Source organism: Mustela nivalis (assembly GCF_964662115.1).
Source record: "Mustela nivalis genome assembly, chromosome: 17".
Classification (NCBI taxonomy): domain Eukaryota; kingdom Metazoa; phylum Chordata; class Mammalia; order Carnivora; family Mustelidae; genus Mustela; species Mustela nivalis.
In genome coordinates, this window is record NC_139036.1 from 42,107,095 (window position 1) to 42,168,042 (window position 60,948).

Here is a 60,948-nt window from a genome sequence, read left to right on the forward strand (position 1 = left end):
CGAGGACCTGCCGGCGACGAGGGGGGAACATCAGAAAATAAAGGGTTGACCTGCAGCTTTGGGATATGCAAACAGGAGAGCAGAAGAAGAACAGGGTGGGGACAGAAAAAGGAAATCCACCTCGGAAAGGTTCAGTAAACTGGGCAAGTCCCAGAAACGTTACATGGCAGTCCCTGGGAATTTCAACCCCAAAACCTCTCATTCTTCCCGTTCGGCTTCCCAGGGCCAACGTCAGCTTGACTTCAGGTCTCACCTGCTCGTGGTTCTTCTTGAGGCACAGCAGCTCCTCCTTCAGGGACTCCACCTGGGCCTCCAGGTCAGCCTTGCACAGGGTCAGCTCATCCAGGATCCGGCGCAGGCCATTGGTGTCGGCCTCCACCAGCTGCCGCATGGTCAGCTCCGTCTCATACCTGGGCAAGGGCAGGGGCAGCAACTGAGGGCTAAAGCTGAAGACCGAACTCAGAAAAGGCCTGGAGCTGCTGGGGCTTCTCCAGCCCTCTCTGAAACTAATGGAGAGCTGCTCCCTGAAGACTTGCAGGGAGGGGAGGGCCCGTGCGCCCCCGCCAAACTCACTTGGTCCTGAAGTCGTCCGCAGCCAGCTTGGCATTGTCAATGTGCACGACCATCCTGGCGTTCTCTGCCTTGGTGCACAGAACCTGGTGGGGGCCAAGGCACAAGAGGTGGTTAATCCAGGACAAGGAAAAGGAAAAAGATCCCAAATGAGAAGCCAGTAGCTGATGGGGTTCAGCAGCCTGGGACCCATCACTGCAGAAGCCCTGTTTTCCTGGAGCTCTAGAGAATATTAGATGAACCGCTAATCATTGGAGAACATGTAATTTATTTATTTTTTTTAAGATTTCATTTATTTATTTGAAAGACAGAGATCACAAGTAGACAGGCAGGCAGAGAGAGATGGGAGAAGCAGGCTCCCTGCTGAGCAGAGAGCCCGATGCGGGGCTCGATCCCTGAACCCTGAGATCATGACCTGAGCTGAAAGCAGAAGCTTAACCCATTGAGCTACCCAGACACCCCCAAAATTTATTTTTTAAGCACTAGGCCTTCATGAATCCAACTGCCCCTATTTTGGCTGCAATGAACATTGTGGAAGGAAAGAATCTCGTTAAGTCTGAAGTCATTCATGGGACAGACGGACCCTTAATAAGCACTAGCATTTACGGAAAACTCGCCGTTTACCAGAGGCTATGGTAAACACATTACCTGCCTCGATTCTTGGAATCTTCTTACCAGCCCCACCAGATGAAAGCTCTTTTCATCCCCATTTTACAGATGAGGAAACTGAGGTCTAGGGAAGAGAAGGGCCCTCCCAAAGTCATGCAGTGGTAGAGCCGAGACTAGATCCCAGTCCTCTTCTGCATTAAGGGCTCTAGCTGAACACTCAAATTATGAGATAACCCCATGCCCTAGGGAAGTGTCTTTCCCCTGAATGTGGCTTAATGAATTAACAAGATTCAAATCTGGAGCACTAGCCCTTCTGGCTGCCTTCCCCGTGAGTCTGTTCGCTGCTTGCGCTCACCTTCTGCTGGAGTTCCTCAATGGTCCTGAAGTAGGACTGGTAGTCAGGACTCATGGTGGCCACTTGAGACTGGCAGGCCTCTTGGATCTTGCTCTCCAGCTCCGCATTCTCCCGCTCCAGCTGGCGCACCTTCTCCAGGTAGCAGGCCAGGCGGTCGTTCAGGGACTGCATGGTCTCCTTCTCGTTGCCATTGAAAGAGCCCTCGCAGAACCAGCTACAGGTGCCCATGGAGCTGGAGATGCCGCTAGAGGGCCGGCAGCTGCTGGACCAGCAGGAGCTGGAGAGGTAGGTCTTGGAGAAGCAGCTGGCGGGACGGTAGGTGGTGGGCACGCTGACAGAAGGCACGCAGCTCACGGGCTGGCAGACATAACCCAGGCACATCTCGGGCCGGCAGCTCATGCTGCTGGAACAGACAGAGGAGGGCCGTGGGCAGCTCTTGATGGAAGCTGAACAGTTGGAAGTCATGTCTGGGAAGGTCCCTTCTCCTCAGCGGCAGCCACCTGGATTGCTGGTGTCTACAGACCCCAACCTGCTTGGGCCTTTTTATACCCCTGGAATGAGGGGGTTCGCTCTAGAAAGTCATCATGGGGTGGTGTTGATGTGCATAGCCCCAGAAGAAGCTGCTAATTAATTTATAATTTGGTTGCCAATAAGGAGTTCCTTTTCTCATAAAAGAGGCTAAGCTAGTCATTTGGCTAAAGCAGGACACCGGGCTCCTGTCACTGATCACCAGGGGAGAGCTTTGGGACACATCTTCAAAGGATCAGCTCGGTGGCTGGGCCCTCATTACTAGGGCGGGGCTGCCAGGAGACCACAGCACCTGGCCCTGAGCCGCCAATGGCTTTGCCCACTGCACCCCCGCCTGCTTGGGCCCTGAGAAAGGCTGGAGTTCTGTGGGGCAGCTGCTGTTCCTTTTAATGAGAGCGTTCCCTGTGGGGACAGGCCTGCCCCCTAAGGAGGAAGTGTGTGGGTGCTGGAAGCTGCATGGATAATGGCAGTGCTACGGTATAAATCCAAGGAGATAGGAAACAGAACCTCGGAGGCTTCTAGACCTGTATCATCTCTCCAACCCGGGGAGACAAACTCTGGACACAGACAGAAAGCTGAAGAATCGGGGGCATCTTTTTAGCCAGATGCTAGTAAGAAAGAGAGACAGGGGCAGACACTCTATCTGGACCGTCTCGGGGATCCTCCCTTCGTTTAGCCCTGCTCCACAGAGATGCTGAGAGTTTGAGGATTGTCTGTCAGATGGACGGGGTCAGGCTGGAACAGGCTCTGTTTTCACTTCCTGCCATGCGGGCCTCACTTCAGGCCCAGGTGCCTCAGAGACAGGAAACAGAGTGAATCAGCTCCCTCGAGAAGCCACCCTCTGCAGCCCTGGAATGAGCGGAGCTAGGGGACTGGAGCAGATGTCTCCAGCTGTAGAAGCCTTAGGCATTCCTCAAGAAAGCAACAGGCAAGGGGCACCTGGGCGGTTCAGGTGGTTAAGGACCCGACTCTTGATTTGGGCTCAGGTCATGATCTCAGGATCGTGAGATCAAGCCCTGAGTTGGGCTCCACACTGGGCCTGGAGCCTGCTTGGGATTCTCTCTCTCCCTCTCCCTCTGCCTTCACTCCCTCTCAAAAAAAAAAAAAATGACACTAGGCAAGACCAGTGGTTTTCAGTCCTGTCTTTGATACCTGCGGGCTCACATATCAATTTTTCAGTATGTGGGGTTAGAGAGCCACTATTTTTTTAAAAAATTTTATTTATTTATTTGACACACGGAGATCACAAGTAGGCAGAGAGGCAGACAGAGAGAGAGGAGGAAGCAGGCTCCCTGCTGAGCAGAGAGCCCGATGCAGGGCTCGATCCCAGGACCCTGGGACCATGACCCAAGCCGAAGGCAGAGGCTTTAACCCACTGAGCCACCCAGGTGCCCCAAGAGCCACTATTTATTCATTCAGCTTCTCAGTATAATATTAGGGTGTAAGTACTTGCCTTATTTTTTTTTTCATCTATTTCTAGAAATGTTGGCAGAGAGCTAGGGAAGGGGAAATGCCGTGTAGCCCAGTTCCCTGAAATTTGTTGCACCAACCATAACTTCCAGTTCTTTTGTCTGGATTAACTGTTCAGAGAAGACATTAGCATCAGATAGAAGGTGGTTATGATGACGATACCAGCTAGCTGGAACGAGACTCGCTGGACCAGCCTGCAAAATCGTAACCATCATCTATTACATCTATACAAGCACCAAGCACCAAGCTTGGTGCCTAACATTAATTTGCCCACTTAATCCTCACCCCCCAAAAAAACGTAAAATAATTATTATTGTAATAAGATGTAGCAATGGTTCTCCAAGTGTGGCCTCCAGACCAGCAGCATCATTTTGAGCCACCCCAGGCCAGCTGAGTCAGAAACCCTGAGGGTAGGGCCCAGCCATCTGTGTGAGACAGGTGCCTTTCCCAACTCACTCTATGTTAAGTGAGTTCTCCAGGTGGGCTTGAGAATCACTAAGGTGTAGGAGCATCTCTCAATACCTGCCACCAGCATTCCTCTTGCAGAAAGAACAATCTTTTTTTTTTTTTTTTTAGATTTTATCTATTTATTTGCCAAAGAGAGAGAGCGTCCACAAGCTGGGGGAGCAGCAGGCAGAGGGAGAAGCGGACTCCCCGATGAGCAGGGAACCCGACGCAGGACTCGATCCCAGGACTGGGATTATGATCTGAGCTGAAGGCAGACACCTAACTGACTGAGCCACCCAGGTGTCCCAAAACTGTCCTTACTTGAAAAAAATACATAAAGTTCTTGGGGTAGAAGATGAGATTCCAAATGCCTGGATATTCACTGGCAAGACATTAGAGGAAGACAAGGGAGAGGAGTTGGAAGTTCCCAGGACAATCATGGAAGCAAAGGGTGTAGGGGGAAAGGATTGCAGGAGTGAGGAGGACGGACACCAGGAAGGAGCTGAGAGGCCGTGCTGTGAAGTGCAGTCCCACCCCGAGGCATCCACGGGAACTTCAGCAAGATGCACTAAATCGAAACTCTTGGCATGAGCTCCGGTCCCCATGACAGAGGAAGGACTGGGTCTCACGCCCGAGTGTGTGTGAAAAAGGAAAACAATGGTGTGCAAAGCCGAGATCGGGTGAAGGTCGGGGACAGGGACAGGTAGTGCAAGGGCAGGAGCAGGCGCAGCCGGTTCTCAAACACAGATCTGAGTCCAGAGCCTAGCCACTGTACACCAGCGCCTCTGAGGCCAAAGTCAACCATTGGGCAAAGAGGTGTATTTGAAAAAGGGAGAGAAGGGTAAGTTGCTCAGAGAAGGGCAAGGAAGTGGGAGCAAAGGAAGAAAATGAGAGCTGGGAACTGACTATGTTCAGGGTGGAGGGCCCCTTTAAACAAGGGTAGGTGGGCGGTGTGCCTGGGTGACAGTCAAGCATCTGCCTTCACCTCAGGTCATGATTTCAGGGTCCTGGGATGGAGCCCGTCAGCGGGGAGCCTGCTTCTCCCTCTCCCCCTGTTCTTACTTGTTCTATCTTGCTCTCTTTCTCATAAATAATTAAAACCTTTAAAAATAAATTTATAAACATAAAAATAAAGGTAGGTAGGATGCACATGGGGGCCTGGCCCCAGACTGTCTCGTTCTCACCGTTCTTTGAAAAACTGGATTGACCCCAGACAAAAGACCTATCAGAGCTGAATTTAGGTAGTTCTATCATCCAAAAAATCAGTTTGCCAACCTGCCTATAGCGTTGTGTCGACAAACATAAGCAGAAGGATCATCAGACATTTGAGAGAAGTTTCCAACATTGCAGACAGAGACACAACAAAACAAGCAAACACATGGAACAGTGAAGAGGAAACTGGAGGAAACAGAAACAATGCAGAAATCTAGAACAATCTACTAACACGGACACGTGTGTGTATTTTTTAATGACCTCAGAGTTAAGAACGGCAGTCATGAAACAAGAGCTGGATGTTATAAAAAGAGAAACAGAGAAGAAAAAATAACTCTCTGGAATTAAAAATATGATAACTGAAATTCAAAGTTCAGCACAGATGCTTGAGACTAAAGCAGAAAAACAAGCCAGAGCTGAGGGATGGTCCAAAGCACCTGTCAGAGATCCACTGGGACTGAGGGCTCACAGCCTGAGACCCAGAAAGGCCCTCACCCTAACAAAGAAGGCCCCAACCCTGGCTGTGCACTAGAGTCACTTGGGAAGCTTTTTAAAACCCCGACACTCAGCCATATCCCAGACCAACTAAGTCAGGATTGCTGGGGGTCAGACCAGTGACCCGTCTGCTTTCCAGGTCATTCCAGTGTGTGGCTAAGGCTGAGAATCTGTGACTTGATGGAAGCAGCATTATATTCAAAGAGCACAAGCAGATGGCGTGAATAGTTAATGAGGCAAGGCTCTACAGGCTCTGGTTCGCTGCATCTTGGAGGGACACAGGATGACTTTGGAAGGGGTTTGGACCACAGAGGATGTCATTAAGGAGGAAGTGCAGCTGATGGGACTTGGAGTTCACTCAACCCTTGCATGGCTTGCTGACAGCAGGTCCCCCATGCCCGACTTTCCTCCGAGTCAGAAAAGATAGTAAGCCACAGAACGGCATCTCTCCTTTGGCTGCTTGGAATTGCTACCTGGAAGGAAAGCTCAGAAATGACACTCTGGGCAGGGAAAAGGCAAATGTCAGCCTCAGCACAACCCAGACCTCCAGTTAGAGAAGACGGTCAACAATACTGAGCCAGCTTCAAAGGCCCAGCATATGCTTGGGAAAGCAGTACGGACCTCACAGTACGCTCAGTGTCCTGGCCCCTGTTTTACTGATGAGGAAACTAAGACTCAACAAGGGGCCACCCCCTGCTAATCTCCCACAGGCAGGAAGTTCTGGGGATGGGATTTGAACCTGGATCAGTCTGACTCCATGTTCGGTGCCCGTCTTCATCACACTAACTCCACGACCCCTTCAGCAGGCCTCCTCCTACCACTGAGGCAGGGAGTGGGTACCCTTCCTTTCCCACCCCCAGACCCTCTCTGACAAGGCTTAATCCAGATCTGGGCACCAGATCCGGGCACCCTGTCTGGCCCAAGGAGGTGCCCAGTGAAGATTTGTTGAATGAAATGAATGATCAAGAGACCATCATCCTCTTCGGGGTGGGGGGCTGAACCTCAACAAAACCAGGCATGATGTTCCAAGAAGACCAAAGTCGAGGCAGTGGAGGAAGTCAGGAGTGAGGGGGCTGAGAGAAACCAGAGACCCAGGCTCTCCTTTATGGGGGCTTAGGAAGGGAATGACTCTAAAGTCGAATCAGGGTGAATGACATCAGGACCCCTTCAGGGGTGGGAGTCTCAGGCCCGCTGGGTCATCTGTCTTTCCATAATCCAATCTCCACCTTGTGTGCTGTTACAACTCTCTTAACATCACTCAACTTCCATAGTGGTGCTCTTGGCATCTTATGAGGAACACAGGACTATCTGGAGACAACCCACCTTCCTTTCTACCTGAGGAAGTTTTACCTTCGTTGCCATGTCCCACTGGAATCCATGGAGTTTGGCATTTTCCAGTTTGTTGGGGGAGGATAGTCTGGACATAAATGAGAACCTTTGGGCAAAAAGGTTCCATGCGGAAATGCTCTGGTACCCAAAGGCACTGTATGCAGCATCAGATGCCACAGGCACACTGAGCACGATGAGTCTCTTACAGACAAGAATCTCTGAATTGTAGCTGGAGGTCACAATGGCCAGCTTACTCGTGCACCGGAAGGGGTGTAGGTCTTGGAGGGACCTGCTGAGCTGGAGAGCTATATGATAGTATCACGGTGGAAGGAAATGAAAATACCCTGGTGTGGGCTGTCTATATTGCTGCTCTTTTGAGAACCACAGGCATGAAATGAAAACCAGTTTAACATGCTTCACCTTGGACTGCCCCCTGGCTTTATCCACCTTTCTCTGGGATCCCAGAGTGGCCATGTAGACCAAGGAGGGAAGTGGGGGAGGTCTGGTAATACGGATCACCATATAGGAATCTTGAAGAAGCGTCTTCATCAGGAGAGCTGAGCCACTGAACAAAAAAGCCCCCTGGGAGGCCCTTAGTCATCCCAAACAGGGCCACAGGATCTGTCATCCCCCGGGTCATATGCGGTCAAACATCCCTATCCACCCGGCCAGGAGTCACCCCTCTTCACGCAGCAGAGACACACAACAGGGACACCGGAACGGTGCCGTTAGGCATCGAGAGCCAAAGCCAATTCACTTTATTATTCTACCCACAGAGGCGCTCTAGTATATTTCAGAACCCACAACAGCAACACCCAGAAGGAAACCTGACCCAGGAGGCAGCCTCAGAACAGAGAGCCTGGCTGGCGCCCACTGAAATGATGAGGAATTGAGGCTTCCAGGGACAGCCAGCCTTAGCAACAGGCTTGGAGAGACTTGGAGGGATATATTTGCAATGAGCCCTCCTGGAGCCAGGCCCTGGTGCTCCAGGCTCTGCACAGAGAGAGGGGATTGGTCTTTAGGGTCAGGGTTGAGCAAAGGCCAAGTTCAGCCCCTGGAGACAATGACCTCAGCTTTCTAGGCCAGTTCCTCTCAGAACCGGCCCCCCGGGCAGGGCACACAGATGGTGCGGGGGCTGCAGGTGGAGCGAACCGCCCCAGGTCCGCAGGAAACAGCGGGAAGGCAGGGGAGGCACGACTTGGCAGGAGTGTGGTCAGGGGCACACGGGTTACAGGGCAGCCTAAGAGAAAGAGAAAGTTCCCATTACTGTGATTTTTTGATTCAATAACTCAGAGCACCTTAAAAATCACCCAGTCCTGCCCCCCTTGTTTTACCAATGGGAAAAGGAGGCCCACAAAGGACTGGCCGGGGTCACGTGATAAATTTATAGTAAAAGCAGAGCTCAAACTCCAAATGCTGGGCTCTCCCCAGGCACCAAGGCGTCTCCCCAGAACTTTGTAGACTGCATCGGGAAGATGCACTCACTTGCCCTCCTCGCTCTCCAGAAGGCCCCGGTACGTGTTGATCTCGCACTCCAGCCGGGCCCGTACATCCAGCAGCACCTGGTACTCCTGGTTCTGCCGCTCCAGGTCACTCCTGATCTCGGCCAGCTGGGACTCCACGTTGCTGATCAGGCACTGCATCTGGGCCAGCTGGGAGCTGTAGCGGGCCTCGGTCTCTGCCAGGGTGGATTCCAGAGCATCTCTCTGTGAGGGCAAAAGGAGAAGGTGAGAGGTCAGAGAAGATGCACTTAATCCTCGTGGGTCTCAGTGAGTCCTCAGAATCCAAGAACAGAGACTCAGAGAATCACTTTGAACCCGGAGGCACCATAATCAGACATCTCCTCTGAGACTGCCAGTTTGCCCCTGGAGCCTCCCTGCTCTAGAGAGCATCTCCCCTAGTAATGAGATCTCTGAGGAAGTGATAATTACTCAGAATGAACCTATTTACACAAGGACAGGAGCTACTGTTGCTATAGGTCTCCCGTCTTCCCCCCCCCCCAGGACATTTGTGAATGGGGGCTGGGACCTCATTCCACCCTACACAGAAAATTCCTAAAGCACGAGAACTTGAATCCCCAGAGTCGGCCTGTGTGGTCAGAGCATGGAGGCCCAGTGGGCCCATGTGCTGCTGGGTTTGGTCCCCCAGCAGCCCTGCTCAAGCCTCAGGCTCACCATGCTCTGCTGGGCCTGCAGCTCGATCTCCAGGGCGTTGACAGAGCGTCTCAGCTCGATGATCTCCGCCTGGCAGGACTGCAGCTGCTCCGAGCTGGACACCACCTGCTGGTTCAGCTCCTCGGTCTGAAACATACACACACAGGACCTAGTCAGGAGCATCAGGACTTAGCTTCAGAAGTCCACGGAGACCGCGCAGAATCATGAGCCAAGAAGGACCTTCCAGAACACCCAGTCCAACCCATTCATTTCGTCCTTGAGGACGTTATTGCTAAGAGGACAGCAACCTGCCCAAGGTGCACAGCAAGGTCCAAAGAGAGCTGAGGCTCAAACCTGGTTTCATGATTCGGAGCCCCAAGGTCAATTCCGTTTGATACCCCATGTCTCTGTTGCACTGACTCTTTCCAGGTACCTACCTGAGTATTGAACCATTCTTCAGCATCCCGGCGGTTATTCTCCACCAGGGTCTCATACTGGCACCTCATCTCATCCAGAACACGGTTAAGGTCAACAGGTGGGGCAGCATCCACCTCAACGTTGAGCCGGTCACCAAGCTGGCAGCGCAGCGAGTTCACCTCCTGTGGCACAAATCAGGGTCAGCATCAATTGTCCCAGCCCGCTGCCTCACTCACCCTCCTCCCCTACTCCTACCTGCTCCCCATGCTCACCTGTTCCCCTGTGCTCACCTGTCCCCCTCATGCTCACCTGTTCCCCCATGCTCACCTGTCCCCCTCATGCTCACCTGTTCCCCCATGCTCACCTGTTCCCCCATGCTCACCTATTCCCCCATGCTCACCTGTTCCCCCATGATCACTTGTTCTCTAATGCTCAGCTGTTCCCCCATGCTCACCTGTTCCCCATGCTCACCTGTTCTCCCATGCTCACCTGCTTCCCCCATGCTCACCTGCTTCCCCCAGGCTCACCTTCCCCCTTATGTTCACCTTCTCCATCTCCACCTCCTTCCCCATATTCACCTCCTTCCCATGCTCACCTGCTCCCCTCCTCCCCTGTGCTCACCTCCTCGTGGTTCTTCTTGAGGCACAGCAGCTCCTCCTTCAGGGACTCCACCTGGGCCTCCAGGTCAGACTTGCACAAGGTCAGATCATCTAGGATCCGGCGCAGGCCGTTCATGTCTGACTCCACCAGCTGCCGCATGGACAGCTCCGTCTCGTACCTGCCACATACGTAACAGGATGCCTGAAGCTCCATTTCCTTTTTATGTCCAAGTCAGATCTGACCCCAGGCTGTCCTCATTCTGTGTGTCCCACCTTAATACCTCAGTGACTTAAGACAGCAAAAACCCTGCATCCTGGCATTGCCAATATCCAGGTCTACCAGCCCCCAACCAAGGAGCAAGCAGGACACTCACTTGGTTCTGAAGTCGTCTGCGGCCAGCTTGGCATTGTCGATCTGCACCACCAGCCTGGCGTTCTCTGCTTTGGTGCACAGGGTCTGGGAAAATAAAGAAGTGACATGTGAAAGGAAGGACAGTCTGCTAGCCAGAGCTCCCCAGACCTCCCCAAAGCTGGCAAGAGCCACCTCCAGAGGGAAGGAATAAATCATCTCTGGATTCCTGGCTTCTGAGGCTCCGTGAAGTCTTAAGGACACACAGTAGGGACCAGACAGGGAAGCCTCTACAGCCCCACCCAGTGTAGAGCCTCTGAGACCCATAACCCGGCATGGACTAGGGGAGATGAGAAAATGCTGCAGCCAAGACTGGCAGGGGGGCTAACTCTTGCCTTCCTAACTCCCAGGCCACTGGGGCCTCAGGGCAGGTCCTGAACAGCAGCATACTCTCTGATTCCTTGGTCACAAATGGTCCCTCCCAGGAGCCAGCAGGGACCCTCAGAAGATGTGGGCTGGGCAAAAAGGAAACTGCTGATGGGTTTTTCCTTCCCTGAGTTCTTTATAGAAAATCTGACCTGCTCCAAAGAAATGAAGTCCAATCCCCTCGCCTTAAAAAAAAAAAAAAAAAAAAAAAAAAAAAAAAAAAAAAAAGGAGGGGGGAAAGAATTAAAACTCATAGAGATAGACCATGCTAGCAAAGGTTATACAGTCAGTGAGTTCACAGAGCCTGGCTCCACCAGCTGCCAGCCGGACCACCTAGAATAAGTCACTTAATCAGCCTGAGCTCTGGTTTTCCCATCTGTAAAATGGGCTAATGATATCTTCCTCATCAGATGACAGGGAGGAGCAGATGAGACCACAGATGTGCAAATGTGCACACGCTCCATGACCTCTGAAGTGTCCCATGGGAGCAGGGCCAACAGCATGGGTGTCCTAGCTTCCAGTCTGGGGCTCATGGCTTCAGACTCCCGAGCAGCCAGAGACACTCTGAGCCCCTTACCTTCTTCTGGAGCTCCTCAATGGTCCGAAAGTAGGACTGGTAGTCAGGGCTCAGGTAGGGCACCTGCTGCTCACACCACTCCCGGATGCGGCCCTCCAGGCTGGCGTTCTCCCGTTCCAGCTGGCGCACCTTCTCCAGGTAGCTGGCCAGCCGGTCATTCAGGGACTGCATGGTCTCCTTCTCGCTGCCGGTGAGGACGCCATCCCCAAACCAGCCCCCACCCTGGTTGTAGCTGGTGGTAAAGCCTCCCGCCGGGAGGCAGAGAGCAGACAAGCAGCCAGCCGCCCTGCTGCTGCTCCTACCCAGCCCGACAGAGCACGCCGAGAAACTCCGGGCCCCGCGGGAGAGGCTGGGGAGCTTGCAAGAGCTGCTGGAGTACATCGCGGACACGCGAGCAGAGCCGCCGCCAGCTCCCCCCAGGCCCCTGAGAGACCCTGAAGAGAAGCTGGCCTTGAGGCACTTGGAAGCCATGGCCTCAGCCGCCCAGACGCAAGTGAGAGAGGTCTTCAAGGCCGGATGCCCCCCAGTGCAGAGAAGCCGCTCTTCACCCCAGGTTTATACCTCTGCTCCAGTGGGCGTTGGCCTTTACAAAGGGTTTTCTCCTCATTAAAGTTAATACCACTTTCTATAAGAACCCCTCATTACCCTGTTAGTTAGCTTCCCATGAACATTTCCCGGCCTCGTAAACTGGGAGTCCCGTTGAACTGACGGCCACGTCGAGACGTCTCCTCCGCCCCATGTTGCCGAAAAGACCAAGTATCCTTAGTTCTTCAAAGGGGCCTGTCATCCAAGCCCAGACCTCAGCCTCAGCCTCAGCCTCAGGAGGTGTGGGAACCCACAGCCACAGTCTTGACTTTCTCTAGCTTCATCTCCTTTTATGGGCCCAGAGCGGGGGGGGGGGGGGTGTAGAGGAGGCTCCTGGGTTGGCCCCTGGGTGATGGAAGAGCAAGCCTAGTTATTGCAGGAAGCAGAGACCTCATGCCCAAGGAGACACAGAAGGCTCTAGAATGACCCTGGAAATAGGGCCATGGCGACCAGTTATCCCCGTTTCCCCAGGACTGTTCTGGTTTTAGTACCGAAAGTCCCCTAACCCTGGGAGCTTCTCAGTCCCATGCAAAATGGGAAAATTGGTCACCCCAGACAGAGCAGAGCCCTGGGGGACAGATACACCCCCACTCCCTCCCTCCCTCCCTCCCTCACAAGGAAATCTGGCTGGTTGTATAGCCCCGACATCAGCCAAAAAAACTAGAGGTCAGCTAACTGAGCACCAGCCTGTGGTGACACGTACCCTACATAGGAAGATATGTCTCCCCAGGCCCTGGATGAGAAGTGGGGCAGCCTTTCTTGCGGCTGCTTGGGGACAGAGACAGAATGCCGGGGCATGATCACAGACCTCCTCAGGAGACACAGTCCGAACTTCAGAGTTTCAGCTCTGCTACAGGAGTTGTCTGGGCAGATGTCCAGAAAGCTTGACAAGGGTGGGTTCTTTTTCCAGAAAACCCAATGTGCCAAGGGAGCGAAGCCTGGGAGAGGGGCCAAGAGCTGAGCCAGAGGACAGGTGGAGCTTCAACGGATGGGGCCTCATCAGGAGGAGCCCCATGTAACTTGCCTTCCAGGCAGCCCTGCGGTTTGGGGTCCTGTTGGCTCTTCTAGGGATAGCTTTTACCTTCTTGTCAGGAGAACAGGAGCAAGCTGAGCTCCAGCAGCCTTCCTGGTGTGGGACTCACAGCTCTGCCATGCATGGTCTCACTTCCCCCTCATGTTGCCCTGTGAGCCCAGGCTTGTCACCCCCACCTCAGAGCCAAGGAAACATCTAGAACAGCACCTTCTCGTAGCGAGTGCTCAGGAACGGCAACCACTATGATTACTGGTCCCCACATGGGTGGAGTCTTGCTGTAGTCAAGGTGACAAGGCTAAGAAGCTGTCACTGGGGAGTGTGGATGGGCTCTGAGCACCTGGGCCACCATCCCACAGGCCGGGTGCCTGTGTTTGGGGGCCTCAGATCTAGAACTCTCATGAGTCACCATGCCCTTCCCACACCCAGGAGCGTGGTGAGACCGGCACCCGCCCAACAAAATCCCAGGACCCATTGGCTGCCTCACCTTCTCCTCCTTGGAAATCCATGCCCCAGTGCAAAGGACGCAGCTGAGCTGAGAGCCCGGATGAGCCACCTTTGCCGTTCATGTTTCCCATCCATGCGCGTACAGGGCTCCACCCACGCCCTGCTAAGTCACAGCGTCCCGTGCTCTGGGCTCAGTGAGGGTTACCCTGGATCCACAGGACCCAGAAAAGCCACAGCAGCCAAGGCCTGGGAAACCTCATGCTGTTTACACACCCCTGGGGGTCACATGGGTTCCTAGGCAGGGCTCCACACGTGGGCTGCCCAGAACAGGTTTGTCTCCCCGACACAGACCAATTAATGACAAGTCTAATGGTACCTGCCATCCGTCGCTAAGTGCTTAGGACGGCCAGGCCTCGTACTGAGCTGTCTCCAGGCATTGTCTCATTCACAGGTCACAACAATCTCATGAGACTAGCATCGCCAATAGCCCCATTTAGTAGATGAGTAAACTGAGGCTTGGAATGTTTCTGGAGCCTACCCCTGCTCCAGCCCCACTTTGCCCTCCAGGCTCTGAACATCCATGGCAGTGACCAGTGGTTAATCTGCTGACCCTCCCTTCACTGATGTGCTCAAACTGTCTGGTGTTGGAGCCCTATCTTCCCAGGGAGACTTGTACATTCTCGAGGGCAAGGACAGACCTCCTATTTCTCTTGAAATCTCTATTGTTCAAGCACAGTGCTGGCTTCCAGATGTCTCAGAGGGAAAGGATAAATGAATGAATGCTTCGCCTGTGGTGAATTGTGCTAATTAAGAAAGCAAAGGAAAGATTTTGAGGGAAAGGGAATATAAGAAAAGGGGAGAGAAGGAATAAGGTAGGAAGGAGAAAAAAAGTGGCTAGGGAGCTGGAAGAGAAAGACACTTCCAAAGTCAGTCTTGCTCTCTCTACTGCTATACATAGGGAAACTGAGGCTCAGAGATGGAAAGAGATTAATTTTATAAAACATAGAAGTAATATGTTTAGGGACGCTTGAGTGGCTCAATCAGTTGAGCTTCCAACTCTTGGTTTCAGCTCAGATCATGATCTCAAAGTCACAAGATCAAGACCCACATCTGGACTCGGGCTCAGCAGGGAGTCTGCGGGAGAGTCTCTCTCCCCCTCCCCTCCTGCTCCTCCCCCTGCTCGTGCTCACTCGTTAACTTGCTCTGTCTCTTAAATAAATCTTTAAAAAAAAAGTAATATTAATCATTAATACTATGAGATAACCTCTAAATCATTCTGGACTATTTCCATTCTTCCTTAGCACTCTTCTTATTAGAACAAAATAATTACCTGGAACCCCTTATTGGCAAGAACCAATCTTGCTTAGTAAGTCTCCGAATTACTTTCCCTCCAGGACCTGCGTCCTCTGCTGAGATGGGCTCTGCACTGTCTCCAGAACATAGCCATGCTCTAAAAACCCTTTGCTCTCCTCCTTCCTGCTCTGCCCATCCTTCAAGGACCCCCCAATTCCAAATCTCCCGTACACCCCCAGCCCTCCTTGATCTCTCCCCGTCCTGAGAACCCGAGAGCCTGCCCCACACGCACACTTGCCATGCCCAGTGCTGGGAGGGGCAGCACAGGCGTCGTGTCCCCAGGTGGGCCATCAGGTTCTTGAGGACAAGGCCTGGGATCCCACACTGGGTCCAGCTGCCTCTCCAACGTCCCCACTTCTCCATAGATGTGCCCCTGCTTCAGCACAGGGTTTCCCACACGCGGGGTGTTCAGTACCTATCTGTTGACTAATTGACCTGAGTGTGTGTCAATGAGCCAGGTGGCATCTTGGCATCAGTATCAACAAGATCAGAAATGCCTTGAAAAAAAAGGATTATGTTCACTCTGGGGAAATTCGATAAAATGTAATGTGTCCTATCATCTCTCTCTCTGCTATCGAGAAAAGAGCAATGACATGGGCATCTAAAAGTTTGAGAGGGCATCCTAAGCCTGCCCCTCGCTGCGCCGGTGTGGGCCCTGGCGGTGCTAAGATCTGGTCTGCCCAGTAGTGAGGAATTTAAGCTAGAACTCAGTTAAGGGTAGGTTACGAGGTTGAGACTAGGAGGGCTTCCTTACCCAGTGCAGATGCTCTGAAAATTTCATGAAAAGCTGGATAAAGCTACATAGAGAAAGCACCCACAATCCCACATGACGGTGTGAGCGCCCGAGATGAGGCATCCCATACCCTGTGGAGTGAGCCCATTCAGACAATGCTCGGAGCAGGGGTAGGAGTTGGCTGTGACTGCTGGTCCGGACACAGCCTTGTGTGGTCTGTCTGCCTGCAGCAGCAGGAGGGAGGCAGCTCGAGCGGAAATCAGAACAGACGTCCATCCCTGCCCATCCCTGGTTGTCTCCGTGCACCAGCACGCAAGGGTGGGACACGCTCTCTGCACCCCCAGCAGCCCACCTCTCCTGTCCGGAGCCTCAGGCCAGAACGGAGAAAGGCGGACCTCAAGGGTATGGAGCACAGGGAGGAGCGGGACAGGGCAGGGCTGCCCCGCTGACTTTGTCCAGCAGGTAGTAATGACTCAGGTCGTTGGGGAGGGGTGAGACAATACTAGGGAGAAGAGCACCAGCATCCCAACAGGAATGGCCGGACCATGGCCTCTTCCTTGTCACTCACTGCTGTGTGGCCCGGAGCAAGCTGCTGCCTTCTCCAGCCCTGTGTTCTCCACAAAGAATAAATCAGAGGGACAAAGAATAAGCCATGGGGCTCTCAGACGTCTCACAGGTCATGCTTCTCTGCTCAGAGGGGTGTCTGGGGCCTGCACAGTTAGGCTGGGCTCCAAGAAGGGCACAGCTCAGCCAGGAGAATTCAGGGCGCTCTACCTTCTGCCCCACAGCGAGCTTCCTTCCCTCTCCTCCCTGTCTGACCCCCCACAAGTCCTTGTCTCTGCCGCCCTATATCATTTCAGCCCTGTATCCGGCACTGGGAGTCAGCTGGCCCTCCTGCCTTCGCCCCCGAGCTCCCCTCCCTGAGGTGGTCAGTCCAGGCTGGCTGGCTGCGGTCTGCCTCTCCCCACTCGGTCCTGGAAACTGCTCTCCTGAACTGTCACCAGGGTCAGGCCTGGGGATGAGCCAGCAGGGTGGTGGAAGCTAGACAAAGGAGGAGAAGCTGAAGGGGAGGAGAGGGGGCCCCCAGATCCAGACAGGGCAACTGAGGAAGGCTGACTTGAGGAACTGAGGAAGACTGTCCCTTGTGGGGCTGCCCCAGGTGGGTACCCATGGGCAGGGCCGAGCCTGTGGGTAATGGCTACGCCCATCTGTTCACACAGGCCAGGGTCTGAGGTATCCCCATTTTTAAATATTTTAATCGTCCTGTCACTTCCTACCACTCAGACGCAGGAAGACAGACCTGAGACCCTTGATCAAACATCCGCACTAGCTAACCTCACAAGAACAGACAGAGTCAAGTTTGCAATGCCAAGAGAACACAGTTTATTGGGTATATTTCCAGAAGAAACTAGTTTTGCATAGCATAAAAGCAGTGAAGTCCAGAAACACAATATAAGAAGTATTTTGGTAGAAAAAAATCTGCTGAGCCGGGAGCCTCTCTAGGGAACGGGGGGTCCTTTAAAGCTGAGAGCCATAGGCATGTCCTTCCCGAGGCTGGCTACAGCGGGCAGGGCTGCAGGTGCTCCCTGGAGGAGATGACTTTCCCATCTCTGATCTCCTCGGTGATGGTGCGGATCTGGGTGCTGACCTGGGGAGCCGGGCCGCAGGGCACAGCTGGAGCACAGGGCCCGGTCGAGACGTAAGGTCCCCTCATGGAAGGTTTGCATTCCGTAGCACAAGGGTGCGCAGGCAGCCTGAGGAAATGAAATCAATCAGAGGGCATTGGGCCTGGGGCATGGGACTGAGATCCCCGTTAAATAGATTTAGGGGACAGAGTGACTATAGGTGGGTGACAACGACGAATGGCTTCAGTGCCTCTAAAAACCCCAAGGGCTACAGGGATGAAGACAAGGAGCCCCCAGCCAAGCACGACGGTTGGGGATGAGCTGTGGCAGCAGGAGGGGGCAGCTTGTCCCCACTGTGATGACCAAGCTGGGACGACAAGGGATCTCTAGAGAAAGGCTTTGAATAGATCCCCGTCCTCTGTGCACTAACCTCTGCAGAGACTGACACCCTCTCCGAGGCCCCGAGGGGTGGTCCAGGGAGCCCTGTCCCCACACCTGGCTCTCCGGGACCCACAGCCACTCACTTGCAGTCCTCGCCCTCCAGCAGGCGGCGGTAGGTGGCGATCTCTGACTCCAGCCGGGCCTTGACGTCCAGCAGGACCTGGTACTCCTGGTTCTGCCGCTCCAGGTCACACCTGATCTCGGCCAACTGGGCCTCCACGTTGCTGATCAGGCACTGCATCTGGGCCAGCTGGGAGCCGTAGCGGGCCTCAGTCTCCGTCAGCGTGGATTCCAGGGAATTCCTCTGTAAGGGGAGAGAGGAAGGGCTGCTCACAGGAAGTAGTCCCACCCAGATCCCCGAAGCCCCGGGTATCTCCAAATCCTGCATGATCACACCCCAGGATAAGTCCTGTGCCAAGGCTGGTGGGTCTGGGCTTGCCAGGAGCTGCAGCTGGTCCCTCAGGCAGAGGCCACTCACCAGGCTGTGCTGGGCCTGTAGCTCGATCTCCAGGGCATTGACCGAGCGTCTCAGCTCAATGATCTCCGTCTGACAGCACTGCAGCTGCTCCGAGCTGGACACCACCTGCTTGTTCAGCTCCTCAGTCTGAAACGCAAGAGGCCCCAGAGTGTGGTCAGACCAAGGGACGCTCCTTTCAAGGAGAACCACTGCCCCAGGAGCCTATGGTCCCAGGCGGCCCCAGCCCCACCTGGGTGTTGAACCAGGCCTCCACATCTCTACGGTTGTTCTCCACCAGGGCCTCATACTGGCATCTCATATCATCCAGAATCTTGTTGAGATCCACTGGGGGGGCGGCATCTACCTCCACGTTCAGTCGGTCCCCAAGTTGGCAACGGAGCACGTTGACTTCCTGTGGAGGGGAGGCATGGTGGCACCAAGATTGTGCAAAGGATGCTGGATTGAGGGTACAGGAGGCTGGGTTCAAATCCTCCTCCCTCCGCGGCCGGCTGTGTGACCTCAGACTTGGATCTTAACTTCTCTGAGCCTAGGTCCCTTCATGGACATACACCTACCTCCTCTGGGGATACAGGAGAGTCAAAGATGATGCAAATGTCAGGCAAATAGAAGAAATGTTATCAGGCACTAACGTCCAGAGGAAGATTTAGTGTCATGGGCAGGAATATGGGATCTGTGTGACCTTAAGCAAGTGACTTAACTGCTCGGTGCCTCGTTTTTCTCATCTGTAAAATGGGACGATTGTGAGGATGAAATGAAGTGAGAACAAAATGCAAAGTATTTAGGGGTGCCTGAGGGGCTCAGGTGGTTAAGCCTCTGCCTTCAGCTCAGGTCATGATCCCAGGGTCCTGGGATGGAGCCCTGCATCGGGATCCCTGCTTAGTGGGGTCCTGCTTCTCCCTCTGCTGCCACCCTCCTCCGCTTGTGCTCTCTTTCTCTCTATCAAATAAATAAATAAATAAAATTTTTTTAATGCAAGGAGTTTCAGATAGCTCCTGGCATACAGTATGCCCTCAACAGATGCCAGCTGGAGTTCCTATGGGAGCCATGGTCACCGTCGTTGTGCCCAAGGGTCACCCAGGTTGGGAAACGCTGGAAGGTTGCACAGCACCAGCCTCACCTCCTCGTGGTTCTTCTTGAGGCACAGGAGCTCCTCCTTCAGGGACTCCACCTGGGCCTCCAGGTCGGCCTTGCACAGGGTCAGCTCGTCCAGGATGCGGCGCAGCCCGTTCATGTCCGACTCTACCAACTGCCGCATGGACAGCTCTGTCTCGTACCTGCATGCGCAGAGCCCTGCTGAGTCTGCAGGGAGGGAGCCAGGCACAGGCTGGCCTCCCTCAGCTGAGGGGGCTGACTTGGGGTCAGCAGCACAGTGAGCCTTTCCTTGGACCCAGAAGGGATCCAGGGCCTGTGCTGTATTCCCACTTACGGTTCCCTCTGGCCTTCCTCCCGGCTCACCAGCTCCCAAGGCCGAGGAGAGAGGCAAGGGAAAGCACAGCAGACCTTCCCCACTGGGGCCCACTCACTTGGTCCGAAAGTCATCAGCAGCCAGCTTGGCGTTGTCAATCTGCAGGACCAGCCTGGCATTCTCAGCCTTGGTCAGCAGGATCTGAGGAACAAGGGGCATCCCGTGAGCTAGGAAAGGCCCTGCAGGGTGGGGTGGGCGGGCGGGGATCGCCCAGCTCACAAAGGCCATGCTTCTAAATCCCACCAGTACCCTCGGTAGCCCCAGCCCTGAGCCCATGTATGGAGGGATCACCAGTCCAGGAGGGCCACCCCAAGAAGTAGGCCCCAGAGTGGCACAGCAGGATGCCTCAGGGAGAGGTGGAAAAAACCAGGCCAGCCTGGATTCTGATTCTGCATCTAACACTCAGAGGCTGTGCAATCTTGGGCAAGTTACTGAACCGCCCTGATATTTAACTTCTGTATCTGTTAAATGGGTCCAGTAATAGCTATCTCTCCAAGATGAGGAATAAATAATCCAATGGATACCAAGCATCAGGCACGGCGCCTACATCCTGTAGTCGCTGGGTATAGGCTATTGCCCTTCCTAAGGCTGAGATGGTGAGGAGGGGAGAGGATGGCTGGCATAGTTATAAGCAAGCAGAAGACTCGCACAGACGTGTGGGTCTCCCAGGAAACCAGGACCCCAGACAGAAGAGCTTGGCCTGGACAGAGAATTCCCCAAGAGCTACCATCTCTGGGTAGTCTCTTGAGATGAGACAGGGACCCCCAGGGCTGGGAATGCTAGAGAGGGGCCAGGTCCCCGTTACCTTTTGCTGGAGCTCCTCAATGGTCTTGAAGTAGGATTGGTAGTCTGGGCAGATGTATGGAATCTGAGACTCGTACCACTCCCGGATGCGTTTCTCCAGCTCTGTGTTCTCCCGCTCTAGCTGGCGCACCTTCTCCAGGTAGCTGGCCAGGCGGTCGTTCAGAAACTGCATGGTCTCCTTCTCGCTGCCGTTGAAGGAGCCCTCGCAGAACCAGCCCCCACTCCCAACAAAACCAGAGGGGTGGCACCCAGCAGACAGGTAGGAGCCAGGAAAGCAGCTCCCAAGGCTGGACAGGCCCATCCTGATGGAGGAGGCAGACCCCACAGCTCCAGCAAGACTGGGGACCCTGCAGGAGCCCACAGAGCGGATGGAGGACACCCGAGAGAGGCCGCCTGCTGGGCTGCATAGGCCCTTGGCAGACCCAGAGGAGAAGACCGGGGAGCAGACCTGGGTGGCCATGATCCTAGCAGAGGCAGGTTATAATTTAGCAAGGAGCTTGGGTTCTAGGCTCCCAAGGCCTCTCTGGAGTATTTATACACATTCTCTGTGGGGTGTTGGCATGTTAGTCTTGGGAAAGCCTGTTCCTCTTCCAGAAAGCTAATCTCATTAGAATGTGAATTTTGCCACCCATCCAGAATTTCTTACCTTATAAAAAAAATTTTTTTTTTAAATTTTGTTTGCTAAGTCAGGACTCTCATCTGTTGTCATTTCCTGGGAGAATATGAATTTTATTGCCTCTTCAAAGTCTTTGCACCAGATCCCATAAATTGGGAGCGGCCTCACAAATGACATTTGGTTCCTCCTCTCTGTCCTGTGCCTTCCCCTGAGCATCCTGGTCACCCCACTTGTCACCCGCACCCACTTTCCCTGCACTCACAGGTGCTCAAGGATGCCCGGACCCCCGGGATGGTTAAAAGGGAACTACAATTCATGGAGCTCCTATGCGCCAGGCCCTGGTTACTTCCTCTATACCTCACAACAGTCCTGGGAGGTGACCGATCTGTCCCCATTTCACCGACATGGAAACAGACGCCAAATGGCCAAGAACAAGCTTGCTCAAGGAAAACAGGCAATGAGTGATGGAGCCTGGAACTGAGACCAGGGCTCTCCGATCCCAGATCCTACACTCTTGTCCCAACACTTCTCTCCTACAACCAAGGGCAACTGTAGGCACCCAGAATTTAGGGACCAGAAACCTAGGTCTGAATGGTGACTCTGTCATGTGAGCATATGTCCCTTTCTGGCATGCCGGAACATCCTCATCAGGATGGTGGAGGTCATCAGCCTACCCTGCCTGCCTTACACGGATACGAGGAACATCAACAGAACAGAAGTAAAAGTGTTTTTGAAAGCCACTGTGCCCTATAGAAATACTGCTTACACGGGACAGTCCTTGGTGATGGTTTATGGCTGTGGCCGGCCAAGGACCACAAGTGTGAGCCCTCTGAAGGGTTGCTTTGGAAGGCACTTTCCTTTGTGACCCACAGTTCTTTGAACCTAGAAGAGTAGAGACCTCGATCCTGGGGCAGTCTGTCCTGACCCCCTAGTCCCCAAGTCATGGGTCCGTACAGACTCTTTGGACAGGGGAGGAATAATAAGGACAAACAAAGAGCTGCCAGGGCGACCAGCGAGATGGGAGGGGCACTCGAGAAGTCACCGCCCCGGGGAAGTTCCTTCTTCCGCCTCACCAAGTGGGACTTCCCAAGGCTCCGGCAACCGGCTTGCTCTTCTCCCACACGGACTTGGTCTGCAAGGTTGGCGTTTATGGAAGCGTTTATGTGCTTCTGAAGCTGTAATTTAGCAACCTCTTAAAACGCTTTATAAGCTTCTCTCTGGAATTACTCAGGAGGGTTGGCTGTGGGGCACACGCCTCGCCCAGCACAGTGGGCACCTTGACGGGAGGCCTGACACCTTGACATCATAGACTGCTGAATTCTTCGTGGTGGGCGCTTAGTTGTGATTCCACCACCTGATGCCAATAGCCACGTCCTCCCCCAGCTGTGACAACCCAGACTGTCTCCAGACATTGCCGGGTATCCCCTGGAGGCAAAACCACCCTTGTTTGAGAACCACTGGACCATCAGGACAGGAACGGGGGCTCTGACCAGACCTCCTACAGACACTGCCTTTTACTCCTAGGAAAACCGGTGCCGAGTCTGGCTGTCCCTGCGGGGCCCAGGCGGGCAAGTCCTTAAGGCTTCGATATATTTCATGGGCGACCCGGCACTCACTCTCAGGGCAGCCCTCACCGAGCCCCGAAGCGGCTCTTCTCTGGGGTGTCTGGCTGTCAGGCATCTAAAAGGGATGTTTTCATTTTCTGGGGTTTTTAAGCCCCTCTGCTGTGCCATCTGTATCTGAAGGTGACGCCAGGTTTCCTTCAGGGCAGCTGCTGCTCTGGCTTTTCCCATCACTCTCAGCTGCTGTGCCAGGAGGACCCCCGAGGGCCAGAGTCCAGGCAGGTGTCTTACAAGCTGGGAGGAAAGGCACATTCCCCTTCTGCAGAGAGGACCAGAGAAGGGCTTTTGGCCCCCCTAGGTCCCTTGCCTTTTCTCCATGTTGTAGGCCACAAGGCCACCTCTCGGAGGAAAGTGTGGAGGAGGCCTCCTGGGAGGAATTCCTCTGCTTTCTTCCACCCAGGAGCCAGGACCATCACGTGGAACAGATGTTCTACCTATGTCAGGGAAGAGAAGCCGGGACTCACAGAGCTGCTTATCTCCCAGCACAGGCCCGGAGATCTGCCCATTCCGCTCCCCAACCTTGGAGAAAATCCACCTGTTTGGTGTGAAGTAAACCAGGAGTCCCACTCATCAGGTTTTATTTCAAAAGGAAGTCCCTATTCTGAGGCCATTCTTTCTAACGTTAATCTAAAATACACTGGGCTAAGGGTCAGGGCCTGGACTCCAGGCCAAGCTCAGCCCCAAACTCCTTGAGTGAGCCCCGTCCATTCTGGACCCCAGAGTCCCAGTCTGAACAGGAAGGGCCTAGACAAGGTAAGCTTGAGGCCCTTCCATCTCAGACATTATAGGCCTTTCCTGTGCAGGGGCCCAAGCGTCACCAGATATGTTGGTGACTCTCACCATCCCTCACAACCACCATCCTTTTCTTTGCCGCTGACCTACAGCATAAAAGAATAAAGAATAAAAGAATACAGCAAAAAGAGTAAAAGAATAAAGTTATGGATTGTCAAGCTCATGACATAGAGTTTCATCTCTTATTGTTGTTCTGTTTCTGCACCCTCCCTTGGACCCCAGGTCACCCTTTGCCTCCAGCCTACACAGCACAAGACTATGGCACAAGCTTCCCCCTGGCCTTCCCTCATAGGCAAAAGCCACATTGAGCCACCTCCCGGGGCTGTTTCCCAGGAGCCCACATTCGAAGGGACAGCGTCACCGGGATGACGTGTGGGCAGCCCAGCATGTCCAAGATGAAATGACATCTCTGGCCACCTGAGCTGGGACAGACTTGCAAAAGAAGGGGCTCCAATAGTGTCAGGCTGGACAGCGGGGGGGGCCTGGGCCTGAATGCAGCCAGACCTCGGCTTGAGCCACTCAGCCACTCTGAGCCTCGGGTTTCCCCAAGAGGCACCACATTCACGGGATTGTGAGAAGTCAATAGAGGGGCGCCTGGATGGCTCAGTGGGTTAAAGTCTCTGCCTTCATCTCATGTCATGATCCGGGGTCCTAGGATCGAACCCTACATTGGGCTTTCTGCTCAGCAGGGAGCCTGCTTCCTCCTCTTTTTCTGCCTGCCTCTCTGCCTACTTATGATCTCTCTCTCTCTGTCAAATAAATAAATAAAATCTTAAAAAAAAAAAAAAAAAAGAAGTCAATAGAAACATGCATGACAAATAGGAACTGGAGTCATGGACTTAAGAGATCAAAACTGTTCTTAGGGGGAGCCTGTGTGGCTCAATGGGTTAAAGCCTCTGCCTTCAGCTCAGGTCATGATCCCAGGGTCCTGGGATTGAGCCCTGCATCAGGCTCTCTCCTCAGCGGGGAACCTGCTTCCTCTTCTCTATCTCTTCCTGCCTCTCTGCCTACTTGTGATCTCTGTCAAATAAATAAATAAAATCTTTTAAAAAATTTTTATAAATAAATAAATAAATGAATAAAATCTTTTTTTAAAATTATTAAAAAAAAAAAACCTGTGTCTAAATGTGGTCCATTTACACTATGGAGTATTATGCCTCCATCAGAAAGGATGAATACCCAACTTTTGTAGCAACATGGATGGGACTGGAAGAGATTATGCTGAGTGAAATAAGTCAAGCAGAGAGAGTCAATTATCGTATGGTTTCACTTATTTGTGGAGTATAACAAATAGCATGGAGGACAAGGGAGTTAGAGAGGAAAAGGGAGTTGGGGGAAATTGGAAGGGGAGGTGAACCATGAGACACTATGGACTCTGAAAAACAATCTGAGGGGTTTGAAGTGGCGGGGGGTGGGAGGTTGGGAGAACCAGGTGGTGGATATTATAGAGGGCACGGATTGCATGGAGCACTGGGTGTGGTGAAAAAATAATGAATACTGTTATGCTGAAAAGAAATAAATCTAATTTTTAAAAAAAAGGAAAAAATAAAATACTCTAAATCTTGAAAAAAAAAAAAAAAAAAAAAAAAAACCTGTTCTTAGACCCCATCTAGTCTGAGTGTTATATCCATGCTATATCCAAGGGCACAAACCACTCACCCTGGCTTCATGGGATAGTGACCGAGCCCAGCTGTGCAAGGGAAGACTGTGGCTGGGACTGTATCCAGAGCAGCAGGAACCCCTAGACTAGCCCTCTGACCCTTATTCTAGAAGCTTCCAAAGCCACCTCCACTTCCTGCTGGCACAAAGTGCTGGGTTTAGGGCTATGGAGCTGACAGGATGCTCTCTGCCCACCGTAGCCCCAGCTTCAGGGTCAAGAGGCAAAAAGGAGATGCTGCTGCGGGAGCATGAAACACCCTAGCTTTTCCCAAGCCCACCTTGGAAGGCCATCAAGTTCAAAATCAACCACTGGATTTGTGGGTCCTCCTTTGGTAAAAAGAAGTTTCCATTCCCAAATGAGCTTCCGTCTGAAAGCCAAGGTTCTCCATGGGCAGCAACCCAAGAAATCAAGCCTGAGTCTCCCTCCCAGTGGATCAGTCCCTTCGACGTGGAAGGGACCAGGCACAACCTGTCAGTGTGCCTGAAGAAGAAATCAGCGTTCCTCTTTTCCTGCTTCTCAGGGCTGTGGTTAAAAGGTGCCAGTTGCCATCACCAAAGGCATCAGAGGAAGCAGACAATGGACCATGGGGCAAACAGGTCACCTACAAATGGGCACCCAAAGGAGTAAGATCATTGTAGAAGCACAATGTCTCTCTCTCTCTCTCAGAGTGGACTGCTGGCTTATGCTTGAGCTTCCCAGCTTTCTCCTGGTACCTATTTGATCTCTGACACCCATACACACAGGTTCTGCAGAATTTCCCACTCTAAGAGGCATCTAAGAAATACTGATCCCAGGAGCACCTGGATTGGCTCAGTCAGAAAAGCATGTGACCCTTGACCTTGGGGTTGTGAGTTCAAAGCCCACGTTGGGTATAGAGATTACTTAAAGAAACAAAAACTTCAGAAAATATTTTTTTAATAAAAATAATTTTTAAGGGGTACCTGGGTGGCTCAGTGGGTTAAAGCCTCTGCCTTTGGCTCAGGTCATGGTCCCAGAATCCTGGGATAAAGGCCTGCATCAGGCTCTCTGCTCAGCTGGGAGCCTGCTTCCTCCTCTCTCCTCTCTGCCTGCCTCTCTGCCTACTTGTGATCTCTGTCTGTCAAATAAATAAATAAAATCTTTTTTAAAATCTTAAAAAATAATAATAATAATTTTTTTAAAAGGAGAAATGCTGATCCCAATTCTTCAACACTTTAGACCCTACCCAGCCCCCTCCCACCCAGAGACGGGGAGACCCACACTGATCTTCATTTCTTTCCCCCACACAACTTGCTTCTCCATTTCTCCAAGCAACAAAGTGCCTGGGGTTCCTGGCTCCTCCCTGAAAAGCACAGTTACTATATATTCTGTTTCTAATAACCACATCAAAAGCTCGTGCCAGATCTGCTGCCAGCTGTAGGGTTCTAGTGTAGACATGCAGTAACAGGTACACAAAGTTGAAGGAAGCATCATGGGAGGAAAAAAAAAAAAACTTCAATTAAGACATTCTGAACCACCAGTTTGATTTGTCCAAAGAATCAGAGAAAGGTCTTGCTTCTTTAGTCTTGATGATAGGAGACTCAGAGCTATTCCCAGACTTGCTAAGGATAGCGTTGCCAGATTCAGCAAATAAAAATGCATACAATATTGGGACATATTTGTACTACAAATTATTCTATTGTCTATCTGCAATTCCGAATTAACTGGGCAGGGCTGCCAACTTTGTCCTCATGGGCAACAGAGAGCTCGACTCAGATGTACCCCGCTGGGTTGTCCTCTCTCTCGTCCTGGCCACCTCAGTGGCATTCCACCCTCGGAGCAGCTGCCTTGAGCAAGGTGACTCAGATCTTCTTAGGCAAGATTTGGCAAGTCCGTCCCTGCTCATTTTCACTCTCCCAGTCCGAGCCCCAGACCTCCACCTACCCCTTGCTGCTGCCTGCCCTCACCAGACTCAGGACAGTCGGGACACATGCTAAGTGGCTGGCGTGATCTGTCCCTACCTCCTCCCTCCCCCTCTAACGGGCTCAGAGCCCATGCTCAGGGACCTCAGGAGAGCTGAGGAGTAGACCACGACCCTGAGTAGTGGCCCCTTCGGGGTCTCAAGAGCTCTACAGGGATTCTGGGGATGTGGCTTCCCAGCCTGCTGCTCCTTGCACAGTCCTGAATCAGTCCCCCACTGGGCCTGGACCTCACCCAGATTAGACCTTGAAACGCCCACTTCACTAGCCCTGGAACTCCCCCAGAACTCTCATTTCCCCTCAAAATACAAAGGTGCTTTCTGTCTCCCTGCGGTGTAATGTTGGCGATTGCCCAAGGCTTCAGGATCCAGCTCCAAACTTCTGTGGCCTTGGAGGAGGCCCAGAGAGCCACCCTGACCCCCATCTTCAGCCATACCTCTCCGGTTCTCTCTCGCTGGACTCCGCCTGTGGCGTCCCAGGGCCCACGTCCCTCACCGACAGCCAGCTTTTCCTGCACAGCTGTGTCGGCTGACAGTTCCCATCTGGAAGAGCCCAGGGCCTCCTGCTCCGATCCACTCAGCCCCTAACTCCCCCCACCCAGCTTTTATGGAAAATTCCAGAGCTGTCACTGCTCTCCCCAGTGTGCCTAGAGAACCTGTGGTTTGTGGGAGACGCGCAGCCAAGCCCACTGGGAGAAAGAAGCAGAACCTCAGTGTCCCGCGAACCCTTGATTCAGGTACCACTTAACTGAACTACAAAGCCAATTTCCCAAACAGCCTCTTTAATTGGATTCCCCCGTCCACATTTACAGGACCTGGTATGCCCTTGGTCTCAGAATCTCCTCCTCACAACAGCATGTCTGCAAACCAGGTTGTGGGCACCAGGTTGTAATTAACTATGCTTTATACTGTAGATTCCACTTTCAAACTAGTCTGAGATCCCTGGATGAAAGAAGCCGCAGAGTCGTTATAGCAGTTCATAAAAATGGACCAGAAGAGTGAATACCAGCTCTTTGCCAACTGCTCCCTCTCCCCACCCCCCGTGGGTACCTGTATGGGTCTCAGCACCCACCCACCAACCTCACCCCTCCCAGCCTCTGCAGAGGATGGAGTCTGATGCGTGCTCAGCTCCTGCAGAACCTCCCAGAGGAACGGCTCAAAGGGACACCACCCACATACCCTGCTCCACTCCAGCCACTAACAGCCCCAGGAACACCATCCACTAGGAGGCAGGTCCCCGGGCAGCCCTGAGATGTGCTGACCCAGGCAGAGAGACAAGACGCTCCAGCAGCTGACATGGGAAACATGGAACTATGCAGAGTCACACGTCCTTCACCACAGCCTTCCTGTGATACCCCTTCCTCTTCTTCCCTCAAGTTTCCCTTGGGAAGGACCTGAGATTCCCCTTCCCAGAAAGCCCAAGGCATGCTTCGTCTCACACTCTGGGTCTTTTGTGGACCCTCGAAGGTTGCCACCCAAAACAGAGAGAAAAGAGGCACCCAAGGCTTCTTGGGGCTACAGTTCTAGCCTCCACCATGCCCTGTTCTCCAGAGCTGCCCAACACGAGGCTAGGGACTGGCCAGGCCCTTGTGTCGAGACCAAGCCCAGATAGGATAGGGTCTGGGGCTCTGTCCCTCCAGCCTGGGTCCCAGCAGGTGGCCCAAGAGGAGCTGATCTGCTTCCTGGGGTGAGCCTGCCCCCTGCAGGGCCCAGGCAGGACCTACAGCCCCATCACTGAGCGCCACAAGTTCATGGCCCGCATCCGTGGGGTGGAGCCTGAGGGACAGGGAGGCACCTTCTGCTGCTGGTGCAGGGCAAGGTGGCTGAAGCAGCCAGGAGCCAGAGGCAACACAGCAACTAGCCACCCTTGGGTGGCATCTACCGTATGGCAGCGCTTGCCTCCAGGGCCTGGCCAGCTCTGAGGCACTGGGACGCCACAGGAACATTCCGAGGTTGATGCCCTTGTCCCCTGAGCACTGGCCTTAGAAGGGAGCCTCACTTCTTTCCCTAGATTCCGAGGGCTGATCACTTGACTCTGACAGAAGGCCAGCCACGGTCTTGGAAAGCGCCTTGGAACGCGGTTCCCCACTCTCACGATAGGCCACTTCACCAGTCTGGTCCTCAGTCTTCAGATGTGTGAAATGGGCACAATGGTGCCAGCTCATGGGCCTGTTATAAAGATGAAATAAAGAATGAAAAGGAGTTTTGTAAAGAGTCAAGTGCTAGACACATTGTTCTTCTCCCCTTTATTTTTACCCCCTCTGGGTTGGCATCTCTTGCCTTCCTGTGTGCTCCGTGGCAATCATGACGGAGTCTAGCCAGTCGCTCATAGCCGTAGCCCTGAGGAGCAGGGGTGTGAGTCCAGGGTGGGCAGGGGGCACCTAGACAACCGGGGAGGGAAATATGGACCCAGCAGCCCTGATGAAGCTGTCCCCCTTCCAATGGCCACCACCTGCAGATGATGGGGAGAAAACGGAGTCCCGGTTGGGGACTGAGTCCCCTCAGCAGCACTACTGAGGTAACCTCCTCTTCCCAGTTTGGGAAGCCTCCTGGGTTGGCGGGTATAGCCCCTCCTGGGCTTCCCTCCTGGCTTCCCCGGGACTCCCAATAGGGCCTCACCTTGTGGGGAGTCCAGATCCTCAGGGTCCTCCCTGGGGTCTGGGTGAGGAAAGGGTCCCAGACCAGAGCTCCTACCGGGCCCAGAGTCCAGCTCACTTCATTTCTGCTCCACATGGACCACTAACCTCAAACCCCACCAGGCTCCTCAAAACACGCTCAAAAAAGTGGGGCTGCCCCCGTAAAGAGCCTTGGCCTACGTCTCGGGGAGAGGGGCTGCTCCTGGCCCAGCAAGCCTGGGATATGGACCCCAGGGGCCTTGGATCAGCCATGGGGCTCAGCTCTGAGGAGCTCCTCCTGCCCAGGCCCCTCCCTCAGCCTGGGGGACACCCCTTCCCCGGGTGATCTCAGTGCAGTGCACCTCCTTACCTCTTTCATCCGCGGGGCTCGTCTTTAACCACTCTGTCATGGATCTGCTCTCCCATCCTCCATCCAGCAGGTTTACTGAGCTCCTAGAACATTCTGGGTATGAGGAGGAGGATGACCACAAAGAACTGCCCTGCAAGAACTCACGGTTAGGGAGGAGAGGGGAAAAGCTCTCATTTACTGAGCACCAGCTGTGTGCTGGGGACTAAGCACTTGACTTTGAGCCTCCAAGGGCAATAGCTCTGGGGGCGGGGGTGAGGAAAGTGAGCCCACAAGGTAAGTCTCTTGGCCAGGGTTAGGAACACAGCATGCAGCAGAGCTGGGACACACAGATGTTCTCCAGAACCTGTGATTCCAATAACTGCTGTGATCATCATCAACACAGGGGGCACAGATAGGGACCATGGGGAGTCTGTGGGGACAGATCAGAAATGCTGGGAGTGGTGCGGGGAAACCAGAGAAGATGAAGCATACGCTGAGCTTTGAAGGTTACAATCATTTATTTTGGGGGGTGTCTACTCCCTTTGCCCCGTCAGTCAGTCCATGAGCTCCTTGAGGACAGACGCCACCTCTGCCCTTCTCTCCAGGTCCCCACACCGGGCCTGTCACACAGCAAGCACTCAACAAACAGCAGCTGACGAAACTGAATCGCAGACAAGGTACAAAGCTGTCAGGAGTGGAGACCAGGTCCTGTTTCTCTTTGACACCCACCTCAGCTCGAGCACAGTTCTAGGCATGGGAGCTAGAACCCGGCCCTGCCTGTTCTGCTGGAGGTGGGATCTGAAACCATCTGACTTAGTCAGCCGGGTGGGCCGTGTCTGAGGGACCCCTGCGGGACAAAGCCAGCCAGCTGAGCCCACAACAGTCTGGGGATTGGAGGAGGAGAAGAAGGGCAGAGAATGAGGGGAGTAAACTGGGCAGGGGGCCGGAGAGGGAAGAGAGAGGAAATGAGGAGGGGGCAGGGAAAGGGGACAGCTGGCAGGGGCGGCAGAGCCCACCCACGTTCTGGCCCCCACAATGGAAACAAACACTGCCCAGTTCATTGTCTGTGCCTCCTGCTGGTTAGCGGGGCTGAACCCCGGCAGCAGACCAGCCCTGAGACAGAGAGACAGCCGGGCCCTCCGAGCCCAGGGTCAACACTGTACAAGCGCAGGCTTGCACACACCTGAACACACCCCACGCTCTCCGGGGGCCACAGGGGAGGGGCTGTTCATCTCGGGCAGAATGTTGAATTAAAAACCTGGTCATCTCCAATAACACTAAGATGGGGACCCAGAGAGAAAGAGTGCAGGAAGGTCAGACCGAGATCACTCACAGAACAAGGACCCAAGGTTCCCAGCCACATGGCTGGGTCACCGAGAGCGGTTTGCCCTGGCAGGACAGCAGGGAGTGGGGAGGCAATTATAGAATTCAGAGCTGGAGAGAGGCAGGAAGAGGCCCGGGGACCCTCTGCCAGGGAGGAGTTGGTGTTTTCCTCCGTGGCGGGGGTGGGGGGTAGCTACGGAAGCTTTGCTAGGCCAGGAGGAAGACTTTCCATTTCCAGCAATCGTCCGCACTGGAGTGTGGAGCAGAGATGCAGGAGAAGTTCAGACTGGAGACAGGGAGGCCAGGGAGGCTGTGAGGACATTATAGCTAACAGCAACCACAGGATGAACTTGGAAGGGAAGTAGGGATTGAAGAAGCCAAGGTGACTACTGGGCTCCTGGCTTGGGTTTCCAGGTCCTCTGGAATGGGGGACCAGGAAGGCACAGATCTGGGAGGATGAGGGGTGCTCCTTCCGACAAGTAGATCTGAGGAGGCAACGGCCAGTGTAGTGGGCCTGAGAGTCTGGTGCGGAGGAAAGGGGCCTCCCTGGTGTGTCATCAGAATGTTTTGACAATTGTGACCAAGAACATGTTCCAGATGGGCCAAGGGAAGAGTGAAAAGGAGAAAGTCTGCCTGTGCCAGAACCCAGAGGATCAGATTCCATGTAAGGAGTGAGCCAAGCAAGAGGAGGTTGCAAGTCTGAGCTGGGACGAGAGAAGCAGAGGCACTGGAATTGGGAGGGGAATTGGGGAGGGGAATTGGGGAGGAAGGTCAGCTCAGATGGAGGCTGCTCATTGAGTCATGTGGCTGATGCATTGAGTGCTGGGGTAGGCCAGGAGCTAGGGGCAACTGAAGGTCTGGATGTCCCTCATCTTAAAAGAAAAAGGCTCTGGGGGAGCCTGGGTGGCTCAGTCAGTTGATCGTCTGTCTTCAGCTCAGGTCATGATCCCAGGGTCCTGGGATGGAGCCCTGCATGAGGGTCCTTGCTCAAGCAGGAGTCTGCCTCTCCCACTGCCCCTACCCCCACTCATGTGTGTGCATGCTCTCTCTCTCTCTCTCAAATAAATAATCTTAAAAAAAGAAAGAAAGAAAAGGAGGAAGGGCTCTGCAGAAAGCAAGGAGGCAGAATGCTGGGCCTGGGGTAATTGTCTTGGGTCTCCTGTCTCCTCCTTCAATCAGCCCTGCACTGGCTCCTTGAAGTTTGCCACAGAGCCCTCTGTGCCTCATTCCCACATCTCCCCATCACCTGACACTACTAGAACCTGTTGCTGACGTATGTTCTACAAGGTGTAGAACTGGATCACGTGTTCCCCCATGTCTCCAGTTCGCCCCATTTGTCTGCGTTTGCTGAGCACCATCATCGATGAGCCCCGATGGCTGGTCCGGGTGCCTTGTGTCCTTTCCAGCCAGGAGCTCCCTGGGCCAGACTTGTTGTGGGGGGGGGGGGGCACCCAGCCAACGGCACCCATTCACCCACCGCCCCAGATCAGGACCTTGGCAGGTGCTACCCTCAGAGACCAGACCGGAATCAAAATACAGTTGCAAAAAAAAGCAGGAAACTTTATTGAATTATCTTTTCTTTTTAGTAGAGAAGCTGAGAAGCCTGAGGAACCAGGTAAGGGAGAAGAGGAAGCCCACGGGGAGAGAAGCAGGGAGCGCCTGCCCTCAGGAAAGTGCGGGGCCAGGGGAGCATCCTGCGGTCTCCCCCTTTCTCCAGCGGGGACCCATCAGTTCTCTCCTCTGGATGCTGAAGACAGAGGGAGAAGATGCCGAGTGGATTTAAAGCCTACGGGCGTCTGAAATGCGGCGATTGGAAGAGTTGCTGCTGGTGGTGGTGACTGTGACGCTGGAGTTCCCTGAGACATGGAGAAGGCAAGACATACTAAGCTGGAGAAGACCCACCTCGGCAGGTCAGGGTCCCCCAGGAGAGCCCCAAGCCCCCTCATGGGTCAAGTTGAAGGTCAGTTGATAGGGATTCATGTTATTGTCCCCAAAGCTAGTTCCTTTCAAAATATGCCAGTGGGATATATCCCAGTGGGCAGACCTAGCTCTTTTGCAAAGAAAAGAGACGAGCAAATGGCCACGTCCCGCAGAGCCCCCTCCGTCCCTCCCTCCACTGGGGAGTCCAGCACAGCCTATCTCCCAGCCCCCCAGGGCAGTGAACAGGAGCCCGACTCATCCCTCCCCACCCTCCCCTGGGGTTTGTCTCCTTACCTCCTGAGGAGGTCAGGCCAGCCATCCTGGGAGAGAGAAGAGAGGTCATGTGAGCAGAAGACACCAGAGGACAGTGGCTCACCTGTCCCCAGGGGAGCAACTCAGATCATCCTTCAGAGCCCCTGAGTTGGGCTTTTTTACCAACTCTGCCCTTAGCCAAAGGGGCAGCAGCTGGTACCTGCCAGGCCTGTCCGCTGTCTGTCTCGGGCCCCAAATCCAGCACATTTGTTGGAAGTTTTGTCCTCCTTCTGGTCCATTTGGTACCACTCCCTTCCCAAAATCCCTCTCCCTGGGCCCACAAGGTTGGCCTGGTCCGTATAAACAGTCTGAAGGAAGTTAAATCACCATATTCATAGCTTTGTTCAGCTGACCTGAACCCAAAGTAATATTCTTCCAATATGAGATGTTCTGTCCGTGGTCCCTATTCCTGCCCATCTAATCCAAAGGCCCAAGCTACAGAGTTTAAAGGGGCAGACCCTGCGGCCTGCTGAGGAAATGCCCCCACAGCCTGATTCTAGAAAACAGGGAGCTCTGGTCCTGGATCTGCATCCAGTCTAAGCTCAGAAGGTCCCCTTCTGGGAGGGCCATGAGGACCTGATCCCTAAGGCCCTGCCCGCTCGGCTGTCCAAGGGCCCTGTGGTCACATTCCCAAGAGGGAGACTTGAGAGGCCCCTACCTGGCATCCTGGCCCTCCAGCAGGCTGCGGTAGGTGGCAATCTCCTGCTCCAGCCGCGACTTGATGTCCAGCAGCGTCTTGTACTCCTGGTTCTGGCACTCCATCTCACTGCGGAGTTCGCTCAGCTGGGCCTCCAGGCTGCCAATGAGCCCCTGGATCTGCTGCAGCTGCGTGGCGTAGCGGCACTCCGTATCTGCTACGGTGCCCTCCAGCCCGGCTTTCTGGGGGGGCGACAAAGAAGCAATGAGGGGAGCCCGGCCAGGCTAAGTTTGAGAGGCGGTGGCTGCCGGACGGAGGGCCTCGGGTGTACCATGCTGAGCTGGGACTGCAGCTCGATCTCCAGGCCCTGGAGTGTGCGCCTCAGCTCCGTGATCTCTGTCTTGCTGGTCTGGATCATGGCAGTGCTAGAGGTCACCTCCTTGGTCAGCTCTGCACTCTGAAATTAGAGCGGGAAAAAGGTCATGGAGGAGCCCCGTGGAAGGCCCTGGCAGCCCCCGGCTCCGTGGGGTAAGAGGGCTGGGCACCTTGCTGTGGAACCATTCCTCGGCATCCCGCCGGTTCTTCTCCGCCATGGCCTCATACTGCTCCCTCATCTCGGCCAGCACGCGGGTCAGGTCAATGCCCGGGGTGGCGTCCATCTCCACGTTGACCTGGCCTACCACCTGACTGCTGAACTCCTTCATCTCCTACAGCGACAGAAGAGGAAGACACATGATGCTCCCCGCCCGTCCTCCTCCTCCTCAGCTCTGAGGGCTTCCAGCATGTTCCGGGAAGTGCTTCCGGGTCACCCAGCAGAAGGCTAAGTCTGGCTGTTCCCCTTTCTCACTAGAGGTGATTCAGCCATGGCAGCCTCTGCCGACCCTCACCTCCTCGTGGTTCTTCTTCAGGTAGGCCAGCTCCTCGTTCAGGCTCTCAATCTGCATTTCCAGGTCGGCCTTGGACAGGGTCAGCTCATCCAGCACCCGCCGCAGGCCATTGGTGTCGGCCTCCACGCTCTGGCGCAGGGCCAGCTCATTCTCGTACCTAAAGGATTTTTGTTGTTGTTGTTGTTGTTGTTGTTGGAAAAGCAACACAGAAATGATATTAGACCCTCCCCTACTTCTGCACTGGAGTCTCCAAGACCTTCATGCCTGGGATGCTCCGATTTCAGTATTCAGATGAGCCTCTGTCTCAAATAAAAGGCAGTTTGGAAAGACCAGTGGGGACGAGGAACTCACTTGAGCCTGAAGTCATCCGCCGCTAGCCGGGCATTGTCAATCTCCAGGATGACCCGGTTGTTGTCGATGGTGGCCGCCAGGATCTGCAAAATACAAAGGGTCATCACGGGAGGGTCCACGAGCTGGAGGAGAAGGAAGAGAAACACAGGCGGGCTGTTGACCTCAGACACCTGGGTGCCTGATAAGGCACCGGGATAAGGCCCTGCTCTCTGAGCTCGGTGAAGTGAGGGGCAGAGCAGGTCCCTCCTCTGAGTCTGTCACTCTGACATTCTATCTATGCCTGCTCATGATGGGGAAGATCAGAATGTACATTTCAGGGGAATGACCCTGCCCAGGACTTCTTTGGTTAGTCATATCTTAAAGGCCTCGGACTAGCAACCTCTCTAGCTCACCATTGGGACAGCCTTCTCCTTAAGGTCAGGAGGGGGTCAGCCTGGGTCCACACAGCTCATAGTAAGCTCACTGGAGCTGGCCTCCCGGCTGAGCAGAAGGAAGAGCCAATAAACACTCCCGTCCATTTGAATTCCTTGTCTAAACTCTCATATACCGAAGCAGTTAAAACCCACCCCACATAGCTGGGACCCAGCCCAGGCTGGTGGATTTCTGTTCCAACAAGCTGGGACCCCAGCGTGACAGACAGGCCTTGATGAAGCAATCTCAGCTCAGCTTAGCACGGCCTGGGCCTCTGCCTCCCCCTCCTGCTCCTCCTAGCCAGCTGAGAGTAACAGTTTAAATGGGACCCCTACAAAATCAACTAGTATTCCCAGACCAGTATTCCTTTCTCTGCTGATTTGAGTCATTCTTCATGGTTTTTAAAACTGTCATGGTTTCCAAACATCTCCATGGGTTGGAATTATAGGGATCAAGTCATTAATAATAACATAACTGTTTAGGAAGCAGTAAAAATGTTGACGTGAGTAATAACAGTAAAAGAATGCATTTGCCGAGCAGTGGCCTAAGAAAGCTTATCAGGAGTAGAGACGCTTGGTAGTAAAAGACTAGAATTTTCCTCCAAAGGCGGGGTGAGGATTCCACCACACTCCATCTTCTGGTCCTTTGGGATGCCGTGTTCCCTGGCCTTTGCAGCTCTGCCCTGCAGGAAGAAAGCTCGCCAACACCCGAGGACTCACCTTGTCACGGAGCTCCTCAATGGTCTTGAAGTAGGGGCTGTAGTCCCGCTCCGGGCTGCTGGGGCTCTGCTTCTGGTGCCAGTCCCGGATCTTCACCTCCAGCTCCGTGTTGGCCTCCTCCAGGGCCCGCACCTTCTCCAGGTAGGAGGCCAGGCGGTCGTTGAGGTTCTGCATAGTGATCTTCTCATTGCCAGAAAGGAGGCCTCCATCACCACCACCGTAGTCACCAAAGCCACCGCCAAAACCCCCACCAAAGCCACCGCCAAGGCCACCTCCAAAGCCACCTCCAAGGCCACCTCCAAAGCCACCTCCAAAACCACTACCAGCCCCTCCACCAAAGCCACAGCTCATGCCGCCCCCATAGCCCCCAGCTGAGCCCCCAGAGACAAAGCGGGTTGAGCAGGCAGAGACACTGCGGCCTCCTCCTAGCTGGCAAGAGCCACCCCCAAAACCACCACCATAGCTGGCGGAAGAGCTCTGCAGGCGGCAGCTCATGGTGAGAGCAAAAGAAGCAGCAGGTGTGGACAGGAGCGGGGCTTGGCCTGGGCCGAAGACTGTGGCTCTTCCCCAGAGTGGGTGCCTTTTATACTGTCCTCCAGCAGGTTGAACAATTGCCCCATCTTCTCTCCTCCCTTCCCCACCCTCTGACTGCTGCCAGCTGCACTCTGTTTCCCACAAGCCCAGTTACCTCTGCTCTCCAAGGTGGGTTGTGCCTTTGGGGGTGGCTTTTTTTTTTTTTTTAAATCCTTAACAAAAGGGATGATTCAGAGGGCACAGTGTTCTGCCTGAGACTACCCTTTTGACAGCTGAATTCCACTTCAGCTCTGCACTTAGGGAGCTCACTCCACAGGCTCTCAGCTCCACCCAGTACTAGAATGGGGACAGAGGGTTTGCTCTTCTGGCCCCTCTACCAGTCCTCCACTCAGCCTGGGAAGCGGGGAGGTGACGAGGGACATCTCTCCTACACCGGGCAGCCCTCAGCCCCCTTCTTTCTATTTCTAAACCCTCAGACTAGGATGTTCTACATCCTTCTTAGCATTTCTCCTACTCTGGTGCTCCCAGCGAATCTGTGGACAAACTTGGCTTGGTCCTGTAGAATTGACCCCCTTGAAGCTGTTTAGGCTGATGGCGGGCAACGGGGGAGCGCCAAGACAATCCGATAAAGTCCCAGTGACAAGGGAACTTAGGGACCATCTAACACAGCGGGGGAAACTGAGGCACAGAATACAGAAGCAAGCAGCCCGGCACATCATAACATGACAGAGAACACACTCAGACCCCTCACCATAAGCAGGCACAGAGCTACGTATACTCGCTGTGTCATTCAATCTTTGTAGCAACCTGGTGAGGCAGGTCCTACAAGTCACCCCATTTTACACAGGGGGAAACCAAGGCTTAAGAGTAGTCAGGACTAAAACCCAAGTTGGGTTCACACTGACATAAAGACTCCTTTTCTAGGTATATAATTCATACGGTAAATTGTACAAACTGTTAGTGTCCAACTCCATGCATGCTTACCTATGTAGGAAGCCTCAAACACGCGTACCCAGCACCCAGAACATTTGCAGCGCTCCATAAAGCTCCCTGTACCCTTTCCCAGTCAATTACCTACACCCCCTGCCCCTAACGAGACCACGATTCCCACTTCTGCCCCCCTAGATTAATTCGAAGATCTCGGCTAAGAGCTCTTTTTCTCCCTAGAGAACGTTTGACAATGCCTGGAGACATTTCGGTTGCAACAACAGGGGGATCCTACAGGTATCTAGAGGACAGAGACCAGGGATACTACTAAATATCCTGCCATGCCCGGGATAGCCCCCACAACAAAGAATTCCCCAGCCCAGAAGGTCAATGGTATGGAGTTGAGAAGGGCTGGATCAGACTGCCCCCGGGGTTCAATCATACCCTCATATCAGCTGCCTTCGAGGCGTGGTTGAGCCCGGAAAGGAAGTCTTGGAATGCCTGACAGGACTCCTTCTAGCCCCCCAGTCACGGGACATCTGTCCAGCTTGTGAGCGCTTGACCAAGAGCCACATGGGAGGATATAGTCTCTGCCGAGGAGCCTCAGATGTAGCTAAAACTCAGGGACTGCTTAATCTCCCTGCCAGAGAAGGCTTCAGGCCCGAATAAAAGGGCCTAGAGGTGGCCTCTCAGAGCCCAAGTTAAATGGAGAAGTTTCCAGGGCTAAGAATAGAGAACTCTGGACTCAGGCTACAACTCCCACTCACCAAGGTGGCCAGACTTACCATGAATGGCCTCTCGGGGGTAGCCTGCTACCCCACAGCAGCCAGGGGGTCTGCACCAGGCTAAGGACTAGGGTAGGGTGACCCAGGCTCGAAGTGATCCCGAGAACCCCTTTGCTGATTCAGCAAGCCAGGAAACAAGGCTCAGAGTCAGGGTTTCCTGCCCTTCGTCTTCTGCAGGGAGGGAAGGAGGCCTGTGTTTCATCCAGCAGCTGTCAGCACCAGGGAGGGGGCCACGGCATGCTTGGGGTCTCACAGGGAAGCCAGGGTTTCAGGCTGACCTCTGACCCTGCCCAGCCCTCCTGCCCCAAACTGACAGCTCAGCGCTCCCTCTCTCTGAAAAGCTGTGTGATTCAGCCCAAAGCAGGAGCTCTCAGGCTCTCCCTCTCTTCTCGCTCTCAGTAGAGGATCAAAACTGACAAAAAGGTGATTAATAAAACCTGCCAGGCCTGGAGTGACGATCCTCCCCCCCAGGGCTGACAGTGGGCTGAGACCAACGCCTCTTAGAGGAACAATGCCCCAGATCCTCCAAAGTCCCAGTAGTACAAACACAGGGGGGTGGCGACATGCCTCCCTTGCAGGGTCAGGGCACGGTCCCTCCCCTCCCCTCCCGTCCCCTCCCTGAGCAGGCACTTACAGTGCATAACACAGGAATGTCTTCCTCTGACCCACGGTGAACCCCAGGGCCCTTCTGGAGGAAGCTGTGCAAGGACCCATCCGGGGGCCCCAGTTTCACCGCTCCTGGCCCTGCTCCTGATGGGGCAGGGAAAAAGTCCTGGGGCGGAGACCCCCTTCTTTGCTTTCTGACAAAATCACACCAACGTCGTAAGAGGAGGGGAAGCCACATGTGTGAGCAGCCTCACAAACAAGGCGGGCTTCACACACTGTCACTGGGTCCTCATGACAGTGGGCAAGGGGTGTTCTTGGCCCCATCTTACAGCTGAGGTTCGGGGAGGCTGAGTTACTTGCTCAAGGTCACCATGAAGGCAAGGTTCAAAGCTCGTCTCTGGCTCTCTCTACCCCGACTAATGGTGCCTTGGAGCCTTGATGTGAACTCGGTAGATGATCTCTGAATGTTACATTCTGTATTTTTTAAAGATAATAAGATGACATTAGCTAATATTTCTTGAATGCTGTGTTAGACACTCTACCTGTGTAACCTCAAAAGAACCCTATGGCATTGGGCACAACCCCTTTTCACCTGAGGACGCTGAAACCCAGAAAAGTCTAAATTCCTTGCCCAAGATGCAAACCTCTGGTTCCAGGGTCTGCATCCTTCTTCACGCCTGCCTGCTAACCCCCCTTCAGGCCAGCCTCAGCGCCACCCCACCCAAGCAGGAGTGTCCTCTGTCACCCACCATGCTCCCAGGTTTCCTGACACTGCAGGCCCAGCAGCTAGAGGGTCCTGTTTCCCACAGCAGCTGGGCCTGTGCAGCTGAAGGCCTGACGGAGCAGCCTGACTGCTATCTGTCCTACTGTGAGCTCCAAAACTTGGGGGCTTGCGAGGTACTCAGTGCAGAACGTCAAAGACAGAGTTGTGCCAGACCCAGAATGCCAAGGCCCAAGGCAGTAGGAAGCAAGGAGAAACATGCGGCTTTCCATCTCTACCACCAGCTCCCTGGGGGCCTTATGTTGAATGATTTCTAAGTCTTCCTGTGCAATGCCTTGCTGTGTCTCTGGTTCTCAAGGACTTGTCCAAAGTTGCCAGATTGTTCACCTGCACAGCTGAGGCTTCGATCCTGTCCCCCCAGCTCTGAATTCAGGGACCCTCCCTCCCTCCTGTTTCCCTAGACCACATAGGGTCTAGAGCCCAGGATGGCTGACCCACCTCCCAAAATGTTTCGAGGCTCCCCCACGGAGAAAAGGAGCCACTCATGAAAAGCAGACCTTCCCCAGACAGTGAAGCTGGGCCGTCTGGTCAGCCACCCTCACCCTCAGAAACACCTGCTTCCCATAGCAGTACTCAGCAGCCTTCTCCTGCCAAGTGTCAAGGCCCCCAGTCTTCACATACCTATAATCCCCAGCTTTCTAAAATCCTTTACACCACCCGGGGTTCCCAGGAACCCAGGGAGGTTGTCAGAGGCTTTGAATTAGGTGGAACTGAGTTTCAACCCTGTATCTGCCATCGACTGGCTATGTGACCCTGGGAAAGTTACTCAACCTTTCAGTGGTTTGGTGGCCACAGCTGAAAACCAGACATTAGATGAGTTAGCATTGGAGAAGCGCCTGACTTGTGGGAAAACTTGTCAGGCAGAAGGTTGCTAGCCAGGCTCTTCCTTTTACAAAGGAGGAATTTCAAACTCATCCTAGGGTCGTGACCTGTCCTGGGCCTCCGTTCTGGGCCAGTTTGCTGTGCTTCCCTCTCTGGTCCCTTCAGCCAGCAAGGTGCCCACAAGGACCAGACAAGTGACAGTTGGTGGCATTCGTATCTTATTTCCCCAACTCAGCTTTACATTCCCTGAGGAAAAGGTCTTTGAGTAGCCCCTAATACTACTCCTGGCAGAGGGAAGCTATCAAATGCCTAAGAAGCAGGTTCAGAGAGACTTTGCTGGCTTTAGGGGAGAGGAGATGGGGACCCAGACAAGTATCCAGTGGGGTCATCCGTGCCACAAATCTCATGGAAGAAGCTGCCAACCCCTGATTTCCCCCTATGCTGTCAGCTGCCTGTGCAGGGACAGGTGACCACCAGGCCCACACTCACCCAAATACAGGCCCACACTAGGGAATGTCCAGAGCCATGTCTAAGGCAGGAAAAAACAAAGGAGAAGCAAGGTCATGCATTAATTCAATAAATATTTATGAAGCCCCCACTCCAAGAGCTCAGAAGTGCAAGGAGGAGACACTGCCCCTGCTGTCACCGATCTCACAGGCCAGGTTCCCCTCGGAGGTCTCACGATACAGATGAACTCATAGAGAACCTTGAGTCTGGTCCAGCCAGCCTCCCCAGTTTAAAGCTGAGGACACTGAGACCTGGAGAGGGTCAGGGACCTGGCAAAATCCCCAGGGAGCTGCGTAGTCATGTCCCTGTGCCTGCTCTGGGAAGACTAGCCTCGCCTGAGACTAGCCTACATCCCCAAAGCTAGCCTCTCTCTCAGGGGGAAGGGAGGCCTGCTGCCTGCTTCCCAGATTGGTTGGAAACCAAGCCTGACCTCAGCCCAGGGGCAGGCAGAAGGCGGGCCATCTCTGCCCAAAGACTATTTAAAGGGCTCAGCCAGGAACAAGCTATCTTGGGGTGTGAGCGTCTCTCTCCAGGGTCAGGCAGGAAACAGGATACAGCAAGTCCAAGGACCTCTCTCGGACCCCAGGATCCCTGGAGAGCAGGAATGGGACCTCCAAGGAAACAGAAGCAGCTTCCCCTCTCCAGCCCAGGGTCTGGCCTGAGAGAAAGCCCGCTGGATGAGGGGGGAAACCCCACCTTGCGTCTCTGCAGCTTTGCAGAGGTTATTTTGGCAAACTACCGGCTGAGAAAACCCTTGGTGGGTTGCTTTGAAGATCTGAGACTCCTCAAGAGAGGCCCGGAGGCCAGTGAAGCAGGAGCAGCAGTCAGGCCGTTGGGCCTGGGAGACCCAGGAAGGGGTCTGGCCGTTTTCAGGATGTCAGGGACATGACAGCTTCAGCAGGAGCTTAAGCCCCGTCTGCGAGAGACTGAGAATGATCTTTTTAGCAGTAATGGCTGGATGACATTTGAACAGGCTTCCCAAGAGGTGAAGAAAGGGGCTTCAGATTAACACACCCTCCTAAGAAAGATGTTGCCAGGGCCACCTGGGTGGCTCAGTGGGTTAAAGCCTCCGCCTTTGGCTCAGGTCATGATCCTGGGGTCTTGGGATCCAGCCCCACATTGCGGGGGGGGGGGGTGTCTCTGCTCAGCAGGGGGCCTGCTTCCCCCCCCACCCTCCTCTCCACTTACTTGTGATCTCTGTCAAATAAATAAATAAAATCTTTAAAGGAAGGAAGGAAGAAAGGAGGAAGGAAAGAAAGAAGGAAAAGAAAGAAATATGTTGCCAGTTTCCATGACCTGCACGACATCCAGGAAAAAGCAAAGGTTTGAACGCAGAGAGACCAGTCCCAGGCCTAGCCTCACGGATTCCTGGCTCATGCCTTCAATACCACACTTTTACAAAACCTCTGGGGGAGCAAATCAGATGCTATCCATTGAATGCTCTGCCCAGAGCCCTGCATAGTGTAGATGTTTAATAAGTTCTGTTTTGTTCCTCCAGCCCCAGAGAAGTCTGGCCTCAGAGTGTGTACTCAGGAGATGTATTCTAGATTAAATCTTCCCCAGAAAAAAAACAGGTGCCCTGCCCTCTCCAAACAGGATTGCTGGACAAGGAGTTTCACCCAGCAAGACTCATGGAGGCCCTCTCAGAGGGCCTGAATCTCCCCCCGAAAATGATCTGATTCTCAGGAGAAGAGAGGAACCTCCAACCTCCTCTTCCCAGCAGGACTAAGAAACCGGTTTTCCCTCTCCCCTCAGTCCTCACCAGAGCCTAGCCCAGCCACAGCACCGAGAGTTCTCGGCTTCCTCATTCCTTGCCCTCTGTCTGGGGTTATGAATCCCTGAGGAACCAGTGTCAGACCTGAGGCAGCAAATTAAGTGTGCATGAATGTGGCTGCTCCAGTGAGCCCAAGGTCACTGGATGCTGGGTATGGGGGATCAGGAGCAGGGTTTGGACTGAGGAGGACAATAGGGGTTGATGTTTCTTTGGACTTAAGCTTGGAAAAATCTTGGAGGGCTTCCTGGAGTTGGTGTCTTTCCCTCTGATTTCCCCTTAATTGCTTTATGGGAAGGAGATTGTGACTTCACGGGGTGAGAGGGTGGATAAGGTCCCTCTTTGCAGAAGGCAGAGATGTTGGGTGGCTCAGTCACTCTGGAGGTCAGGTGTGCCTGGAGGGGAAAAAAGGGAGGTTCTAGGAACACATGTGGGAAGGCCAGAAATAAGGAGGAAGGTCCTGGCAATGACCTGTGAAGGGCCAAGGCCTGGGCTCCCGGAACAAGCGGTGGACTTTGAGTCATGCAGATATGGGGCCAGTCCCAGCCCTGTTGTTCACTATAATCCATGAGGTCCCTGGCAAAGTCATTCACCTCTCTGACTTCCTCATCTCTCAGATGGGAATCATAAATCCTGACCACCCACAATCACATTAAACAAGACCCATGGGTGGGGTTGCCTAGCACAGTGCCAACCCACACAAGGGTGAACCAATACAATCTATACAGTCAATTGTTTGGTAAATAATTGTTCAAAGCGACAAGTACAGTGTTGGGTGCACCAAGATGTTCTGAGGACAACCCCAACTCCTGCTTCCATGATCACTGGTTGGAATAAGCCAGAACAGCAAGTCACCTGTGCAGCCTGAGTTGGTCCTAAGTGCCCTAGGCACCCAAAAGAGTGAATTAGGACCATACAGGGAAAAAGCCAAAGTAAAAAGAGATGTCAGCCTGTGAGTCCTAGACCCACAAGGCCCCCAACAAGAAAAACTGGACATACTACCAAAGATATTTGCAAAAGGAAAAGCAATTCTTTATTGCATGGACACATGGCACAAACAACCTTGTTACACAATCCAGCGGCTTCCTGCCCGTTGCTGCTCAAAAGCAGATGGGGAGAGCTGCAGGGGAGTGGGAGGGGGAGCACTCAACAAAGAGAGCTTCACCCTTTGAAAGCAGGGACTAGGGTTTGCTCTTCTGGCCCCTCTAGCCAGTCCTCCACTCAGCCTGGGAAGCGGGGAGGTGACGAGGGACATCTCTGCTACACCGGGCACTCAGACCTCTCTCTTGCGAGAAGAAACCACCTTCCCGTCCACTGTCTCCTCGACATTGATGTGAACTTTGCCGCCGCCACTGCCTCCCAGGGATGCTGTAGGAAGAAGGAGCAAGCTTCAGAGTGGGGGACCCTCACTTTTCTCCCTCCCAAGGCAGCCAGGACCTTGGCTAAGCTCAGGGAGAACTGGACAGCACCCTGGAGAATGGCCACTGGCCAATCCTTCCAGAGTGGCCAGGAGGTCTGGTGTTGAGTCACTCATCATAGAGGCAGCTGGTAGCAAGTTATGCCCCGCAGTGAGCAAGAAAGCCAGGGATTTAACTGCAAGTGAACAGGAAGTGACTGGGGGCCTCTTAGCATTAAATGCAAGAAGGTGGGCCCTGAGTGGGCCCTGGGAAGCTATTCCTTTGACAAAGCCTGCTCAAGCTGAAAGGTTCTCAAGAAATCTTTAACCCCCACTCTGCTGGGGCTGATAGAGGGTCCCTGTGGAAGAGATGTAGATGGGCGTGTCCCTGCCCAACTGGCATGTTGTGTGTCTTTCTCCTTCCGGTCCATTCCAGAGGGAACGGTGGCTTCAACAGCCCCCTTGCCACCCCACTCAGGAAGCGTGAAGCCTTCTTACCTTCTCTGGCGCCAATGCCAGCCATCCTGAAAGAGAGGGGAAGCTGATGTAAGAGAAGGGCGTGAGCCCGGGTCTCCGGAAGGGAGTCCCCGGTGGCTGGCCAAGCAATCCACTCCAGCGGCCCCCACCACCAGCCGCACATGTGACTTCTCTAGAGGCTGGGACATCCTGAAAGCCTGTCCACACCTGCCACCCTCAAGCAGATAGATTCCGAATCACACTAACACCCCATCCGCTTCCTTTTCGCTGTCCCACTGCTGTCCGGGGAAGACCAGCCGGCCCCTCCCTCATCCCTCCCCCCTGCACCCTCACCCCCACCTGGCATCCTGGCCCTCCAGCAGGCTGCGGTAGGTGGCGATCTCCTGCTCCAGCCGCGACTTGATGTCCAGCAGCGTCTTGTACTCCTGGTTCTGGCACTCCATCTCATTGCGGAGCTCGCTCAGCTGGGCCTCCAGGCTGCTGATGAGCCCCTGGATCTGCTGCAGTTGTGTGGCATAGCGGCACTCCGTCTCAGCCAGTGAGGCCTCCAGCCCGGTTTTCTGGGGGCGGGCAGCAGATCAACAGACTTATCAGGCCAGGAAAGAAGCTGCCGCAGCATGTGAACCAGCATTGAAGGGAGGACAGGGGAGCCCCTCGGCCGGGGCTTGGGAACCCAAGACTTAACCAGCCCTGGATGATGGGAAAGGCCAGGTGGCACTGGGGCAGGCTGGGGCAGGCTGCAGGTGAGCTGGGGGGCAGGTGGCCCTACCATGCTGAGCTGGGACTGCAGCTCGATCTCCAGCCCCTGCATCGTGCGCCTCAGGTCTGTGATCTCCGTCTTGCTGGTCTGGATCATCTCTGTGTTGGAGGCCACCTCCTTGTTCAGCTCCTCTGTCTGTGGGTCACACACAAGACCAGTGAAGCCCACAGGCATCCTAGGAGACCTGGGGAGCTGGGGCAGGGCTGCGAGGTCAGGCCCACCTTGCTGAAGAACCAGGCCTCGGCGTCCCGTCGGTTCTTCTCCGCCATGGCCTCATACTGCTCCCTCATCTCGGCCAGCACGCGGGTCAAGTCCACGCCTGGTGCCGCATCCATCTCCACGTTGACCTGGCCGGCCAGCTGGCTGCCGTACTCCTTCATTTCCTGCAGGGTGGACAGGGCCCGTTTAGGGACAGCGGGCTGACGGGAGAGCTGGGAGCCTAGGCTCCCACAGGCCCATCCTGGCTTTGTCCCTAACTCACTGCACACCCTTCGCATTCCTGTGTACCCACCCCAGCCTCTGTTTCCTGCTGAAGGTGAAGAGGTTCAATCACGTGGGCCCCTTGGCTCTGAGGGCCTCTCTTCCTTGCCAGATGCTACAGGAGGACCTCAAGACAGTGTAACCCCGCTGTCTGAGCTCATGACACAAATCAAGACAGCAGGTCACACTGGCCCCCTGGCCCAGCTATGGATCTGAGAAGGAAAGGGGTCCTGGGTCCCCAAAGGATAATACCCCTTGTTCTCCATGGGGATCCCTGTTTTGGTAGAGGGGAGCATATCTGAACCACTAAGCCCTTCCGCTAACTAGAAGGAGGTGCCGGGGCCCCACTCTGCCTCCCACCTCCAGCAGCCCTGCCAACCCTCACCTCCTCGTGGTTCTTCTTCAGGTAGGCCAGCTCCTCGTTCAGACCCTCAATCTGCATCTCCAGGTCGGTCTTGGCCAAGGTCAGCTCGTCCAGCACCCGGCGCAGACCGTTGATGTCGGCCTCCACGCTCTGGCGCAGGGCCAGCTCGTTCTCGTACCTGGGAAGAGAGAGGGAGCCCAGAGAAAGGAAGGGGCTGTTGGAGCTGCAGGAAGGAAAGAAGGCCGAGAAGGGAGGCGGGGAGGCGGGGTATCCAGGAGGGGAAAGGAAGCAGGAGCGCACTTGAGCCTAAAGTCATCCGCCGCCAGCCGGGCGTTGTCAATCTCCAGGATGACCCGGTTGTTGTCAATGGTGGCCGCCAGGATCTGCAGGAGACAGGGAGTCGGCCCCTGGAGCAGTGTTCTGTCTTGCCTGGTGTCTCCCCACCCTGTGCCCCAGGTCAGACCCCTGGCCGACAGTCTCCCCACTGACACCAGACCCAGAAGCCTGTAGGCTCCCCAAGACAGAGTTCAGACGCCCCTCAAGTACCCACATGAGGTCTTCCTGCACGCCACCCTTCCTTGGCCGTGAAAGACCAAGGAATCCAGAGTGCCCAGACTCCCCGTGGGAACTGTCTGGCCAGGAGGGGTTGTGGTGGGGTTCAGGGGGCTCTAACAATAGCCCTCTCAGGGATAGTCCACCAGCCTGCCCCGGTCACTGGACTCCAGCACACCTGGACACAGCCATGGACCCACAGAACATCCCCACAGCCAGGAGAACCCCAGAGGGCAGGTCAGAAAGGCATGCTGCAGCTGAGGAAACTGGTCCAAGTGGGCTGGAAGGGTGAGTAAGTGACAGGCAGAGCACATCATGAGTTCGAGGTATTCTAAGCCCGAATACTGCTTTGGGCACCAAAGATATCCTCAAAGGGTGAGGCAGGTGGTCCTGACCTTCAGGGCTCCTGAGGCAGCACTTAACCATTCTTGCAAAAGAAGCAAAGAGGGACTGGATGCAGAGCCCTGCTGGCGTGTGTCACTGCCCCCACCTCGGACCCCCTGGTCCTGACCAGTCTTGGGATCTTCCCACACCACCAGATGGAGCGGATGTGTGCCGGCATCCCCACCGGGAAAGCGCTCCCTGCTCTCCAGGCTATACACCGACACTCACTGCCCGGGCAGGAAAGCATTTCCTTGAGGCAACTGGAGCGCTGATGTTACAGACCTGGGCACGCACCAGCCACCTGCTCCCGTCTCCCTGACACCTGAGGACTCACCTTGTCACGGAGCTCCTCAATGGTCTTGAAGTAGGGGCTGTAGTCCCGCTCCGGGCTGCTGGGGCTCTGCTTCTGGTACCAGTCCCGGATCTTCACCTCCAGCTCCGTGTTGGCCTCCTCCAGGGCCCGCACCTTCTCCAGGTAGGAGGCCAGGCGGTCGTTGAGGTTCTGCATGGTGAGCTTCTCATTGCCGGAGAGGAGGCCGCCATCGCCACCACTGTAGTCACCGAAGCCACCGCCAAAACTCCCACCAAAGCCACCTCCAAAGCCACCCCCAAAACCACTACAAGCCCCTCCACCGAAGCCGCAGCTCATGCCGCCCCCATAGCCCCCTCCTGACCCCGAGGAGACGAACCTAGCAGAAGAAGCCGAAATAGTGCGGCTTCCACCGCCCCCACAGAGACTCCCCCCACCAAAGCCACCTCCCCCAACCCGGAGGGTGCCCCCCCTGGTAGAGCCACCCCCAAAGGTGGAGGAAGAGGTCTGCAGAAATGTGGTGCTCATGGCTGGGTGGCTGGGGAGTTCTCAGCAAGCACAGAGGCACTGGTGAGGAGGAGGCTGGCCTGAGAGCGGAGCCCTGCCCTGTCACCCCCCAGCCTGGGGCTCCTTATATACCCCTCCGAGGGGGTTGTGGGACCGCGTCTCCTCCCCCAAAGGGAGGCCAACTCCCTTGTTCAAACGGGACTGCCTGCACACCTCTTCAAGGCTGAAGTGGAGTCTCTCTTTCTTTTTTTTTTCAATGCAACAAAAGAGATGATTCAGAATGAATGGTGTTTTGCCCCCAGGGCCATGGTTTTAACACTTCGCTGGCAGGTTATCTCCACACTCTGGGAGAACTGGGAGAGTAGCGAGTAGTGGGGAGAGTAGCGGGGAGCAAAGCCGTGTCACCCTACAGCTCCCAGGGGTGGAGCAGCTCAGGCCCCATCTGTCCTCACCAGACTTCTCTGCTGCCACCAGGCCAGGACCCTCCCCCCAAGGCGGCTAGCTCCCCTCTCTCAGTTTGGGGAGAGTGCTCTGTGTTGTCCCACTCTCAGACTCCAGGGAAAGCAGTGGCCTGGGGGTAGGGGGATGAGTGGGGGGAAGCTTTGCAGGGCTTCTGGGGACAGGCTGGGTGGGAGGTCATGGGTCAACTTCCAACTAAGGTGATCAGAGAAGCCTACACATGTCACTTCCCTGACAGATCAGGACTCTCCTCCGCCAAGCCTCTTCCCCTTCCCGCCCACCCCCAGCCCCCAGCCCCGTTGGCCTGGCACTCTCACAAAGGCCAGGAGGCTCAGGGCTGACAAGGCGCTGATTGATAATCCCGCCACCTGCCAACCGCACATGTCCCTGAACCTTTGCTTGCTCCCGGGACGCGTCAGGGCAAACCTCTGCAGATAAGACTGAAGCACAGTCCAGAAAAACCCCTGCCTTCTCCAGAGGGAGGCATGTTCCTGCAGAGCAGGGCCACATGAACTCCTTTTGTCCCATCAAGCGCTTTGGGGCTGGGGAGGGACCTGACTCCGAGGGCTCTATGTGCCTGAGTGTTGGGAGGGAGGATTCGGGGACGCCTGGCAGGCAGATTGGAAGACACCTCTTCTCAGAGAAGGACGCTGAGGCCAGAGAGGGAAGCTGAATGACCAGGGGCCTGTTTCAGGGATACATAATATACAAATCCTGGCCAGCCGGCACCGCTCCAGGGCTCCAGGGGAACGGGGGTGCTAGGGAGGGAAGCAAAGCTGATCTGAAGAATCAGAAGGATACTTGGTCCAGAGCTGACATGCAGTGATGTACGTGGCTCCATCAGTTACTACCTGTGAAACCCGTGGCATGTTCCGGTGGCAAGGGGCACTCTCAGCTTCCACCAGAGGCCTGAGAGCCCCCAGCCTGCCTCCTCCTGCCTCCCTATCTTCTAAAGAAGCAGACAGTGGGGCTCGGGACCTGGGGTTCCCCTGCGAGCTGGGGTGGTACAAGAAGGAGCTCAGGCCGAGGTGAGTGGGGGTGGATGAGCCGGCCTCTGAGCGCTGAGCGCAGACAGGGCGGTATTGTCTCGTGGGTGGGTGGGTATTGTCTTTTCCTCCGAAAGAAAAATAATCAAACTCAGATCAGCCTCAGCTCATTAAAGCCTCTGCAGACATCACGGCCCCAGCAATTAACAAGGGAACGATTACACGCCATCGCCCCAGGCTGCGCAAGGGCTGGGCCCCAGCCAGCCCCTCTTCTGCACCCTGACTCCCCTCTAGCACCCCTCGAGAGATGGCTCTCACACGCTATCTGGCGCTATCTGGCGTGGCAGCTGCCCCAGTCACAGATCCCTGTTTTCAATGCAAACAGCTCCTGTGAGCTCAAGGTCTTAGGCTCATTAGCCCCAGGTGGGGAGGCTGGGCAAGGGTGGGGACTCAGCTCTGTTTGGCTCCAGCCCAGGCTGCAGCCCAGGGCCCTGCCCCAGGCAGCACGCCCAGGACGCTGTGCCAGTTTCTGTCCTTGGCCCACTGCAGACGTGCCGTCCCCGGGGCCTTCTCTCCTGGGGATGGCATGTGCAGCCCAGTGGAAAAGCCTGGGCTGGACTCCACCTCTGGGTGTGACTACCTCTCTGAGCCAGGTTCCCAACTTAACGTTGGGCCATCTTTCCACATCTATGAGGAACTCAGGATAGTCCGAATGACAGAAGGAGTTAACTGTTTAACAGATTTAGAGTTCTAGTTTTACAAAATGGAAACCGTCCTGAGCACGCACGGCGATGCTGGTGGCACCATACGTGAACGGACTTCAGGCCACAGAACTGCCCGCTTAACCATGGCTGAGATGGTCAATTACAGTGTGTGTATTGCCAGAATACACAAAAAGACAATGGAGCCATTAACACTCAGTTTTACTGGGGAGTGCCACTGAGCATCCAGTGACATACAACAGCAGCTCGGTCCTCGACATCCAGCCTCACTCCTCACTCCCCACTCCCCGGGGCCTGGATAATTCCTCCTCTATTAGGTATGTGGCTTACTTAGTAATCCAGCTGCTGCTCTCAGCCTCAATCTACCAATCTGGAAAATGGGAATAACCCCCGCCCTGTCTGCCCCGAAGGGGTAGAGCGATGCCTGTGACTGACAGGAAACGCTCCACAAACTGAAGCGGTCACAAGGACCAGCAAGGAGGGAAAGACCCGCCCCCTGAATCCTCTCCCTTCCTCTCTCCTTCCCTCCCTCTCCCTCTTCTCCATCCCAGCCTCTCTGTCAACAGGGCACCCCTGGTTTCAGCTCCGTAACTGAGACAGACAAGTGTCCCAGCCCTTGGCTCCCCCCACCTCCCCCCCCCACACACACACACAAAGGAAGGCTTCATTCCTGACACCCAGACCCGCTTACCCGGTCACCTGTCCCACCTGTGTGGGGCCCAGAGCCCGCCCCACAGCCACATTCCAGGGGCCTCTGGGGTATAGGGAAGGGTTTCAGCTGTGACAACAGAGACTTTCATGAACAGGGGACAAGTATCTCTGGGCAGTCCCAGCCTGGGGGTGAGCCAGACCTCTAACATTAAGCAGGGGCGGGGTGTGGCTGTGGGTGCCGGAGGCCACAGCAGAATAGCTAGGGAGGGGCCGAAGGAGCTCCTGGCCCAAGGAGGGAAGGAAGAGCTGGGTTCTGGGGTCCCCAGTTCTGTGACCAGAAGCGAGTTAAGGAACATCTCTAAGACCCATAGGAAACTGGCAACAAGAGCGCCTCCTTCAGGGTCCTCAGCACAGGGTACGACTGGATCTCAGCCTCCTTGGTACAGCGCTGAGCACTCCCAGAGGCCATGTGTGCCCCTCCAAGAGACCTTCCGGGGGCACAAGGTGCAGTGTTCCCCCCCCCCCAGCCTCCTCCAGCACAGGATCAGACAGATCCATGGGGCCTAACAGACCCACTCAGCCTGAACCTCTCAGCCAAGGGGAAGTGGGACTACTTATTCACCTTTAATTGGCCTCAGTTCTTGGCAGCTGAACTGTAAACCACAGAGGCAAGACCATACCACACAAGGGCAGAGTTAGACCGAGAAGCTGGGACTTAGGTTCCTTTGCTGGCCTGGGACCAACTTCAGGCAAGCCAGGTTGGGGGTCTGTACGGGAGGTCTGGGTCACAGCTGGGTCCCGTTCCGGGCTCTGGGCCCAGGTATGAGCTGGTGGTGGGCGTAAGGGGCTTCTGTGGGGCTGCCCAGGGATGGATGAATGTGTTAGTGCATGCACACACACACACACACACACACACACACACACACACACACACCAACAGGTATACCCTCTTTGGCTTTCTAAGTGGGAGGCCTGCCCCCATCACTCAGGCTCTGACCCACAAAACCCCAGGCTCTCCTTCGGTTAGGTGGAGGAATGGATCGATAGGACCTGGCCCAGGGGACTGCAGTCCCAGACCCTCACATGGAGCAAAACTGACAGGTACTAAGGACCTGGCATAAGGTGCATCAATCCCAGGAGACTGGGGTATAGGGTGGCACCATCAGGAAACTTTGTTTCTGGTCCTGGCTCTGCCATTAAGTCACTGTGTGACCTCTGACAAGTTACTTACCCTCTCTGAACCTGTTTCTTGCTCTATAAGATGTTACTCATCTGAACTGCCTTTTAGGGTTGTTTGATCAAATGGTTATATACTAGGTGCTCAATTAAGCATTACTTTCAGACACACAAATATATACCAACCCATGAGGAAGTGAAGTGGAGAGAAAACTGAATCTGAAGAGAAAAAAAAAAACCCAGTTTCAAATCCCACCTTTGCCATGTTAGAAGAGTCACATATATAACAAAACACTTAATCGCTGACCCTTACTTTACCCATCCATAAATGGGGCCGATGTGGGGTGCCTGGGTGGCTCAGCCTGTTGAGCTTCTGATTCTTGGTTTCGCCTCAGGTCATGATCTCCTGGGTCCTGGGACCTGGCCCTGCGCTGGGCTCCGTGCTCAGCAGGGAGTCTGCCTAGGGATTGGATTCTCTCCCTCTGCCACCCCCACCCCAGTCATGCACACTACACTTGTTCTCGCGCTCTCCCTCTCTCTTTCTCAAATAAATAAATCTTTCAAAAATGGGCGGGGGCCGGGGGAGCAATGCTTGTTTCACAAGCCTGTTTTAAAGAACAGGTTAGATAGACAAAGAGTTCCGCAAACAGGAATTACCCTACAGTAGCTGCTGGTGAGCACCCTCCCACCGGCCCCTGGGACAGGCAGGGTGCACTCTGATCTAAATAAAACCAAAACAGGCTCAAGAAGTTCTGGCCCATCTCTAACGGCCAAAAAAAAACCAAACCCAACAACCATCCTCAAGCCATAAAACTTTATTGGCAGGTCAGGGGAAAGAGTCAGGGGTAAGGTCCCTCCCCTCCCATGGCCCTACCCAGGGGTCCCCTCTGCAGGAGAGCGGGAAGCCAGGAGGTGCTGGACTCAGAGTGCCTTGGGGGTGGGCAAGTTGTTGTATTGGGCGTCCTGGCCCTCCAGCAGGCTGCGGTAGGTGGCGATCTCCTGCTCCAGCCGAGACTTGACGTCCATGAGCTGCTGGTACTCCTGGTTCTGGCGCTCAGTGTCCGCACGCACCTCACTCAGCTGGGCCTCCAGGGTGCTGATCAGAGTCTGGATCTGGGCCAGCTGGACTCCAAAGCGGGCCTCTGTTTCCGCCAGCGTGCTTTCCAGAGCAGCTTTCTGAGGGCAGGGAGAGGGAAAGAGACTCAGGGGAGACTAGTTCCCGGAGAGGGCATGGGCACAGCCACAGCCCAGGCCATGCAAGGCTTCGTGGGCTCCATTATGCATCCCACTGGGCTGGGCATACGGACCATGCTTAGCTGAGACTGCAGCTCGATCTCCAGACCCTGGAGGGTGCGCCGCAGATCCGTGACCTCCGACTTGCTTATCTGCAGCTGCTCTGTGTTGCCAGCCACCTCCCGATTCAGCTCCTCGGTCTGCAAGAAGAGAAGAGGCAGAAGGAATGAGCACTGAGGCAGAACTCTGCCTGAGAGCATGAAGCTTTCTCTCCCTGCCACCTCCCCCAAGGACACCTGCTACCCACTGCGTACCCGGCTGATAAACCAGGCTTCAGCATCTTTTCGGTTCTTCTCAGCCATGACCTCATACTGGCTTCTCATGTCACCCAGGATCTTGGCAAGGTCGATGCCTGGAGCGGAATCCACCTCCACGCTGACCTGGCCCCCAACCTGGCCCCTCAGGACACTGATTTCCTGGAAAGACACAGCAGAGATGGGCATGTTAGAGCCCAGAGCCTGCTGGGCCTGGGCCAGATCACTCCCCCATTCCCCAGATGGAAGGGGCTGGTTCAGGGGCAGACCTCAGAGCCAGCACCACCGACAAGACAAACTAGTGGACCGTCCATCCACTGCTGGAGCCCTGGGAGCCCCGCTCCACACCCGGGGCCATACCGAGGGTGCAGCAGGTACGGCCAAGGTCAAGAAGATACAGGATAAAAATGTCTTCAGCCCTGGGAAGTTGGGGTGGGATGGAGAGATGGCCCAACCTGAAACCCACCTCCTCATGGTTCTTCTTCAAGTAGGCCAGCTCCTCCTTCAGGCTCTCGATCTGTATCTCCAGGTCACTCTTGGCCAGGGTCAGCTCGTCCAGCACCCGCCGCAGGCCGTTGATGTCAGCCTCCACACTCATGCGCATGGCCTGCTCCGTCTCAAACCTTTCAAAGGAAATAGATACGGTCAGAGCAGCATTTCCTCTGAACCCCTGAAGACTTCCCCGCATCTCCCGCAGGGTTCAGGAGTCCATGGGGGGCAGTTGCTTCATGACACCTAGGGGAAGTGAGGACAGAGTCTGGTCCCCCCACTGCACTAAGCCCCCAAAGGGCCTGGGATCGCCCCTCCTTCTCTGCCCCGGCTTCAGCAACCCACCAAGGCAAACATACTCACTTGGTTCGGAAGTCATCTGCAGCCAGACGGGCATTGTCAATCTGCAGGACAATCTTGGAGTTCTCGATGGTGGCACCAAGAATCTGGAAGATAAGAGGCAGGAAGTTGGCACCAGTTTAGTGTACTGGCACTGCCCACCCCCTTTCTTCGTAGGAAAGAGAGGAGAGCAAATGAGTATGCCTCTAATCCCTAGAGACCAAAGCCCAGCCATGTCTCAGCCGTCCGTTGGCCAGCTCTCTGGGAGGTCTCGAAATCAGTCCAGGCCCGGGAGCTGCAGCAGGAGAAACCATCATCAGGGACGCTGAGCCAACAGTAGAGCACGGGTGCAGGAGGACAGGGAGGTAAGTCTGGGAGGAAAGTGTCTGAGAACTGTACCCAGGAAAACTCTAAATGGTCTTATGGGAGGCAGTGTCTAGCGATCTGCCGACCAGATGCAGTGTTGGGGTCCTTTTGTCCATAGCCCCATTCAAAGCACATTCTGCCTCAGGAAAGTCCCATTTCTTGGGCATCAGTTATGTGCCAAGCACTTTGCCCCTCATCTTTCATGCCAGGTCAGTGGGTATGCCTATTTTATAGAGGCAAGAAATGAAGCTCAGGATTCCTTGTCCAAGTTCACCCCGGCCGGAAATCCCTCTGCTGTGATGGACATATTTATGCCATTGATTAAGGTACTTGGGTTTATGTTTTTCAAAGAGCAAGTCATGACTCATTAGTCATTGTACTGGGAGGTAATTTGCATAGTTTATTTAATGAACTTGAACAGAATATAAAATATGAGATCACCCACAGTACAGTAAGTATTGTTTCAAGAAAGTTTCGCTAGGGCACCTGGGCTTTGCTCAGGTCATGATTTCAGGGTCCTGGGATGGAACCCTACACAGGGCTTCACACTCAGAGGGGAATGTGCTTGAGGAAACTCTCTCCCTCTCCCTCTGTCCCTACCCACACCTCTCTCTCTCTCTCAAATAAATAAATCAATGAAAGAAAGAAAGAAAAGAAAAAAAAAAAGAAAAGGAGGGGGAGCCAGGCTTTCTCAGTCGTTGAACTTCCCAGGGTCCTGGCTCCCTGCACCAGGCAAGGAAGCCTGCTGCTCGCCCTCCCACTACCTCTGCTTGTGTTCCCTCTCTCTCTCGCTGTGTCTGTCAAATAAATAAATAAAATCTTAAAAAAAAAAAAGGAAATTTGCTTCCATTTTGGGTGTGTGTAGGACAGAGAATGGGTGAAGAAGATACATGGTAAAATGTATTATTGTCAGGTTACAATTTAAAGTGTGTAAGCAGTATTCTATTTTGTTGTTTACCACTCTAGCTGTCCCTCCTTGTCCACACGTCTGGTTAACCTGCTCCATGCTTGAGGCACCCAGCACCTGGCCAGCACTGGGCGACATCGTGGGGAGCTGCATGTTTGGAGCCCCAGCACGTGGGATCATTACATGTCCCGCTGGTTACTGATACATTTCTTCCAGTCACCCTGCATGCCTTTAGGGGCTCCCTGTTAGACCTATGGCTCCAGCACCCCCAACCCCGAAAAGGACAGGGCTGAGGGGGGGGGGGGTGGCTCTGCGTGTGTTATCTCGCCTTTACCAGATCCTTAGGCCATTAGCATATGTCCCCTCCCATTCTTTTCTGAAGTTTCTAACTATGCGGTGCCCTCCTGCCCCCAGCCCGGGCGGGGCAGGAGGGGCTTCAGCCTGAGCCTGATGGAAACCAGAGCTGCCCCACCAGAGAAAAGGAATGCAGACGGGCCCATACCGGGGGCAGCAGAGGGTAGGTTCGGCCCGGGGTGGACTGCATTCCTCTCAGGCCAAATTCCTGCTTGTCCCTGCTGCAACTGCGCCCCCAGCCAAGGCCCCTGGGCAGCCTACAGCCTGGTCCCACCTCCTCCCACTCCTCCCGACCCCATCTCCCAGGCCTCCCCACCCACCAGCCCCGCCCCCGCCGCCTCGGCACACCCCACCCACTAACCCGCCCCCTTCCCGATACCTAGACCTCCACTTCCTGCCCCATTGTCTAACCCCTTCTTACCTGCCCCTGCTCTCGGCCCCACCCTGCGGCCCTCCCACCTTCTAACGGGCTAGCTCCCGCCCGGCCGGGTGGTGGCGCGCGTCCCTCCTCCGGCCTCGCCCGGCCCGCGGGGCTGGCTAGGTTTGCGCTACAGGTGCACCTCCCGCAGCTGGGCCGCCGCCCACCTTCTCCCGCAGCTCCTCGATGGTTTTGAAGTAGTGGCTGTAGTCGTGGGCCGGCCCGGGCCCCTGCTTCTGGTACCAATCCCGGATCTTCACCTCCAGGTCGCCGTTGGCCTCCTCCAGGGCGCGCACTTTGTCCAGGTAGGAGGCCAGGCGGTCGTTGAGGTTCTGCATGGTGAGCTTCTCATTGCCCGCCAGCAGCCCGTCGGACCGGGCCCCAAAGCTGCTGCCGAAGGTCCCGCCGTAGCCCCCGCCGTAGCCCCCGGAGGACGAGGACACGAAGCGGGCGGAAGACACAGACACACCGCGGCCGCCCGAGCCCCCGTGGATGCTGGGCGCGCGGAAGGCACTTCCCGCCCCGAGGCGCAGGGAGCCGCCGCCCAGGCCCCCGAAGGACGAGGTGGCGGACGACTGGCGATAGCTGTAGGAAGTCATGGCGAAGGAGGACTCGGGCGACACTGGTCAGAGGAGCAGCGGTAGGCGAGAGGAATGGCGAGGGCCTCACCTGGCGCCTTTTATGCCCGGGGCGGGCGGGGAAAGGGGGAGGGAGAAGGGGCGGATATCTGAGCCCCGAGGAATTTGCAGGCTCCTGGGTACAAATATGGGCTTTCTTCCAATTGGTCAGTTCCTGGCGGCTCTACCTCCAGCTCTTCCTTCCCGCGGCCCTGCGGGGAACTGCCCCACCCCAACTCCTCCGGAGCCCCGACTGCACTGCTCCTCACCTCCCAGCGCACTCATTCCTTTCTTCGCCCCCATCACACACAGAGACACCCTCATTCACATTCTGACCCTCCCCAGGCTTGAAACCCCCCAGGAATTAAGTGCCCCAGAGAGTAGACTCCTAAACCCTGTCCTCCCTCTAAACCCGCGTCACTCAGAGACCCCCCCCACTCTGGAATTATGTTCTGAAGCCCCTTTCTGGGGATTGGAGTTAAACACTTTCCTTCAATACATTCAGAAGATTCCTAAACCCCACTTGGAATTACACCTCTCAGAGCCTGCCCCTTGGGGATTCACCCACATCCTGACTTCCTCTCAGTCCCCCAGAGGAGGGTGCCCAGGCCGCTGGCCTCCAGAGACAAAGCTGCCCCACCCTGCTGGAGCCAGACAAAGCCCTGGGGCCACCAGAGGCTCCTGGGGACAGCTGCAGGGAGGCTTCTGTCCCTGGACTGTAAGGGACTAACTGGCAACCCCAAGCTCAAGCCTGCACCCACCTACCCCCACTGGGGGCCTCTTACCTCCCACCCCTCCAGAACAACCCCAACCTCCAGCTCCAAAATCATGCATTCATTCATCACAGATTTCCTGAAATCATGATGGGGGGATCTGAGCCTAAAGGAGGCAAATAACTTGCCCATGAGACATGTAGCACCTGCCACCCAGAGAGGGAAAACGGGTTGGGAACCCTCCCTCCTTGTGAGCATCTGGAAGGAGTGTGTCAGGCTCAGTCCTGGATCTAGTCCCTGGATCAGTGAGTGGGCTGCTAGGCCCTGCAGGGTGCTCCCAGACAAAGCAAACAGCTTTGATAATAAGAGGAAGGAGCCCTCCTCTCCATGATCCCCGCTCTTCACCCTGCTCAATAATTCTACCCATCCTTTCTGATCACTTGAAAGGGCCGGGCCCCCGACCAGACACTGCCTGCGCCTCACCCCAGTTCCTGTCCCCAAGGACCTCACCCCTCCTCAGAACTGCTCCAGTGGTTCCTTAGGTCAGAGCAGTCACATAGTTGCAAGATGGGGGCCCCAAGCCCTTTGGAGACGCTGTTAGGGAGGTGGGCCAGCAACAGGCCTCAGTTTCCCTAGTGAAATCTCAGCCCTCCTTTTACACATCATCACCTGGATCACCTGTGGCTAAAAGAAGACTTGTCCTAGCCTCACCATTCCCCAATAAACTGCCTTCCAGCCACCCACTTATCCAGGAACGGGGGCAGGAAACTGCCTACACACCCCGTAATCCATTGGAGCAGCCCTGACCCCTCAGGAAGACCAGCCTGAGGCTGTTTAAACTAGTGAATCAGACCTACAAGTGGGTCCGAGGTGCCCGAAAGGGAAAGGAGACGGGCGTGATCCAAGCTGGCCATGAAAGCAGGGTGCGGCTGGGCCTTCACAAAGGTTGTAGCCGCCAGGGCTGGTCTGAGGTGAGTCACCCTTTATTTGACCCTGAGAAGGAGGCCTATTCCTCATGGGCCAGATAGTTGCTACGCACACCAAGCCCCAGTTGGGATCTCTGGTTTTCTGGCCTGATAGGAAGGACTTTGTGTTAAGAAACAAAATAACAGAACCAACAATCCCCACCCCCAGATATTAAGGGGTTGTGAGTTCCTTAAACTCCAGAGGAGCTTCGGGTCCCAGTGCCCACCCCAGGGCCATAGTCCTAAGAACAACTGACTGGGGGTGTCCAGGTTACAGTCTCCGTAGGTCTCATCGGATCCTCTGGTAGCCCCGCCCATTTCACACAAGAGAAAACAGAAACTTCAAGAGGAGCAGTGACCTGCTGGGTCCCCAGCCAGGTGTGTCAGAGTCCGGCTTCCAGCCTCTCAACCCTCAGCCCTGTGGCCTGGGTTCCTGAATGTGACAGAGGCTCTGCTTTCCCCTCCAAAGAGGTCCCAGTTCTAGAACCACTCCTTTGGGTCCCATTTCCAAAGTCGTATACCAGTTGCCAGGGCAGGAAGCCCCAGACTGAAATGCAGGTGGAGTCAGCAGGAATCCCCCATTCCCAGTCTCTTCCCAGCAGAGTCCCCAGCCTCTTCCACCATGACCTGTGGCTTCGGACCCGTTCTCTGATTCATCAAGAACTCAGGAGAACGATCTCTACAGGCTGCCTTCCCCAGAGATGGAACTGAGGGCGTCAGTAATGGACTGCCCACCACCAGGAGTCTCAGATCTGCTCCTGGCTGTTTGAAGGCAAAACCTGACCAGAGACACTCCCTTCCCAAGCTCTGGTCCCTGAGCCAGGATTCTGTCTTCTCCATGGCAGGTGCACACAGGGTCAGGAGGGGGAAGGGAATATAAAAGCATGAAGGGACCCCACAGTGGATCCTGCCCAGCTGCCCCCAACCTGCTGCCCCAGGAATTTGAAATCATGAGGTCCCTTCAGGAAAGTGGGGCTCCATCCAATAAGATCAGAAACACTGCTCGTTGGAGAGTATTAGTGCATGGTACCCAAGTCTCTGATGCCCTGAGTCACTTATAAAATAGAGATAAAAGTAATAATAGCAACAACCTGGTTCATGGGGTTGTTTTGAGGGTTAAATGAGTTGGTGCTTGTAAGGGTGCCTGACACATACTGAGCACCAAAAAATGTTATTATATAATCTGAAATAGTAATATCACAATATTTCACAATATTATGATATTCCATACATGTAAGTATTTGTTATATTATCATTATAAGTATTCAAGCCCAGACCTTTAATACCCTAAAGCCACAGCACCAAAGGAAAGCTGTGTTCCTCTCACAGGATGGAGGTCGGGTCCTTCATCCACTGGCCTGGAGCAAGAGTCATCAAGCCGGGAAAGACATAGGGTCACCTGTTAAGATCCTAACCTGTCCTTCCTATTCCAATATGCAATTATTTATTTAGTCAGTGAGTCATTCAAGCGAAGCTCTAAGATCAGCCCCACAGAGGAGGTGGGCTCGTGCACATGAACAGAATTCATAAGCTGGAGGAAAGAAAGAAGGTGGAGATCTCATGAACTTGCTTGTTGTGTAAATTGGCAACCCTTCTCTAGACACCATCCCCTTCTCCAGGGATGGTGAG

The 60,948-nt window shown here is 54.7% G+C and overlaps 6 protein-coding genes across 7 annotated transcripts in view; all 6 read right to left on the reverse strand.

The window, feature by feature from the left end:
* The window catches only part of KRT32 (keratin 32), a gene marked incomplete at both ends in the record, with an annotated part of 21,552 nt that extends 19,553 nt beyond the window's left edge, over window positions 1-1,999 (reverse strand). Inside the window, 3 exons of the mRNA XM_082706768.1 lie at window positions 254-410; window positions 574-656; window positions 1,535-1,999. Coding sequence (XP_082562894.1) covers window positions 254-410; window positions 574-656; window positions 1,535-1,999 — 705 coding nt within the window. The remainder of the gene's footprint in view (window positions 1-253; window positions 411-573; window positions 657-1,534) is intronic.
* Window positions 2,000-7,757: 5,758 nt separating this feature from the next.
* KRT35 (keratin 35) lies at window positions 7,758-12,007 on the reverse strand (the record flags this gene model as incomplete). The annotated part of the gene is made up of 7 exons (XM_082706085.1): window positions 7,758-8,255; window positions 8,501-8,721; window positions 9,190-9,315; window positions 9,606-9,767; window positions 10,207-10,363; window positions 10,559-10,641; window positions 11,537-12,007. 7 exons carry the CDS (start codon window positions 12,005-12,007, stop codon window positions 8,108-8,110), a joined length of 1,368 nt encoding a protein of 455 aa, XP_082562211.1. The 3' UTR covers window positions 7,758-8,107.
* A 5,235-nt stretch (window positions 12,008-17,242) lies between these two features.
* KRT36 (keratin 36) lies at window positions 17,243-20,957 on the reverse strand (the record flags this gene model as incomplete). The annotated part of the gene is made up of 7 exons (XM_082706059.1): window positions 17,243-17,438; window positions 17,834-18,054; window positions 18,229-18,354; window positions 18,458-18,619; window positions 19,346-19,502; window positions 19,752-19,834; window positions 20,499-20,957. 7 exons carry the CDS (start codon window positions 20,955-20,957, stop codon window positions 17,243-17,245), a joined length of 1,404 nt encoding a protein of 467 aa, XP_082562185.1.
* Window positions 20,958-32,944: 11,987 nt separating this feature from the next.
* Window positions 32,945-37,232, reverse strand: KRT13 (keratin 13). 2 transcript variants are annotated; one of them, XM_082706054.1, is made up of 8 exons: window positions 36,648-37,218; window positions 35,518-35,600; window positions 35,167-35,323; window positions 34,825-34,986; window positions 34,611-34,736; window positions 34,301-34,521; window positions 33,625-33,650; window positions 32,945-33,266 (listed from the first exon to the last, which is right to left on the reverse strand). In XM_082706054.1, the coding sequence occupies exons 1-8, from the start codon at window positions 37,140-37,142 to the stop codon at window positions 33,190-33,192; spliced, it is 1,347 nt and encodes a 448-aa protein (XP_082562180.1). In that variant the 5' UTR covers window positions 37,143-37,218; the 3' UTR covers window positions 32,945-33,189. The 2 variants fall into 2 exon arrangements, with proteins under 2 accessions (XP_082562180.1, XP_082562181.1); XM_082706055.1 differs by lacking the exon at window positions 33,625-33,650 and having other exon boundaries at window positions 32,945-33,292; window positions 36,648-37,232.
* A 7,156-nt stretch (window positions 37,233-44,388) lies between these two features.
* Window positions 44,389-48,714, reverse strand: KRT15 (keratin 15). The gene is made up of 8 exons (XM_082706051.1): window positions 48,128-48,714; window positions 47,158-47,240; window positions 46,879-47,035; window positions 46,235-46,396; window positions 46,023-46,148; window positions 45,593-45,813; window positions 45,275-45,300; window positions 44,389-44,748 (listed from the first exon to the last, which is right to left on the reverse strand). The coding sequence occupies exons 1-8, from the start codon at window positions 48,629-48,631 to the stop codon at window positions 44,654-44,656; spliced, it is 1,374 nt and encodes a 457-aa protein (XP_082562177.1). The 5' UTR covers window positions 48,632-48,714; the 3' UTR covers window positions 44,389-44,653.
* A 4,689-nt stretch (window positions 48,715-53,403) lies between these two features.
* KRT19 (keratin 19) lies at window positions 53,404-57,725 on the reverse strand. Its single transcript, XM_082706067.1, has 6 exons — window positions 57,192-57,725; window positions 55,004-55,086; window positions 54,618-54,774; window positions 54,152-54,313; window positions 53,912-54,037; window positions 53,404-53,780 (listed from the first exon to the last, which is right to left on the reverse strand). Exons 1-6 carry the CDS (start codon window positions 57,621-57,623, stop codon window positions 53,526-53,528), a joined length of 1,215 nt encoding a protein of 404 aa, XP_082562193.1. The 5' UTR covers window positions 57,624-57,725; the 3' UTR covers window positions 53,404-53,525.
* Window positions 57,726-60,948: the final 3,223 nt, after the last annotated feature.

What these genes read in the sequence shown, in the direction of transcription:
- KRT19 (XM_082706067.1), bottom strand. Translation starts at nt 57,623, where the DNA reads ATGACTTCCTACAGCTATCGCCAGTCGTCCGCCACCTCGTCCTTCGGG. An exon ending in GCAGATGACTTCCGAACCAA is followed by an intron (nt 54,775 to 55,003) that starts GTGAGTATGTTT and finishes TTCCTTTGAAAG; the next exon opens with GTTTGAGACGGAGCAGGCCA. An exon ending in TGCAGTCTCAGCTAAGCATG is followed by an intron (nt 53,781 to 53,911) that starts GTCCGTATGCCC and finishes CCCTGCCCTCAG; the next exon opens with AAAGCTGCTCTGGAAAGCAC.
- KRT15 (XM_082706051.1), bottom strand. Translation starts at nt 48,631, where the DNA reads ATGAGCACCACATTTCTGCAGACCTCTTCCTCCACCTTTGGGGGTGGC. An exon ending in TTGAGGAGCTCCGTGACAAG is followed by an intron (nt 47,241 to 48,127) that starts GTGAGTCCTCAG and finishes TGTCTCCTGCAG; the next exon opens with ATCCTGGCGGCCACCATTGA. An exon ending in TGCAGTCCCAGCTCAGCATG is followed by an intron (nt 45,814 to 46,022) that starts GTAGGGCCACCT and finishes GCCCGCCCCCAG; the next exon opens with AAAACCGGGCTGGAGGCCTC.
- KRT13 (XM_082706055.1), bottom strand. Translation starts at nt 37,142, where the DNA reads ATGAGCTGCCGCCTGCAGAGCTCTTCCGCCAGCTATGGTGGTGGTTTT. An exon ending in GCGGATGACTTCAGGCTCAA is followed by an intron (nt 35,324 to 35,517) that starts GTGAGTTCCTCG and finishes AAAATCCTTTAG; the next exon opens with GTACGAGAATGAGCTGGCCC. An exon ending in TGCAGTCCCAGCTCAGCATG is followed by an intron (nt 34,522 to 34,610) that starts GTACACCCGAGG and finishes TCGCCCCCCCAG; the next exon opens with AAAGCCGGGCTGGAGGGCAC.